Consider the following 72,089-nt stretch of genomic DNA (forward strand, 5'->3'; position numbering starts at 1 on the left):
TTGTTCAGTCACATTTAAGAATCTTTTCCTTTAGTAGCCCACATACGCACATTCAAATCTTACAGTTTAGGAATGTTTTTTATCAAAAATATTTTTTATCTGGGGCTGCTGGGTGGCTCAGTCAGTTAAGCGACCAACTTCGGCTCAGGTCATGATCTCACGGTTCATGAGTTCAAGCCCCATGTTGGGCTCTGTGCTGACAACTCAGAGCCTGGAGCCTGCTTCAGATTCCGTGTCTCCCTCTCCCTCTGTCCCTCCTCTGCTCGAACTCTGTCTCTATCTCTCAAAAATAAAGAAACATTAACAAATTGTAAATGTATTTTTATCAAAAAATAAAGTTTGGAAAGGTGTGCAGCACAAGAAATATTGAAATATAAGAGCATACATAACAATGAAAAGCAACTGATCTCTCATATCATTCAGGAATGATCAATGCATAATTACTTTGGAAAACTGTCTATTAACGCCAATAAAAACTGACATATGCATTCTCTGTGTGCATTACATATGTGTAGCAAAAGACGTATACAAGAATGTTAATTGAAAATTTTTCTCCAATGTTTTCAAAATGTAAACTACCCAAATGTTCCTCACTGGTAAAATTAATAATTAAAATGTGGCTTATTCACATATTCATTCATTGGAATACTGTACAGTGACAAAAACAAATTGTTACAACAAATAAAACATAAACGAATCTCACAAACATAATTTTAAGTAAAAGAAACCAGACATCAAAGTGAACATTTGGTATAATTGCACTTAAATTAAGTTTAAGATTAATCTTATGATGGTAGAAATCAAATTAATCTGCATGGTCTGTATTTTGACCTGAGTGGGGATTACATAGCTTTGGTCATTTTGAAACACATTACTTGAACTCTAAACTGTCTTTTACATGTCATACTTCAGTACAATTGTGGTCCCCTCTAAAATGCAGTAATTCAACTTGGCCATCTAATTTTGTTTGGGGTTTAAATTTGTTCCTGTTTTAATTTTTTTTTTCAGAGTGAGAAAAAGGAACAATGTCAAACAATATTAGATAGAATGAAATTCTCTGTTTTGTTAATTGGTTGAAGAAGATTTCAAATACAGTCTACAGACTTGAAATGCTGAATTGGTGTATCACTTTGGTCAAGGGCAAAACCTGTTAACAACAACATCTTTCAATGGAGCAATAAAAAGCTACTGATGATGGGAATTTGAAGGGTTCAGATCTGAGTGGTTTTAGGCTCTGTAGTCAACCAAATGATACTGGATTGAGTCTAACATAAACACTAATAGAAATAAAAAGGAAATTCACATCACTTAATATATCTTTTATCTGGTCTGGTTTTTAGTGACAGCTCCCTGAAGGTAAAAACTTCACTAAAACCCATTGGTAATGACAGTTTGAATGCCACCAATAATGGCTGCCTAAGAATACCAGGGAAATAAAAGTATTACTCAACTGCAGAACACAAGAAAACATACCTCTGCAGCTTGTGACATATCAAGTGCATTGTTAAGGCCTAATTCTGGTTCCAGTAGTTCACCTGTTCTACTTTCATTATCTTTGCTTTCCTATCTGGGGAAGTCCTGGTCTTTGATAACAGATGTCATGTTTTATTACCTTTCATTCACTATTTTTAGGTTGTGAATGAACTTCAACTTCAACTTGAGGTGTCCTCTTAACCTATAAAATTATATGTTGTGATGTCACAACATCATCCTTAAAAGTTCTGATAAACAATCTAGTAAATTAATTTTGTGGAATTCCCACTGCTTTGTTTTCTTACTTCCTTTTTCTCAGCCTTTCTGGAAAGGGCTGCTAATGCAGTGAGCCTTGTTTTTGTTGTTGTAAAAGCATATTAAAATTCTAAGTAACAGAAAACCTATATAATTAATATCTAAGGTAATATCAACTGTGTATCTGGACAGTGAAAAATTGTAAGTAACTCCATCCTACAGAATCCATTTACCTAATCCGTTGGCACTCTAATTCCCTAGTGGGGCAGAAGTGACCTCAGTGAGAACTTACTCCTCTTTATAGTCTCTCATCTTTCCTAGGACTCTTGATATAAAATCAGAATATCAGGACTTTTTTTTGCCTCAATACTTGAGGAATCATTATTTTCCATTTTCTCCCCTTCTAGCAATGGTGCTATGTCTTTGGCTGGTTTTCTTTACTTACATATATCCAGGAAAATAAAGATTACAAACAGCTACTCATCTATCCTATTTCTGACCAGGGCACCATCCTCACTCGCACTATCTTTTTCAAGAGAAAAAGTCATTTTTTTTAATCCTTGTCCATAATTCTTTCTGTATCTCTTTCTTTTCTCTTGTGTATGGGAAGACAAAGAATCCCTTTCATCCTTATTGAAACCTTCAATGCTCTCCCTGTTCCTCAGCCCTCCATTTCTTTCCTTAGTACTTCACTGTAGAAAAGATGCCATGTTATTTATTAGAGAAGTACCATTAGCCGTATGTCACAATTCAGGTTTTACTTATGCTCAACATGTGTCATGATCTGATGATTAAAAGCCACCAGTGGTAAATAAATTTTGACAAAAATATATTTCATCACCAAATGAATACGGTAGAATTATACTCAGAATGCATAGAGTAAGACATCTTTTTTTTAATATTTAACCCTAGTATCAATTAAAATTATTTGTTATTAGGACAAATATTAATGAAGGAGGAAGATAGAATAACAAATAACATTCTTTTCTATTCAAAGTGGAAAATGGGTGAACAGCATTTTCTCTTCTAAAAATGATATAGCTTATGGAATTGTTACCTTTATTGAGCTAAAAATGTATCATTCCTGTTTTATATCCTATAATAAATTGATTTATAGAACTTACATATTTATACATTTTCTTGATGTTAATTATATAAATTATACATGTAAATTATACATGTAAATGCCATTCAGTGCCTTAAAAACTACTATCATGCCAATACCTTAATAGTTTGGACCCTAACGTGTCACTAGCAGCCCATAATTAAAGACACAATGGGTTTTCAAATGGTAATCATGCAACAGTACTGCTCCTTTTTTGACAAAAAATGTCAGCTTCCTAGGTTTCAGGTATCATAATTTCAGCAAGAGGCCTTCAAGCATCACTCAGACTCAGATACTTGTCTGTGTCTGTGCAAGACTCTAAATTAGGAGGCAGTGATGAGAAAAGCAGAAAGAATGGATTTAGAAGGAAGCAGCAGTTCCCAGGAAATATCCAGTTTCCAGGAAAAGCAGTGACAATGGAGTAACCTATGGTTTTAGTCTCCCTTGGTGGCACTGGTTTCCTCAGTGGACTGGTGTCGTGGCATGACTTTTGCATCCCTATACTATTGCCCCTCTTCTGAACTTTCTCTTCAATATCTCTATCAGTTGAGTGATTTTCTAAATGTCCTATTAATAAATTCCTTTTTTACTTAACTAACAAAGAATGCATTTTAATCCTTTGCAAATAAAAATGCTTAGTTGTCAATCACAGCCCTCATATGTCCATGGCTGATTAGTCTAAGCCTGAAATGAATGCCTCAGAGCAGTAAAAAATAGTTATTCTGAAAGCCCAAAAATTAATCACGACAAAATTAAAACTCTCAGCATCTATGTGTTCAAATTAATCTATGTGCAAGCTGTACTACTTAGGGATATTTCTACTAAACCATTTTCAAATCTATTTTAACAAGCTGGAAATATACTCTACCAATAAAGCCCATGAGGGTAAAAATAGAAAAAAAAAAGTATTGAGACAAAGACACAAATTCTATTATTCTTGACCTGAAATGAGAGCTCATGTCCCTTGACAACTAGCCTAGTGTTTTCCTACTAAAGTGCACTGCCTCCCAGCTATTTTAGGGGAGAAAAGTGTTCTACCGAAATTACTGGTCTGGTTAATACTTTGGGAAGTGATCTCTGATCTCTTTTTCTGAAATCATGGGTATTTCCAAGTCTTTAGGGAGAAGACTTGAAATACTGGGCACTGTCTTAAAGAATAGACTTTTTTCCGGTGTAAAAGCTACCGCATTAAAAAGAATATGAGAAATGAGGGATTCAAAGGAGGGAGGGCAACTACAAAAGATAGGTCCACATTGGCCATGAATTATTAAAGGTGTTCAGGTGAGAGGTATTACCTTATGGGCTTTGATGGGGTTTATATTTGTTTTATGCTTTGGTTTTGTTTTTAATTCTTTATATAGTTCTCTACTTTAGGAGCTAAAAATTTTGCAAAAAAAATCTTTTAATTTACCCACCCATAATATTGAAATATTTAGTGGAGTGTTTAAATATAGAACAACCCATATTTAAGACCCTAACAATCCCATAGAGCAAAGTGAGATAAATTTATACCTGTAAAATCTATACTTTGAATGTGTCTGGGGAACTTATTAAACAATAGAAACATACTTTATTAGTCCCTACCACATTCCTCTACAATAACTTAAATTATAAAACTGAATAGCTGGACTCTTCTTTCAAGAGCTGTGTTGTCTTTTTTAAGACATTTACTAAGTATGATTTATTTTCCTTAATAAACATCAATAACCCAAAACAAGCACTTAAAATCATTTGCCTGTTGATTTCCACCATTTCCCAAAGTGCTGAAAAATTAATAAAAGATTTTTTAATGTTACTTTTTCAGCATTACAAAAAGAAGAAAAAATATTAATTTGAATATATAATATCAAAATTACATAGTCATTTTAGAAAGACAGAAATCCAAATAAATTGGTCTAGGTCTTACCACCAAAAGCAAAGTGGGATATTTAGACAACGTTTTATAAAGGGGCCCAGAAAAGTGTATTGAAACATTTGTTTTGTTCCATAATGCAACTGACAATTAAATAATAGTACTTCATTGAAAGTGATTTTCTAAATAAATAAAGAAAACATGCCTTACATATAATTTCATAATGCATTATCTATATGTAAGTATATGTTTTTTGCTACCTTTTTTTTTAGTAAGCAGAACTTTCTATTCCTTGAGCTTGTTGGAAATTAAATTTGTGATTTGATTTGATGGTAAACCCTGAAAACACATTTTCTTTTCTTGATACACACTATTCAGAGAAGCCATGTTAGTAATACATAAGGAGCAGGTAAGATAGTGTGTTAAGAGAGGGTACTTGCCATTTTTCTGCTTTTCTTGTTGTTTTTTTTTTTTACATGAACATCTGGGTTTTCCTTTTTCAAGCTTTGCCTTCTGTAGAGGGTGAGAATAGGACCATCTTAGAATCCTGTTGTTAAGGAACAAGATTAAATGTGGTAGTTACAATTTGAGGAAGAAAGATTTGGGATGTGTGGCGTAAGTCTGTGAGCCATTTTGTTGCAATGTTCAAGAGTGATTTTTTTTTCTAATGAATTTGACTTGGTCTCTGTTTACCTTTATAGTTTCCTGACTAAACATTACACACACACACACACACACACACGAACATAGACGCACACACACACACACACAAATGCACACATATGCATACATACATACATGTGTGTGCACACACACACACACACACAGTATGCTACAGCACATAAAGTTGTATTCAGTTCCTCTAACATCTAATGTTTTCTCTTACTTCCAGGCATTCAGGCATGTTATTTCCTGTGTTTATGTGTTTTTTATGACTTATTCCATCTGGCTAATTTCAATTCATACTTTAGGCTTCAACTTAGATGTCATTTCCACTAGGAAGTTTTCATAACTGCCAAGATTTCCCCAACCCCCATCCCAGTAGTTACAGTTAAATGTTTTTTCTATCTGCTCCCATTCCCTGGATTATCTATATCAGGTGCATTTATTGACAACATTAAACTTACCCCTGTACATATTGTATCTCTATCTAAATTGTAATTGCTCAAGAACTGTGGAGGTCATATTTGCTCAATCTTTTCAGTATGTAGCATGCTTTGTGTATAGAATATCTTTAATAAATTATTGCTAAGGTCAATCTTTAAAGTGGTCCTTATATCTGTGATCAAAATAGATCATAGTTGATGACAATTACTGAAGTGTCACTCGTGAACTAGGAAAAATGAAAGGAACAATGCATAGTATTTATTGTGTTTTAGGAGAAGTACACTTAGGATAAAGCCAAGTACAAGACAAGTTATGAATCCAAAGGTTTGAGTAAGAAGATTATCCTGTTGTTCTGCATTCACGTAGTGCTATGAATTAGAAAGTTAAGGGGCACCTGGGTGACTCAGTCAGTTGAGGGTCCAACTTCGGCTCAGGTCATGATCTTATGGATCCTGGGTTTGAGCCCCAAATCAGGCTCAGTGCTGACAGCTCAGAGCCTGGAGCCTGCTTCAGATTCTGTGTCTCCCACTCTCTCTGTGCCCCTCCGCCACTCATGCTCTGTCTCTCTCTGCCTCTCAAATATAAAGAAATGTAATTAAAAAATTTAAAAAAAAAAGGAAAGTCAAAATTGTCGTGGATTTCAGCCTTTAGATTCCAAGATAATCTGAGACCTGAAGATATATTTCAGATTTGAGAAGGAAAATGTTAATAAAGTAGCATTAGTTGAGTACCAAACTTTCAATAAGATGAGCATTTACTCATTCATACAATTTAATAACCTCATTGCAACCAGGAGAAGAAGGCTCTATGAAGAAAGAAACTCACCAGAAGCCTGATAATTCCACAATTCAAATTGAATTCATCTAAATCAATAATATTGATTTCATTTTATTCCTAAGGCAACATAATGATAAGAATGTGTCATGGTAGACCATATGTATAGAGATACAATTAATAGACTCTTAATTATCTTAATAGTTATTTTCCTTAAATATTTCTACTCTTTCTTGTGTGTTCCTTATAGTTGACCAATTAATTGTTATCCTCGACTGTTTGCCCCAAACTTCCAACAACACTGAAACCAGTTCAGCTATTTATGAGAAGTAATGAAACTTGACAAACATTGCTTATCAAGCATTTACCCTCTGAAGAAAGACTACCTGTTTCTTCTTCCATTTAAAATTTCTATCAGGTTCTCACTTTCAAATCTAGCCTCTAGGTTTAAACTACTATTAATATTTTTATAAATAATCAATGCCGGTGTGACCTTATGAGAAAAAGCAGACATCTTGAAATAAAGAAAGCTATGTTATAGAGACAACACTTCCTCTAATAATTGTTTACTTCCTCATGTCCTTCTCAGTGCTGATTTTTTTTTTATCATTCACCTGATAGAATCAGTTTCTCTCTCTCTGTATATCTTCCTCCTTTGTCTTTCACTTTTTGTGCCTAACAAATATAGAATATGATTGAGCTGACACCAGTGCCTTATTCTATTCACAAACATCTCAGACAGTCACAACCACAATAGTTGGGACATTTTAAAATTTATCAATATTAATTTAAACAAATGGTTGAAGATGTATTTCTCTGATAATAGGACATGGTCATCTCACCTAATAAAAATATTCAAAATTCTCTAAGACACAGAAGGGAAAACCTTATACAGCTGTCTTGGTCTTCCTTGATTCTTGGAAATTTAAGGTATGATCTGGGGAAAGGAAAATCTTAAAAACAACAACAACAACAATTTAAGTGACTGAACTTACATTCGCATAGTGAGCTTTATATCTCTCTATGCTTATTACAGTCTGCAAACTGATGATTCTTACTCACCAATGGAAACCTCTCCCTTTTTCATAGAAAGCTTTTGATGGCAGTTATTCAATAACTTTACTGAAGATTCAGGCATTAAAGAAAAGTATCACATACAATTAATTTATGTTTATATATAAAGCAAATCTCCTATAAACAGTATGTTTGAAAAAACAACTCTATTCTGCCAATCTCTGTCTTGTAATTGAAGAGTTTAAATCATTTTATTTATTGTAATTTCTGATGAGAACTTAGTTCTGTCATTTTGCTGTATTTTCTATATATTTTATGTCTTTTTTTTGTTCATTTCCTCCACTTCTGCCTTGTTTTGTGTTAAATAATTTTTAATATACCATTTTAATTCCCTTATTTATTTTATTATATATTTTTGAGATTTGCTTTGTCATCTCCCTGGGAAATACAATTACCATCTTAATTTATGATAATCAAGTTAGGATTAGTAATTCAATAGTATATAAAATCTTCGCTCTTGTATAGCTCCATACCCTACCTTCCTTTATGCTGTTGTGTTCACAAATTACACCTATATTCATTGTGTGTCCATCAATATAGATTTGTAATTATTGCTTCATGAAGTTGTCTTTAAATCAGATTGGAAAAAAATTTACACATAAAAAATAAATTATATTTTATATGTATTATCTATTTACTGTTTTACCTTTACTGGTGTTCTTTGTTTCTTCATGTAGATTCAGGGTACTGTCTAGTATATTTTTATTTCATCCTGAAGGACTACTTTTATTGTTTCTTTTACGGCAGGTATGATAGCAGTGAACTCTCAGTTTTTGCTTATTTATAAATGTCTTGATAGCTCCTTCATTTAAAAATATATATATTTAGAGAGAGAGAGAAGAAGAACGAGTATGAGTGAGGGAGGCGCAGAGAGAGAGAGAGAGAGGGAAAGAGAGAGAGTCTCAAGCAGGCTCTACACTGTCAGCACAGTGCAGAGCCTGATGTGAGGCTCAGTCTCACCAACCATGAGATCATGACCTGAGCAGAAATCAAGAGTCGGATTCTAACCCATTGAACCACTCCAGCACCACATCTTCATTTTTGAGGGAGTGTTCTGCCAGATATAGAATCCTTTGTTGTTAATCTTTTTCTTTCATCACTTGGGTTATTGCATGGCCTCAGTCCTCCAGATGATCAGAGGTTTCTGATGACAATCAGCTGTTAATGTTATTCAGGATGATTTGCATGTGTGACATGAGGAGTCACTTATCTCTACTTTCAAGGTTCTCTCTGTCTTTGGTTTTTGACCATTTGATTATGATGTGTCTAAGTGTTGATCTATTTGGAGTTGTCTTGTTCAAGCATCTGGATGTGTAGATGATTGTAATTTGTGAAGTTTTAAGCATTGTTTCTTTTTAATATATGAAATTTATTGTCAAATTGGTTTCCATACAACACCCAGTGCTCATCCCAAAAGGTGCCCTCCTCAATACCCATCACCCACCTTCTCCTCCATCCCACCCCCCATCAACCCTCAGTTTGTTCTCCGTTTTTAACAGTCTCTTATGCTTTGGCTCTCTCTCACTCTAACCTCTTTTTTTTTTTCTTTTTCCCCCTCCCCCATGGGTTCCTGTTAAGTTTCTCAGGATCCATGTAAGAGTGAAACCATATGGTATCTGTCTTTCTCTGTATGGCTTATTTCACTTAGCATCACACTCTCCAGTTCCATCCACATTGCTACAAAAGGCCATGTTTCATTTTTTCTCATTGCCACGTAGTATTCCATTGTGTATATAAACCACAATTTCTTTATCCATTCATCAGTTGATGGACATTTAGGCTCTTTCCATAATTTGGCTATTGTTGAGAGTGCTGCTATGAACATTGGGGTACAAGTGCCCCTATGCATCAGTACTCCTGTATCCCTTGGATAAATTCCTAGCAGTGCTATTGCTGGGTCATAGGGTAGGTCTATTTTTAATTTTCTGAGGAACCTCCACACTGCTTTCCAGAGTGGCTGCACCAATTTGCATTCCCACCAACAGTGCAAGAGGGTTCCTGTTTCTCCACATCCTCTCCAGCATCTATAGTCTCCTGATTTGTTCATTTTGGCCACTCTGACTGGCGTGAGGTGATACCTGAGTGTGGTTTTGATTTGTATTTCCCTGATAAGGAGCGACGCTGAACATCTTTTCATGTGCCTGTTGGCCATCCGGATGTCTTCTTTAGAGAAGTGGCTATTCATGTTTTCTGCCCATTTCTTCACTGGGTTATTTGTTTTTCGGGTGTGGAGTTTGGTGAGCTCTTTATAGATTTTGGATACTAGCCCTTTGTCCGATATGTCATTTGCAAATATCTTTTCCCATTCCGTTGGTTGCCTTTTAGTTTTGTTGGTTGTTTCCTTTGCTGTGCAGAAGCTTTTTATCTTCATAAGGTCCCAGTAATTCACTTTTGCTTTTAATTCCCTTGCCTTTGGGGATGTGTCGAGTAAGAGATTGCTACGGCTGAGGTCAGAGAGGTCTTTTCCTGCTTTCTCCTCTAAGGTTTTGAGGGTTTCCTGTCTCACATTCAGGTCCTTTATCCATTTTCAGTTTATTTTTGTGAATGGTGTGAGAAAGTGGTCTAGTTTCAACCTTCTGCATGTTGCTGTCCAGTTCTCCCAGCACCATTTGTTAAAGAGGCTGTCTTTTTTCCATTGGATGTTCTTTCCTGCTTTGTCAAAGATGAGTTGGCCATACGTTTGTGGATCTAGTTCTGGGGTTTCTATTCTATTCCATTGGTCTATGTATCTGTTTTTGTGCCAATACCATGCTGTCTTGATGATGACAGCTTTGTAGTAGAGGCTAAAGTCTAGGATTGTGATGCCTCCTGCTTTGGTCTTCTTCAAAATTACTTTGGCTACTCGGGGCCTTTTGTGGTTCCATATGAATTTTAGGATTGCTTGTTCTAGTTTCAAGAAGAATGCTGGTGCAGTTTTGATTGGGATTGCATTGAATGTGTAGATAGCTTTGGGTAGTATTGACATTTTGACAATATTTATTCTTCCAACCCATGAGAACGGAATGTTTTTTCCATTTCTTTATATCTACTTCAATTTCCTTCATAAGCTTTCTATAGTTTTCAGCATACAGATCCTTTACATCTTTGGTTAGATTTATTCCTAGGCATTTTATGCTTCTTGGTGCAATAGTGCATGGGATCAGTTTCTTTATTTGTCTTTCTGTTGCTTCATTGTTAGTGTATAAGAATGCAACTGATTTCTGTACATTGATTTTGTATCCTGCAACTTTGCTGAATTCATGTATCAGTTCTGGCAGACTTTTGGTGGAGTCTATCGGATTTTCCATGTATAATATCATGTCATCTGCAAAAATGAAAGCTTGACTTCATCTTTGCCAATGTTGATGCCTTTGATTTCCTTTTATTGTCTGATTGCTGATGCTAGCACTTCCAGCACTATGTTAAACAGCAGCGGTGACAGTGGGCATCCCTGTCGTGTTCCTGATCTCAGGGAAAAAGCTCTCAGTTTTTCCCCGTTGAGGATGATGTTAGCTGTGGGCTTTTCATAAATGGCTTTTATGATCTTTAAGTATGTTCCTTCTATTCCGAGTTTCTCAAGGGTTTTTATTAAGAAAGGGTGCTGGATTTTGTCAAAGGCCTTTTCTGCATCGATTGACAGGATCATATGGTTCTTCTCTTTTTTGTTGTTAATGTGATGTATCACGTTGATTGATTTGCGAATGTTGAACCAGCCCTGCATCCCAGGAATGAATCCCACTTGATCATGGTGAATAATTCTTTTTATATGCTGTTGAATTCGATTTGCTAGTATCTTATTGAGAATTTTTGCATCCATATTCATCAGGGATATTGGCCAGTAGTTCTCTTTTTTTACTGGGTCTCTGTCTGGTTTAGGAATCAAAGTAATACTGGCTTCCTAGAATGAGTCTGGAAGTTTTCCTTCCCTTTCTATTTCTTTGAATAGCTTCAGAAGGATAGGTATTATCTCTGCTTTAAACGTCTGGTAGAACTCCCCTGGGAAGCCATCTGGTCCTGGACTCTTATTTCTTGGGAGATTTTTGATAACCGATTCAACTTCTTCGCTGGTTATAGGTCTGCTCAAGCTTTCTTCCTCCTGATTGAGTTTTGGAAGAGTGTGGGTGTTCAGGAATTTGTCCATTTCTTCCAGGTTGTCCAATTTGTTGGCATATAATTTTTCATAGTATTCCCTGATAATTGCTTGTATCTCTGAGGGATTGGTTGTAATAATTCCATTTTCATTCATGATTTTATCTATTTGGGTCATCTCCCTTTTCTTTTTGAGAAGCCTGGCTAGAGGTTTGTCAATTTTGTTTATTTTTTCAAAAAACCAACTCTTGGTTTCGTTGATCTGCTCTACAGTTTTTTTAGATTCTATATTGTTTATTTCTGCTCTGATCTTTATTATTTCTCTTCTTCTGCTGGGTTTAGGCTGCCTTTGCTGTTCTGCTTCTAGTTCCTTTAGGTGTGCTGTTAGATTTTGTATTGGGGATTTTTCTTGTTTCTTGAGATAGGCCTGGATTGCAATATATTTTCCTCTCAGGACTGCCTTCGCTGAGTCCCAAAGCGTTTGGATTGTTGTATTTTCATTTTTGTTTGTTTCCATATGTTTTTTAATTTCTTCTCTGATTGCCTGGTTGACCCACTCATTCTTTAGTAGGGTGTTCTTTAACCTCCATGCTTTTGGAGGTTTTCCAGACTTTTTCCTGTGGTTGATTTCAAGCTTCATAGCATTGTGGTCTGAAAGTATGCATGGTATAATTTCAATTCTTGTAAACTTATGAAGGGCTGTTTTGTGACCCAGTATATGATCTATCTTGGAGAATGTTCCATGTGCACTCGAGAAGAAAGTATATTCTGTTGCTTTGGGATGCAGAGTTCTAAATATATCTGTCAAGTCCATCTGATCCAATGTCTCATTCAGGGCCCTTGTTTCTTTATTGACCGTGTGTCTACATGATCTATCCATTTCTGTAAGTGGGGTGTTAAAGTCCTCTGCAATTACCACATTCTTATCAATAAGGTTGCTTATGTTTATGAGTAATTGTTTTATATATTTGGGGGCTCTGGTATTTGGCGCATAGACATTTAAAATTGTTAGCTCTTCCTGATGGATAGACCCTGTAACTATTATATAATGTCCTTCTTCATCCCTTGTTACAGCCTTTAATTTAAAGTCTAGTTTGTCTGATAAAAGTATGGCTACTCCAGCTTTCTTTTGGCTTCCAGTAGCATGATAAATAGTTCTCCATCCCCTCACTCTCAATCTAAAGGTGTCCTCAGGTCTAAAATGAGTCTCTTGTAGACAGCAAATAGATGGGTCTTGTTTTTTTATCCATTCTGATACCCTATGTCTTTTGGTTGACGCATTTAATCCATTTACATTCAGTGTTATTATAGAAAGATACGGGTTTAGAGTCATTGTGATGTCTGTATGTTTTATGCTTGTAGTGATGTCTCTGGTACTTTGTCTCACAAGGTCCCCCTTAGGATCTCTTGTAGGGCTGGTTTAGTGGTGACAAATTCCTTCAGTTTTTGTTTGTTTGGGAAGACCTTTATCTCTCCTTCTATTCTAAATGACAGACTTGCTGGATAAAGGATTCTCGGCTGCATATTTTTTCTGTCTAGCACCCTGAAAATCTCGTGCCAATTCTTTCTGGCCTGCCAAGTTTCAAAAGAGAGATCAGTCACGAGTCTTATAGGTCTCCCTTTCTATGTGAGGGCACGTTTACCCCTTGCTGCTTTCAGAATTTTCTCTTTATCCTTGTATTTTGCCAGTTTCACTATGATATGTCGTGCAGAAGATCGATTCAAGTTACGTCTGAAGGGAGTTCTCTGTGCCTCTTGGATTTCAATGCCTTTTTCCTTCCCCAGTTCAGGGAAGTTCTCAGCTATAATTTTTTCAAGTACCCCTTCAGCACCTTTCCCTCTCTCTTCCTCCTCTGTTATACCAATTATGCGTATATTATTTCTTTTTAGTGTATCACTTAGTTCTCTAATTTTCCCCTCATACTCCTGGATTTTTTTATCTCTCTTTTTCTCAGCTTCCTCTTTTTCCATAACTTTATCTTCTAGTTCACCTATTCTCTCCTCTGCCTCTTCAAGCCGAGCTGTGGTGGTTTCCATTTTGTTTTGCATTTCATTTAAAGCGTTTTTCAGCTCCTCGTGACTGTTCCTTAGTCCCTTGATCTCTGTAGCAAGAGATTCTCTGCTGTCCTGTATACTGTTTTCAAGCCCAGCGATTAATTTTATGAGTATTATTCTAAATTCACTTTCTGTTATATTATTTAAATCCTTTTTGATCAGCTCATTAGCTGTTGTTATTTCCTGGAGATTCTTCTGAGGGGAATTCTTCCGCTTGGTCATTTTGGATAGTCCCTGGCGTGGTGAGGACCTGCAGGGCACTTCCCCTGTGCTGTGGTGTATAAGTGGAGTTGGTGGGCGGGGCTGCAGTCTGACCTGATGTCTGCCCCCAGCCCACCGCTGGGGCCACAGTCAGACTGGTGTGTGCCTTCTCTTCCCCTCTCCTAGGGGCGGGATTCACTGTGGGGTGGCGTGGCCCCTCTGGGCTACTTGCACACTGCCAGGCTTGTGATGCTGGGGATCTGGCGTATTAGCTGGGGTGGGTAGGCAAGGTGCACAGGGGCAGGAGGGGCAGGCTTAGCTCGCTTCTCCTTAGGTGATCCACTTCAGGAGGGACCCTGTGGCAGCGGGAGGGAGTCAGATCCGCTACCGGAGGTTTGGCTCCGCAGAAGCACAGAGTTGGGTGTTTGCGTGGAGCGAGCAAGTTCCCTGGCAGGAACTGGTTCTCTTTGGGATTTTGGCTGGGGGATGGGCGGGGGAGATGGCGCTGGCGAGCACCTTTGTTCCCCACGAAACTGAGCTCTGTCCTCTGGGGGCTCAGCAGCTCTCCCTCCCTTTGTCCTCCAGCCTTCCCGCTTTCTGAGCAGAGCTGTTAACTTATGACCTCCCAGACGCTAAGTCCGCTTGCTGTGGGAACACAGTCCATCAGGCCCCTCTGCTTTTGCAAGCCAGACTCGGGGGCTCTGCTTGGCCGGCGAGCCGCCCCTCCACCCCAGCTCCCTGCCGCCAGTCCATGGAGCGCGCACCGCCTTGCTGCCCTTCCTACCCTCTTCCGTGGGCCTCTCGTCTGCGCTTGGCTCCCGCGACTCCGTTCTGCTAATCCTCTGGCGTTTTTCTGGGTTATTTAGGCAGGTGTAGGTGGAATCTAAGTGATCAGCAGGACGCGCGGTGAGCCCAGCGTCCTCCTACGCCGCCATCTTCCTATTTTAAGATTTTTAAAGTCAAGCATTGCTTCTTAAAATATTCGTTCCTTTTCTCTTTCTTCTCTCTACTTAAATCTCCTATTATGCATATGATAGGATATTTGATGGTGTTTCACAAATCTATGAGGTTTTTTTCTTTTTTTCTTTATTCCTTTTTCCATTCTCCTCAAATTGGATAATCAAAACTGACTGTTTTCAAGTTCACTGATTTTTCTGTCTGTTTCAACCATTTCTGTGCTTCTCTAGTTAATATTTCATTATAGTTGTTATAATTTTCAGCTCCAGAATTTCTATTTTTATAGTTTATATCTCTTTGTTGATATTCTCTATTTGATAAGACATCATTTCTACACTTTCTCACTTCTTTAAACATATTTAAAATAACTCATTTAAAGTTCTTGTTTAGTAAATCCAATTTGTGGGTTTCCACAAAGACAATTTCAATTGATTCCCTTTTTCCTCATGTACATGGGCCATACTGTATTGTTTCTTTGAATGCCGTATACAACTTTTTGAGGGACAAAATAAAGTAGTATTGGATTATAAAATAAATGTACATGAATATATATGAGTATATACTGACATTTATAGCTCTAAATCCTTATAGTAAAAGAAGAATTTCAGGGGCACTTGGGTGCTCAGTCAGTTAAGTGTCTGACGTTTGATTTTGGCTCAAGTCATGATCTCATGGTTCATGAGTTCAAGCTCTGCATCGGGCTCTGTGCTGACAGTGCAGAGCCTTCTTGGGATTTTTTCTCTCCCCGTCTCTCTGCCCCTCCCCAACTTGTGTGCACTTCCCTCCCCATCAAAATAAATAAATAAACTTTAAAAAAATAATTTCAAATTAATAAGCTAGTTTTTCACTCTTAGAAATTAGAACGTGAAGAGCAAACTGAACCCAAGATAAGCAGAGAAAAGGAAGTTATATGTATTAGAGATAAAATAACTGAAAAAAAGTATAGAAAAATATAGAAGATTAATAAAATTAAAGTTGAATTTATAGTTCCATTTTAGAAGATTTGACATCTTAGTATCCTCTGCAATCCATAAACTGATTAAATACTTCCATTTGCTTAGGTGTTCTGTGACTCATATTTGTTCTGTAGTTTTAGCATCTTAAACTGTACACATTTTTTTGGATTTGTACCTAGGTATTTTGTGTCTTTTAGGGATAGAGTAAATCATGTTTTAATTTTTTAATTACAAAGTTTTCGCTACTAATGTAAAAGTTACTTTTGTACATTAACCTTGTACCCTACTAACTTGATAAACTTATTAATTGTAGTAATGCTATTATATATTTTTGAGATTTTTCTCTGTACAACACACTGTCATGATAAATAGAGATGGTTTTAATTTGACTTTGTCTTGATATTGTCATGGGAACAAAGCACTTTCAATCTTTTCACCGTAGATGAGAGTGGAATCTTATTTGCTTTTGGTAATGCTATTTATTTTTTAGGTTTATTAGAACCCAATACAAGACTAGGATAATTTCTTCTTACTATAACCATTAGCTATTCAAAATGAAAACTATAAGGGATTATTACATGGATTTCATGTAGTTTTGTGACCTACTTCACGAAACATTAATGGTAGATTCTATGTTCCTTTGAATTTCCTTCCCCAAGAAGCCTTTTAATTCAAGAATGAACAAAAATGTAGTCACTGAATAGAGTCTCTTGAAGAGAATATTAGTAAGATGTGCATTCCTAGAAACAGGAGATTTGAAGATAGTGGTAATTTCTGCTGACAATGAATGAAAAGTGCTCTACAAATAAAGCAGTGACCTTAGACAAAGGAAAAGATAGATCCAAATGAAGGAAATTTCAGAGCCTAGGCTCTAAGAAGATGATAAATTAAGGAAACTTACATGTAATATTGAATTATAATGAAGGGGGAACAGAGATTTATAATCACTTTCTTGATTCTGTGTCCTTACACAGTAAATTTGAATGCAGCTTTGCTTTCTTTAATCAGTAAAATGTACAATGTCTCAACACTAAAGATGTCTCTTTTACAGGGTGAGTAAAATGTAGGGAAAGGGGTGTGTGTGTGTGTGTGTGTGTGTGTGTAATGGAAAAATCTAGTTAATAAGGAAAACTTACAGGGACAGCTCAGGTCATTTCTCAGTGTTTGTGAGATCGAGCCCCACATGGGGCTCCATGCTGTCAGCAGCACAGAGCCTGCTTGGGATTCTATTTCCCTGTCTCTCTGCCCCTCCACTGCATATTCTCTCTCTCTCTCTCTCTCTCTCTCTCTCTCTCTCTCTCTCTCTTTCTCAAAAATAAATAAATAAAATGAGCATTAAAAAAAAATAACAGGGCCACCTACATGGGCATACAACCTGTACAGTCATTCAGGGCCCTGTGATCAGTTTAATGCTTTTTTGTCACTTTTGAAATTATTAATCATTTTTGACTGAAAGAATCCTGAATTATCATCTTATCCTGGGCCCCATGAATTATCTAGCTCATCTTTTATAGGGGATTTGAAGAGATAATCAGTTTATACCTCTGAATACTAAATCAATTTTCTTTGGCTTTTATCAACCTGAGGACTTGGTAAAAAATTCCGAGCTGTGTCTGACGATTTTCTATGCAATGGAAGAAAGAAAAGGTGTGCTGAGGGGGAGTAGAGAATTGCTATAGAGTCCTAGATAACTGGATTTTTTTTCATATTAAGTTTCAGATGTTCTGCATACAACTAAACTTACTACATTTAACTTTAGAAACTACCTTTCTTCTTTATCTTCCTGTTTCCTCTGCCATCATTTCACACAATAAAAATCTGCTCTGGGCATTTAAAAGTAGTCATTTTGTGATCTATATGCCTACTTGTTCTTTCACTGAACACTCACAGCTGTACAACATCAAATGACCTGATGAAGAATATACCATCTGATTATCAGGTTGATTCCATTTGAGTTTTCACTCCTGTTAATAAGCTACTTTGCTGAGGATCAGAAACTCAAGAACTGTTCTTCAGTCACTATCTACACATGTGACATTTAGCATGTCATGTTCAAGTGCTCCAAGTTTCCGTTTTCTGAGGACCCAACACTCTCAAGATAATGGAGAGGTTGAAAGAAGTTTCCAGAAATGTCTTCAACAACTGTGAAGTTTTTATCAACCATGGAACTCTATTAATTAGTTGGCATTATATATTAAAGCAAGTCTAATTAAAGCTATTGAGAACAGTTGGGAGGGAGCATTCGTCACATTACAGTGGAAGAAGCAGTGACTCTGGTGTCAGGTTGACTGATTCAAATCCTTTCCCATCACCACTGCCGCAGGGTACCTCCATTTGTTGTCTGTAAAACAGGGTGGGGGGATGCATAAATGAATCACTTATATTAAAAACATTAATCCCCTTATCCTTGCTAGGATTTTATGTATTTGCATAGCCATCATCAGCTACTATACCTCAGTATTTAACACCTCACTCTTCCTATTTGTTATTTTCGTTTTCTCTGGATTAAACAGTTTTTCATGTTATTGTTCCATCTCCTCTAACGTAAGCTACCCTAAGTAACTTCTGGAAAAATTTGGTTCAACAAAAATTAAGTGAATTAACCAGATACAAGGCCATCAATTGTGTAGAGAAAACAAAACACAATTTAGGTATCCAACACTGGCCTCTCTTTAGAATGAACAATTTTCAAAATCTATTTAGAATCTAATAATTGCAGCAAAGTAGGATGATGTTAAATGCAAAAAAGCACCATCATTTAATATATGCTTACATTTAGGCAGAAAGCCCCAAAGAATACATACATTAGATGTTTTGAGAAAAAAAAAAGTTTCGTTCAGATATGTTTAACATCCTAAAATATCCAGGTAGTTATCTCTAACATATAATTTTTCTTAATCTAAATTGCCTTGGAAATCACACAACAAAGATACAGTTATGAGACTAAGATAAAACCCTAACAAGATTGCTCAAATATACTCAATAACATAGCTCATTTTTTTTAAAAGCTGCATGCTCTTGTTTCACTTTCAATTAAAATCACAGTTTGATTCCTTAACTTCATTCCTGTAGCTAATATTTCCTTAGAGACAAATATCTACTATCCCCTAGGCTAATCTACTCCACTTCCAACAAATTATCTGATCTCAGATGTCACTTAGTAAATATAAATATCACTTTAAATATGTTTTCAAATACCACTTAGCAGTGTTTAGTTTATCAGAAAATATTAGGAATGACATCAGGGATTCAATTGCCCTCCTCTTAGGCTTTATTTAACATAATTAAAATAAAAAGCAATGAAATAAAAGTGAAAAACACCAGTATTTAGCCCTGATATTTCATTAACTAACTTATCTTGATGAAGTTTTCTAACTACTTGTAAAAATATGGGTTTTACCAATGAGCATTCAACTTATGGCTTCTATTTAAAGATACCATTTTCTGGAGGTGATACTCCCAAATTGTTGGGTGTTAAAATTCTATTATTTAGTTAAACATATGGAAGGCTAAGGTAACATCACAACTGTTTTTACAAACTGCAAGCTGTACACTTGTATGGTTATAGAACACACACACACGCACCCATTTTACCTGCTATTTGTGAACACCATATAAAAAACATAGTACCAAAATGTAGTATTCTCCTGGTTATGGTTCATTCCTTTCTATGAGTTGCAGGCATTCCCCTTCTGACAGAGTTCCAAGGCCTAGACACATTTCAGTAGCTAAAGTAGTCAGTTGCTAAGGAACCTCTTTCTACACTGAGCAACATACCCTGTTAATCGACAAGAGACCTAATGAATCAAGAAAGATAGAATACATAGTAATGAAGACTTATTTCCTCATTTGATCCTGGCTTGATGAAATAACCAGTAAGATTTTAAATTCAATACCAAAAACCTCATTTTTACCTTCCTTCTTGCTTGGCAATGAATAATTTGTATCTTTTAATAGCCCTCTTCATTTTGAAGGTCCTCTTCCCTTAGATTTCACAATTGAACTCTAATTCTGCATATCTGCATATCTAATTCTGCATATCTCCTTCTGAAAACTCTTTTTACTCCCATTTCTGGACTAACTCAGCATCCCCAGAGTGGATATACACATTATATACACACTCTGAGGATGTTATATATACAATATATATGAATGTATTTTTGCACATATATACATCTGTGTGTGTGTGTGTGTGTGTGTGTGTGTGTGTGTGTGTGTGTGTTTATATATATGAAATCTCACTGAGTTCTGGTCTAAGCCTCTGATCCTCTCAACTATTAAATATTCTCTAGTCCTAAATCTATCCAATAGGTACAACAGACACCTATAATCTTCCCTCTACTCCCCATTCCCCACAAGCTGATTCTTCCTCTCTGCTCAGTAGTCTCGCCACTTGTTACGATAGTATGTTTTAAAACCTGTATTAATCAATATCAATATTTTAGACACATCCCTCTCAGTAATTTGTCATCAAGCCAGTCCAATATTATTTTGTAAATATATCATGTCACATGTTTTCCTTTATCCATTTTCTACCTTAATTCAACATTTATTACTTTGTTTGGACTGTTGACATTTCCTCCTTGAGATGTATCTGGTTCCAATTTCTGTCCAAACTTTATCTCCACCAGTGAATTATCTCCCAAATTAAGTTGGAGCTATCTTTATCAGATTTAAAAATCTAATAATCATTGCTATAATTTTTGCTATAATTAAAACTTAGTACATACCTATTCAAATGGTTCCCAATTCTTTAAAATTGTATCTATGGCTATTTATATGTAACTCACTTGATCTCAATTCTAGATGCAAAAAACATTTTAATACAACTTTCTCAGTAATTAACAAGACAAGTAGAAAGACAATTAGTAAGGATACAAATTTATATTAAAAATACTCTCAAACAAATTACCATAATTAATATTTACAGACTAATAACACCTAAAAGCTTCCAAATATACATTATTTTTCATTGCACACAGATATTACATCAAGAAAGAATTTTCAATTGCAATCTTACATAGCAGAACTTTTGACTACAAAGACATTTAATTGGATATCAATAGCAAATATGTATCTGGAAAATAGCAAATATGTCCCATTTGGACATTGAAACACAATGAATATCTGCTGAATCAAAAAGGAAATCACAAAGAAATTGAAAAATACTTTGAATTGATTGTATTAGTGCAATATATCAAATTATGTAACAATGGAACTACAACATTTAAAAATTTGTGGGATGGATGCAGATAAAGCACTGCTTAGTGTGGAAATTATATCTTTAAAGCCTAAATATATATACACATTATATATGTATTTCTGACATATAAATACATATATTATATATATACATTTATCAGAAAAGATTAAAAGTTTTAATTCAGTTATCCAAGTAGACAAAAGCAATAAGGATAATAGTAAATCAATGAAATAAAAAACACAAGAACAATAAAGAAATCACCAAGACTAAAGCTAGTTTTTAAATCCATAGTAAAATGATAATCTCATACCTAACAGTAGTAAAATAATACAACAAAAAAAGACACAAATTACCAATATCCAAAATGAAAGTGCATTTATCACTATAATTCTTTCAGACAATAAAAGAATATGAAGAAACATTATGAACAACTGTATGTCAATAAATTTTATAACTTAGATGTAGCACACAAAATCTCTGAGAGACAGCTTACCAAAACTGACTGACGGTTAAAATACAAAGTGTATTTTGCCTTGTACCTATCTATTAAATACTTTAAATTCATATTTGAGAACTTTCCCACAAGGAGGTTTATTTCATCAAAAAGAAAATATTCTCTTGTTAAAAACACATTTTCAAGAAAGTTAAAAGGCAAGTCATGGATTGGAAGTAATTATTTGTATTATATATATTAAATAGAAGATTTGTATTCAGAATATATGAACAATTCTTATAACTCAATAATAAAACAACTCTTGAAATGTGGGTAAAACTTTAATAGACACTTCAAAAATGAATAAATACAAATGGCCAATGAGCACAAGTGAAGATGCTTACTATAAATTATTGTCATAAGAATGCTAATTCAAATGACACTGTGATATTTCATCCCCACAAGAATCATGAAAAGAATAAAGATGGCAGGAATATCAAGTGTTGTTGAGGATGGAGCACCTGGAATTCGAATACATTGCTGGTAGGAATGTAAAATGGTGCAACTACTTTGACAAACAGTTTGGTAGTTTAAAGTTTGAGCATGCACATAATGTATCACCCACAGATTCCATTTCTAGGAATTTATGTATGATAAAGACAAATATATGCTAACAAAAAGACTTAGAAGCGATTGTTCATAACAGGTTCATTGGAAATAGCAAAAAAAAAAAAAAGAAAAAAAAAGAAAACAACCTGAATTCTCATCACAAGGCAAGTTGAAAGGTTATTCTGGTTTATTAGTACAAGAGAAAAACATGCAATAACAAAATAGAGCAAACGACTGATACATGCAACAACGTGGATGAATCTCACAGACATTCTGCCTAGTAAAAGAATGTAGACACAAAACAATACACAAAAGATGTTTCTATTTTGTGGAATTCTAAAATAAGAAAAGTTAACTGTGATCAAAATCAAATCAGTGGTTGCTTGGAGGAGGGGAAATTGAGTGCAAAAGAAAAAAATATTCTGAAGAGATATAAATGTTCCACAATTTATTGCTGTTGTGATAACTCAGGTTATACATTTGACAAAAGTAATCAACCTATAAACAATATATGTAGATTTTTTTGTAAATTGTAACATCACATTTGATATTTAAAAGTCTGAATGTTCCTCACGAATATCTTCATTCTTATAAAATGCACTAAACTAGATGTTTCTAAAATGTTAAAGTGTAATGATGAATAATATTTCAGTGAAAATCCAAATAATATCAGTTGCAAAATAATAGCTGTTTAGTCATGAAGATGATGATATCAACAGTAATCATAAAACATGTTTTGCCAAAGTTTATAGGTTATATAGCACTTCAATGGACAATATATTTTATGAACCTCACAACAACCCCATGAGGAAGTCGATCTTGCTATTACTCTAAGAATCCTTTCACTCTTAAGAAACAAACACAACATTGTAAATGACTTGCACAAACATATTGCAACAGAACCTCTTTTAAAATTCAGGTTGACTCCAGATTCCATATAAATTTGATTAGTACACTCTTCCTTCACTTAAATAAATCAGTTATCAATAGTACGTCTAATAGCTAACACCTGATTTTTAAATCTATAATCAGAAGACTAGATTTCCAAATCTAATAGGGAAACAACATTAAGAGAATTTCCAAATTATCTTTAAAGTATTTTCTTGTTACTGGAAGTTAAGAGCTCCCTATAAAGCAGTGGTTTTAACCTTGCTGTATAATGAAATCATGGGGAACTTAAAAAACAAAATAAAACAAAACCCTGATTCCCAGGCCACATCTTTAACATAATTAGCACCTATTCCTCAGAACGATCTTTATTATTCCCATATTTCCCAATACACAGCTTCAGTGTAAGTACCACTGCTATAAAGTGATTGGATTTTGCTTTACACCAGAGCATCTCTGCCTTTCAATTAAAATTTAGAAAGTAGTTCCTAGCTTTCCATTCCTTGCCTGTGCACAGCAACATACCTCCTCCATCCTTAGTTCTTTGTAGCAAATATTAACCAGAAGCAGCTGGTCATTTTTGTTATTTCTGAATTATCCCTGGCCAATTTACTCTTGTTAATTAATACTGTTTATAATAGCACTGGCTTCTGTAGCCATTCTTTTATGGATACCTGTGTCCGATTTAGTGACAAATTTTTACAAATGGAATAGTTTAATTCTTGGAATCTACTCCTCTTTTCACATGAATCACCAACTTGGCTTTGGCAATCTTTTAGACATTACTGCTTAGTTTGGACTTAGTGCATGTGTATCTGGACTCTATTTCAGTTTTAGACTCTGCTCTTGGCTTAAGAAATATGACTCGCTCTGCAGGTGCAGGTAAGAGGTAATGCCTAAATTTAATTTATCTCCTCTGCAGAAAGGGAAATAAACTTTCACCATAAATATCATCAGCACCATAGGTGGATCAGGCCAAGACTGTATAAAAATTATTTTAAATCAAAACAAAAATCCAAGACTCCACAAGAATTTTATCTGTAAGAATCGAGAGCAAGAATATTAAAATTCAGCTCTTAGATTCCAATGAGGCAAACATTTTTGATGTCTGTTTTACTGGAATTATCTCCTACTTTTAGGGAGATGTGAAACCTCTTTCTCCATTAATGTGAGATTCTGGAAACAAGTGCAGGTCAGACGTCACCGTGGATGTGCTAGGAAGAAACACTGGAAGCATCATGGAGAAGCAGTGCTCAAGACAGAAATGCCCTACATGTCAAATAATACTTAAGAAAACTAAGAAGTTAAGATTCAATTAAGACATGGGCATAAGGAAAATTACTGAAAAAACCTTATTACCTTTATTATCCCAGCATTTGAAGATTATATATTGGGGTTGTTGATGTGCGGTTGACACAAGGATTACAGGCTTATTTTTGCCAAAAATACAAAAATTGGCTGTTTCTGTTGATTTCATCACTAAATGCTATTAAAGAGAAAATTCTACCTGTGCACCCTTACAAATGCAAATTATAAAACTAATTCACTTGGACTTTTTTTCTCTAACCTCACAAATATACATGAAGCCACAATGTTTTTAACTACATTTTTAGGTGGGACATTTTTAAATTTCTTTTTAAAAAACATTTTTTTAATGTTTATTTTTATTTTTGAGAGAGAGAGAGAGAGATTCAGAGAAAGGAGGTACAGAATCCGAAGCAGGCTCCAGGCTCTGAGCTGTCAGCACAGAGTCCGACATGGGGCTTGAACCCACAAACCATGAGATCATGACCTGAGCTGAAGTCGGACACTTAACCGACTGAGCCACCAAGGTGCTCCTTAAATTTCTGAAGTTTAATTTATTTAACTATTTCCCTCACTCAGCTTTCTTTGTTACACATCTCCTCCAACAGCCAGTTCCTTCTGTACTTATGTGGGAATAGCAAAAGTCAGAATTCTACTACCTCCTACAAATATAACAAAGGTACTTGATAGGTAGCAGTTGGAAAACAGAAGGTTGAGAGTTCTGATAATTGAACTGTTTCACAATTTAAATATTCATGGGAGAGCCCTTCCAGTCTCTGTATAATTGGCACAACCTAATTTAACATTTACATGATTGTCCTTGCCCTAGATTTCATTTACTAATGTTAGAGAATGGTAGTTTTGATGAGCAAGCTGCTATTTCTGGTTAAGTTTTATCAGCTAAGATGCCATTTCATGTTTTAAGTTAAGGAAGCCACAGTGAATAGTTTTATAACAGTCAGCATATCTTTCTAAAGGATGATTAAAGAATAAAACATTTCCACTAATACATTGTATTTTCTGTTTAGTAAACCAGATCTTTGGACCTTTTATTCTGCTAGTAAACATTTTTAAATGTAAAAAGGCAAACAAAAAACCTATGTCTTATAATTAAGTTTTAAAAATGCAGAGAGTGTTTTTACCTTACCCTATTTTACCTTAAATATGATCCAAAAGGTTTTTCAGTGGTTCATTAGAACTCAGAATGGCTTTCCCTATAACACAAATACTTGATTTAAGGCCTCCACTAAGTGAAATGCTGGCACAGTGCTGTCGCCTATTGACCATGAGTAACTGAGCTAATGCCAATTTTATTTTCTATTTCCATTAGCTATCCTACCTCTCAACTAGACAAAATGAAATGAGAAAAAGTGAAATCTAGAAGAGTTATATTTCTAAAATAAGTCCACAAATGTGCTATATTTACCTGATCATCCCTCAGCAAATATTTTATTATGTTTTTATAATCCTTTCTCTATATTTTAGCTTTGATCTGTAGACTCATGTGCTTTAAGTAAGTGGCCATCCATCACATAGAGGCCATCCAAAGTAAAGGTTCAAAAATTAATAAATAAAATTAAATTCATATCTTTGAAAATAAAATAACATGGAAAACAATAAAATTACACTAATACAGTGACACTGCTGTGAATGTATCATAAAGCAGTGTTTCTCATATTTGATATATGTCTTAATTACTCGGGGTTCTTGTTTCAAGTGAGATCCAAACATGAATTCTGGGTGATTCTTAGTTCATTTCTAACAAGCACATGGTTGATGCTGATACTTCTACACAGATCACACTTTGAGTTGGAAGGCCCTACAGAAAATAAGGAACATTTTGTACAAGAATACATTAAAAATAGTTATGTCTGTAATTTCCATAGAAGTTGAAAACTGGAATCAACACAAGTGCCCATCAAAAATGAATTGGATAAATCGTGGTGTATTCAAACAAGGGAATATTACACAGCAATGAAAATGAAAGTTTGATAATTATACAGAACAACTGTTGAAAGAAAAAAAATGCACAATTATTCCTTTATATTAGCAGGACTTTTAAGAGATACTAGTATACTGTATGGTGTGTAGATTTTCTTCTGCTTCATAAAACTTTAAGGAATGCAAGGGAGCGGTGCCTGGGTGGCTCAGTCATCTGTCTTTGGCTCAGGTCATGATCTTGTGGTTCATGAGTTCGAGCCTTGCATCAGACTATGCTGACAGCTTGGAGCCTGGAGGCTGCTTCAGATTCTCTGTCTCCCTCTCTCTCTCTGCTCCTCCCCAACTCTCTCTCTCTCCCAAAAATAAACATTAAAAAAAAAAAGAAATGTATGGGAGTATTTGCCATAAAATTAGGATAGTGTTTTGCTGTTCTCAACTTTAGGTAAGAGAAAGTATCATGATTAAAATAGGACATGCAAGAAGCTTCTGGAGTATAATAATATTCATACTAAGCACAATAATTTTAAGCAGTACATTCAGTTGCATGCTCTTTACCTATGTATGCTTTATTTAACAAAATTAAAAATAATACAAAAAATTAAATGCAATGTTATCAAAGAAGACATGGTAATACAACAGAAGTAAATGTTAAAAAGAAGAAATTGAGTTAGGAACAAAATGGGAAAAAAATACATAAAAGTCCTAATAGAGGCAACAGTTTATAAAAATATCCTAAACATCTGAATTAACAATTTGAATTAAAAGTTTGAGAAAATCACACAAGAGAAATAAAAAGATCAAATCACACAATATAAGGAAAAAGACTGAGCTATAGTAATATGAAATATTACAGACATGAAGAGCAAACAGAAATCTAGGGTAAACACTACCAGTATCTTTAACAAAATAATTTGTGCATTAAATAGATATGACTGAAGATATAATTCAGTCAACACAAAACAAACCTTAATAAAAACAGCTTGGAAAAGGAGAAGGAAAATAATAAAATACTGGCTGTAATTATGGGATTAATGAAGTTAAAGATGGAATTTAAAACTTTAAAAAGTGAACTTAGTTGTGGAAGTATAAACAGAATTTTTGAAATGTAAATTACCTAATGTAAAAGTAGTTTGTCGGTGAAAGCATGTATGAATCCTCCCATAACCCTCCAGGAAGAAGAGTTTCAGGTGGACAGGGAGAAAAGGCATCTGCTTTGTTCTTTAAGGGATTTGTGATATTAGGTTTTGCTTAGTGTCTCCATCCGTGACTTCTCTCTTCTATATTATTCTTTTTATCACAAGGGAGGAGGTTACAAACAAATGCCCCAGTATCATTTTTAATGTTTACTTCTAGTTTCGTGTCTGTCAGTGAGAGGAACTTGCTGAAGAGGCAGGCAAAAGCCCTTATTTCATTGGCAGTTACAGGCAGCCACAGGCAGTCGCACAGCAGGCTCTTGTGGTCACCCAATCAGGTGCTACAGGAAGCTAAGCTACTTGGTGGCAGTTTTCCTGCTATTCTTGAAATTCCAAACAGTTGCAAGTAAACTACTTCTGTTCTGCAGGCAGCAGGGATGCTGGAGAGTGACTTTAGTAAGAGTGTTAAGAGTCTTTGGTGGCACCAGCAGCCCAAATGACCTGCTGCCCTCACTGTCCACCCTACTCACACTTCCAGTGTGGTGTAAGCCTCTAATGTCCCATGTTAAAACTCTTCCCTACTACAAACATTTATGGCAGCTTCTCTTTTCTTGCCTGATTCCTGACTGGTTTGATTATTTCTTCACCCCTATAATTGAGATATTGAGAAAAAAATGTATTTAATGTTATGAAGATAACCACTAGTAGAACTAGGCTACAATTCCAGATTGTGGAGGAGTGGAGATAAGAGGAAATGGGAAAGCATTGGACTACACACACACACACACACACACATATATATATATGAAATTTTTGTAATGATATATATATATATGTATATACATATATACATACATATACATATAATGATATATATCATTACACAAATTATTGAAGCAAAAACAAAAAAATGAGGCCAATGCCTACTAGAAAGGAACAATAGGTTAAAATAGTAATATTGGACACAGCTAAGCAAATCAAAAGTTATTACATAAGACTAATCAATTTACTCTATCATGCTGAAGACTAAAAATCTTCACAGAAACCATGTACTGTTCTGAATGTTAGTCCATGCCATTAAAGAAGACCAAAGTATAGCAAAAATGCAGTGTTATATATAATATGATTATATGCTGTGTTATATACTATGTTATTATAACGTATTGTTATATATGGGTTTAGATGGGGTTATATATGGATTATATATGGGGTTTAGATACCTAGAAATAACATTAAGAAACATATGAAAATATTTTTAAAACATAAGAGTTCATTAAGCTTGTTGGTTGCAAATAAATATACAGTTAGCAACCCAACCATTTCTCTATAAAGAAACAGTGATGTACATATAATAGAAAAATAGAATATCATGGAAATGTGTATCATATAATGCATTATTCTTATGTTGTGCAATATATGAATGTACAATAGAAGAAATTATTTTCTTCATAGCAGCATAATGGACACAATAAACATCAACACAACATAGTGAAATTATGAGATATGTGTAGTTCTTTTTTTTAGTTATCCATTAACCATTTCATTAAAAATTTTTTTGTTTATTTATTTTGAGAGAAAGGGAGAGCACAAGTCAGGTAGGGGCAGAGAGAGAGGGGAAAGAGAATCCCAAGCAGGTTCCTCACTGTCAGTGCAGAGCCTGATGTAGGGCTCGAACTCAGGAACCAGAACTGTGAGATCATGACCTGAGCCAACCAAGACTCAGATGCTTAAATGACTCAGACCACTCAGGTGCCCCAAGATATGTGTAATTCTTATATAAAGAACATTGTAACTGTGCCATACTAATAAAACCTTGAATAAAAGATATATGCCTGATTTCTGGATATTAACTCTACCTTGCATTTTACTTTTGAGAATTTAATAACAATAAAAATATAAAAAAGAACAGAATTATTTTGAAGTTGAAACAATGTTAAGTTTATTTGGAATTAAAAAGTTATAAATAGCCTAGAAAATTCTGGAAGTGGAAGGAGTATGAGCAAAATTGCATTGATATTGACTATTGATAAGAGTATAAATTCATGCAATATTCTGTGAAGGCAATATGATAAAATCCATCACTTTTTTAAATGTAAATTAAGCAACCTGGTTGTAGGGATTTATCCTTTGAAATTGTTTTTATGGGTTCATACATACATACACACACCCAAATAGAGCAACATTATTCAAATCCAGAAATAATGGTTACAATAGATAAGTTTATCTATACAATGAAATGACATTTAACTGTTAAAGGAACCTGGTAGATGCATTACCACTGACATTGGAAGTACCAATATATGAAGAAGAAACAAACTGCAGAGGATAAGTCTAGAGTGATTTTTTTTCTTAAATATATGTGTTTATTACATGTGTATATTAGGAATTTGGAAGTATATACATTATGCTATTAACAGTGGATAGTTCTAGATATTGGGTCACCTGTGAGCCTTACTTTCAATTTCAGACATTTCTGTATTAGCTGAATTTTTTAATTATGCTTTATTTTGTAATTGGAAGGAACATCAAGCCATTTCATAAGAAACATGTAAGTTCTGTGTTAGTTCTTTCAGTTGTTTAAAGAATTTTCATTATATCTCAGATTTATTGAAGCACAAGGTAGAGAAAATAGGAGAATGCATTTACACAGGTACTGCTGTGTCCTACTGCTTTGTTTACCTTGTATAGTGTATTGAGATGGAAAACTGTGGCTACAATGAAAATGAATCCTGTGAGCCAGTCATTTTGTGGATAGATTTATTTTTATGGTTTCCTTAGTGTTTGTCTGAAGGGAAAAAAGACATAACATGAGAATGGGAACAATAAAATATCTCATTCTGTACCTTCTTCTATTGACAACTCTAAGTAATATCTTATTTTTACATATCACCTATTTTAGAGAGTAAAGTATGTTTATGGGCACCTATTCATCATCAGAACATTCTTATTGCCTGCATACAGGGATCCAGGAGCTGACCATCTGAATAATTCACCCAAACAATTATCTAATAGCAGCTAAACTTTTTTGAATCTTTGGTCAATTAAATCCAGTTAATTGCTCCTTTCACTAATTGGCTACCTGATTCAATGTATGACTGGGTTATAACATTGTGTAAAGTAGTACTAAAAACAAGGTAAAAATGGCACAGTCTCTCTATTTTTCAAAATATCATTGGCATATTGAAGAGTAATTAGAGTCATTTTGAAGGAAATTATCAATACCTGATTGTACAAGACTTGATTGCCTAACTATTTAACTGAAATTCATGATATTCTGGAAGATTCACATTAGGAAAAACATCTAAATCTCAGTCTTTCATTCTTTCATTTAATATTTAACAGCTATAATATAAACGTACTATAAACCCTGGGTATGCAAAGATGAACATAATCTTTCAAGGAATACAGTCCATTGGATATATAAACAATGTAAGATAAAAGTGAGTATGAGTCAGTAGTTTAAGAAAACTCCCTAACTACTAAATCAAGATTAGCCTGAGCGAAAAGGATAGGAAAGGCATTATAAGTAGGGCAGATATCATTTGGGAAAGAACAAAATAGTTAATAAGCCTAACAAAATCAGTATGTGTTGTGATTGGAACAGAAGTTCAGTAAGGTAAAATGGCAGATGATGCTTAGGTAGTAGCATTCTCGTGTAACAGTGTTTAACGGGCATCCTTAGAGGAGCCATTGAAATAGGGGAGTACATGTTTGTTCAAATTTGTGTTTTTTTGACACAAATTTGAATGAAGAGAATGGAATGCAGGTAGTATCACTGGAAGGGTATGGTCAGACTAGAAGCCATAAACCATTACCTTTAACAATGTATACTTTTCAGAATTAATCCTACACAAGGCAAGGTAAGAGAGATTGAAATCACATTCCCTGGACCCTGATATATTGGCTTTTCTGGATCCTGGCAAAATGTGTGCCCAGTTTGTGTGATCATTGGGTAACTCATTTTTTTATTCTGTGTCTTGGGTTTTTCATTTGTAAAAATGTGTAATAATAATAGTATCTCTTACGGTATAAGGATTTACTAAATCAATATATGTAAAATAGTACAGTATTTCAATATATGTTAATGGTTATATCTATTTTCTGAAAACCCTCTAACTCTGTATTTTTTAGATGTTTTAGTCACATATCTTTCTTTTCAGTAAATTACACTTTGTTGTCGGAGAGCTTCCTACACTGTCATGCTGCTTTCTTTCTTTTCTTTTCTTCATTATCTTATTTCCCACTCTCTTAGAAACCTTTTGTAATCCTATGACTTGTGTTTTGTTAACCAGTCTTCTACTTTATGTGAAGGTCTCATACTGCTTGAATCTTTTTTTTTTCTTTTTCTGACCACTGTAAATTCTTGGGGGTAAGTGTGGTCAAAGTAAGAAAGATTAGCTGAAACCAAATTACAATGGACAAGGGCACTGAACTTTATTAGCCAAATAAAGAGTCTTGTAGACCCATGAGTATGGGAAACAGAGGGTTTTGACTCTGGGGACAAAAAAGTGTCAAATCTCAGCCAAAAGATGAATTTATTTATGTCCTTTTTATCTCAGTGTCAGTCCAGACTTGACTCAAGAATCAGTGTACAAAGGACTTAGACCATGGAAAATAAAGGGGAACATTCAGATTGAGGAAAAAGTAAATAAGATCTTTAAACATTTACTCACTTATTCACTGAAACAAAAAATGTCAACTGTCTAATGGGGTTTTTTTTAGTCCCTATCTTTGGTACTGGGGATACAGAAATGAATCTGGCACCATTCTGCCTTGAGATCTGTAGCTGATGTGAGAAACAAGAAATCAGACAATTATAGATCAGTGCTGTAAGCAATGAGCTGGGGCAAATTCTCTGTTGTGGAGGCTCAGAAGACAGGCACCTGACAAGGCAGCATTTTCTGGAGTTAACATCCGTTGCTGAAGTAAAGCTGTTTATTCTCTTCCCTTTCTTATTGCTATGTTTTGGTGGGCAAGGATACTGCAAGTGTGTTTGCTGCCTAGGTGAGGCACAGAGCCCTGCAGGTGCAGTTTGCTGCTGATTAAATGAGGGGCCTAAGGTGAAGCCTTCAGAGCATCCCCCCTGCATTGCCTTTGGAATGCTCAGATAAATGATAATAAGTAGAAAGCTTTGACACTTGCCCATGGTTTCAGTTTCACAAAGCCCTGGCTTCTCATTAGAAGTACTGAGATATTCAAATTTCCAATTAAGGCCCAAACATGGGATATGGTAGGGAAAGAATAAGAAACATAAGCAATGTGTATATAGATGATTAAACTTAGCTTGTTAATACACTTTAAGCTATTGTAGTATAAACAGCTATTACAGGTGAAATTATCATTATGGTCAGTAATTTTAACACAACTATGTTCTTGTCTGTCTGTAGATTATTCTTTTACACTCTAACTGAGATTCTGTGCCTTCATTTTTTATTACAAAAATTTTTGTTATATTTATTCTTACAAAAGGGAAAATATGGGAAAGGATTGCGTAACAGACAATTTAGCTTCAGTTAAAAGCTTACATTGATAATATTCTGCTTTAATAATAGTGATAGTTGTTTTGTTATTTGCCAGTCTCTGGATGAGGATCTGTATGTATATCATCTCCTTTTAATGCACACAGCAACCTCATCCATCTATTTTGGAAGCAATAGTTGTAAATATAGAAGGTCATCTATAAGTAAGATAGGTCTCTGAGCAACCAAAGTGGATGTTAAAATATTATGAACTAAATTTCATATCATTTATTGTAGGAACAAATAAGTAGTCCTTCCCTATGAGAATTCCTGTATAAGTATGTAATTTAAATTAGCGTATTTATCTTATTTCTTTCCTGAAATATTCATTGGCTGAAATTCTGGAGAACCTGTTTGGTAAATGTTGCTTTCCTCCTGGAACTGAGGGGTACTCTATTTATGAGTTAATTTTGCACACAAGTAGATTAGTTTTAAATCAGCCTGTCCAAGATGCTATCATACAGAATATTGAACAGACCTCAAACTAAGCAATAGCATTTATCATCCTATAGCCAACCCTTCTAAGTCTAAGGCTGTAAGGAGGACTAGTAACATTTTTGCCTAATAACTTATTATTTTACCAATTTAATGCTAATTAGGAAAAAATCATGTACTTTTATTGTTTCCTTTTAAATATTCTAAGAAATTTTTAAAATAGAAAATTATAAAGAAAAAATAAATACACATATCTTATGACTGGCAGTTTCTCACATGTTTCATATTTTATTTATACCTTAAATTAACAAGTGTAAGGATTACAGACACAGTTGAATTATTTTTATTCCCATCCCTAGGACTATCACTCACTTCACTCTACCAGATGTGTATTTTGTTTAATTTTTTTGTAACATACATGATGTAGAAATGATCACTCCATAACTTTGTTTTCTTTTCCCACTCACTGTTTTCATTTTTAAAAATCTATCCATATTCAGCGGCACCTGGGTGGGTCAGTTGGTTCAGCATCCAACTTCAGCTTGGGTCATGATTTCCTGGTTCATGGGTTCAAGCCCCATGTCAGGCTCTGTGCTAATGGTCTGGAGCCTGGAGCCTGCTTCGGTTTCTATGTCTCCCTCTCTCTCTCCCCCTCCCTACTCATATTCTGTCTGTCTCTCTTTCAAATATAAATAAACACTTAAAAATTAAAAAGAACAAAAAATAAAAATTATATTCAATATATGGTTTTAGCTCAATATTTTGTCTGTAGTGTAGAATCTCATAAATATATCACATCTTATTTATCCATCCCTCTGATGAAGGGCATTTTGGCTGATTTGATATTTTTCTGCATCCTGAACTCTGCTAAAAGGAATTTCTGTCTATGCTTGAAAAAATGTTTTCTAGGGAGTACTTAGATTATTGGATTGATATATGTGCATTTGTAGTTTCATTAAGTACTGCCAAATTGTACTCTAATTTTTTTTAACAATTCACATTCTTACCAGAAGGGTATGAAAATTCCCATTCCTCACAGTTTTACCAACACTTTTTATTGTCAGATTTTTGTTGCCAGTCTGATGGAATAAGGGTATTTCTGTAAGTCTATTTATATCTCAATAATTTTAAACAAAAGAAATATCAAAATATTATTCTAAATCCCATCCATTAATGAAGTAATTTGAATATATTAGACAGGATCTATGTAAAGATGTATTCTAGGAAGAATGGGAGCTGTATTTTGCCAGAGAACTTCTACTGTTCTGCTATTTTAGAAACACATAATGCTGATTTTGTACTTGAAGTAACCCTAAATAAATGAAGGCCAGATTAACTATAGACTTGAGTAAATGTTAGTTTAAATTTACAAATTTGTTGCTTATAATTAAAAAATAACTATTTGGGTAGCCCTAATCAAACAAGCTCTTTTTGTGATATAGTGCTGCTAGAATAACTAGAACAGTGTAATAATGTCACAAAAATAGCAATAGTCATCAAGAGAGAAGATAAGATTCCAAAAATAGATTGCACTATATATAAAATTTCAATAGAACAAAATAAACATTAAAGGTGCATAAATTTAAAAATTTATTGAATAAATAGCATTGGAAGAACTACTAGCTTCTCTACCCTCACTATATCTTTCATTTTCATCATCACCCTACATTCCAATTTGATTCAATTTATTTCTTCAAACATCCCAAGAACTTCAACAACTCTATTATTGCATATATTGTTCTTACCTGTGTGGTAAGAACTACTGAGAGTTAAAAATCTTTGGCGCATAGATGCTAATTTCCACCTTCCTGCATAATTGTATAGACCATGTCGCTGGATTTCAGACAACAGAATGTGAACAAACGAGACATGCTGTTTCTAGGTCTCACCATAAACCATCACATACAGGGTCTTTCTGATTTTTCTTATTAAAAATAAAAGATTGGAAAAGTTAAGATCTCTCCTGACAGATATCTAAGTGGCACATTAAAAAGAATTATGCTAGGTAATTTATTCCTAGGTATTTTATTATTTGGGATACAATTATAAATGGTGTTGTTTTCTTCATTTCTCTTTCTGTAACTTTATTATTAATGTATAGAAATGCAATGGATTTCTGTATATTGATTTTGTATCCTGCCACCTTACTCAATTCATTTATCAATTCTACTCTAACCTCTTTTTTTTTCCTTCCCCTCCCCCATGGGTTCCTGTTAAGTTTCTCAGGATCCAGTAATTTTTGGTGGTGGCTTTAGAGTTTTCTATATATAGTATCATGTCATCAGCAAATTGTGAAAATTTTACTTCTTCCTTACCAATTTGGATAGATGCCTTTTATTCCTTTATCTTTTCTCATTGCTGTGGCTAGGACTTCTAGTAGCATATGGAATAAAAGTGGTGAGAGTGCACATCCTTGTCTTCTTCCTGACTTTAGGGAAAAAGCTCTCAGTGTTTCCAAATTGAGCATGATATTAACTGTGGATTTTTCAGAGATGACCTTGTTCATGTTGAAGTGTCTTACCTCTAAACCTACTTTGTTGAGGGTTTGTATCATGAATGGATGTACCTTGTCAAATGCTTTTTCTGCATTTATTCAAATGATCACATGATTTTTGTTCTTTATTTTGTTAATGTGATGCATCATGTTGATTGATGTGCAAATATTGAACCACTTTTGCATCCCAGAAATAAATCCCACTTGATTGTGGTGAATGATTTTTTTAATGTATTTGTGGATTCAGTTTACTGTTTTGTTGAGCACTTTTGCATTTGTGTTTATCAGAGATAGTGGCCTACAGTTCCCTTTTTTTGTGGTGTCCTTATTATCTGGTTTTGGGATCATAGTAACGCTAGCTTCATAGAATGAATTTGGAAAATTTCCTTCCCTTTCCATTTTTGGAATAGTTTGAAAAGAATAGGTATTATCTCTTCTTTAAATGTTTGATAGAACTGACCTATGAAACCATCTGGTCCTGGACTTTTGTTTGTTGGGAGTTTTTGGATTACTGATTTAATTTCATTACCAGTAATCAGTTTGTTCAAATTTTCTATTTCTTCTTGATTCACTTTCACTAGGTTTCTTTGTTTCCAGGAATTTATCCATTTCTTCTAGATTGTCCAATATGTTTGCATATAATTTTTCATAATATTCTCCCATAATCTATATTTCTGTCGTGTAGGTTGTTATTTCTCCTCTTTCATTTCTGATTTTGTTTATTTGAGTCCTCTCTCTATCTCTCTTTTTTTCCTTTCCTTTTTCTTTTTTTTTTTTTTAGTCTGGCTAGAGGTTTATCAATTTTTTGATCTTTTCGAGGAACCAGCTTCTTGTTTCATTGATCTGTTCTATTTTTTGGTTGTTGTTTCTATTCTATTTATTTCTGCTTTAATCTTCATTATTTCCTTTATTCTACTGTTTTTAAGTTTTGTTTGTTCATGTTTTCTAGCTCCTTTAGGTGTAAGGTTAGTTGTTTGAGATTTTTCTTACTTCTTGAGGTCGATTTGTATTTCTGGAAACTTCCCTCTCAGAATAGCTTTTGCTGAATTCCAAAGGTTTTGGACCATTGTGTTTTCATTTTCATTTGTCTCCATGTATTTTTTATTTCCTCTTTGATTTCCTTTTTGACCTGTTCATTGTTTAGTAGCATGTTGTATAACCTTTATGCATTTGTGCTTTTTAAAAAAATTTTTTTTGAAGTTTATTTACTTATGAGAGAGACAGTACAAGTGGTGGAGGGGCAGAGAGAGAAGGAGACACAGAATCCGAAGCAGTCTCCAGACTCCGAGCCATCAGCACAGAACCGACGCAGGGCTAGAACCCATGGACCATAAGGTCGTGACCTGAGCCGAAGTCGGATGCCTAACCGACTGAGCCACCCAGGTACCCCCATATATTTGTGCTCTTTCCAGATTTTTCTTGTGGTTGATTTCTAGTTTCATAACTTTGTCATTGGAAAATATGTGTGGTATGACTGTTCTTTTTGAATTTGTTGAAACTTATTTTTTTGTCTAATATGTGATCTCTTCAGGAGCATATTCCATGTGGACTTGAAAAGAATGTGTATTCTGCCTTTTTAGGATGGAATATTCTGAATATATTTGTTAGAGTCATCTGGTCCAGGGTATCATTCAAAGCCACTGTTTCCTTATTGATTTTCTGTTTGGATGATCTTTCCACGTAGTGGATGTTAAAGTCCCTTACTATTATTGTATTACTATTAATTACTTCCTTTATGGTTGTTACTAACTGCTTTATGCATTTGGGTGCCATCATGTTGGGTGCATAAGTACTTATAATTGTTATATCTTCTTGTTAGATTATTCCCTGTATGATTATATAGTATTCTTCTTTGTCTCTTGTGAACAGTCTTTGTTTTAAAGTCTATTTTCTCTGATATAAATGTTTCTACCCTGGATTTCTTTTCACTTCCATTTGAATGAGAAATGCTTCTCCATCCTTTCACTTTCAATCGGCATGTGTCTTTAGGTCTGAAATAAGTCTATTATAGATACCCCATGCTGTACTTTTCATCTCTGTGACTTATTTATAACTAGAAGTTAATACTTCTTAATCCCCTTCACCTATTTCACTCATCCCCCCATGCGCTTCTCCTCTGACAACCACCAGTTTGTTCCCTGTATTTATGAGTCTGTTTCTGTTTTTGATCTTTTGGGTTTTTTTAGATTCCACATATAAGTGAAATTATGTGAATTTGTCTTTCTCTGTCTTAATTAAGTTTGATCACCACCACAAATGTGAATTATGTGAATTTGTCTTTCTCTGTCTTAAGTTTGATCACCACCACAAATATATAAAATCAAATCTTGAAATTATCCAAAAAGGAATATTATATTTATCTAACTGTACATGAATGATTAGAACATTGGACATTATTTGTTGCCAACCCAATTTCCATTTTCTACTTCTATTCCTTTGTTACTAAATGCCCTGAATTATGAGATTATATCCTTAACTCCAGAGGTGAATTCCTGAGTGAAAGCCCCCAACAACCAGGACCACAAGAATGAAATAATTACATAATTGAAAAATAAATGTCTATTTGTCTTGAGCTATTACACTATTACACATAGTTAGCATTGCCCTAACTAATGCAATGTGAAAGCTCATCTCTCCATGTTCCATCTAAGGAATTCAACTTTAATAGAACATTTCTGAGATTTATGCTGCCTTCCAGAAACAGGAAGAATTGATATTTCACTCCACTGAATTTTCAAATTCAGTTTACACCTCTTTTGGAGTATCTTCAATTTTGTATTATTATTATGTATTTATCTGCTTGAGTCTTCCTTTAAACCTGTAAGTACTTGGGAGAAGTAAGCTTTTTCTCTTATTTTTGTGTATATGTTGCTTAACACAGAGCTTGGTACATAGTAGACACAATTAAATAAAACTGCCAAATAAATAAATAAATATTAGTATAGTTGAGAATACCTTAATTAATATATCACAACATGGATGGATCAAATGATTAAATACCATGCCAGCTTGGGTGCCCCCATGAAGCAGAATTAGAAGTGTAAGAAATTTAGGGGCACCTGGGTGGCTCAGTTGGTTGAGCTTCCAACTTCAGCTCAGGTCATAATCTCGCAGTTCATGAGTTCCGACCCCACATTGGGCTCTGTGCTAACAGCTCAGAGCCTAGAGGCCGCTTCAGATTCTGTCTTCCTGTCTCTCTCTCTGTCCCTTCACCCACTCATACTGTCTCTCTCTCAAAAATAAATAAACATAAAAAAAGTATAAGAAATTTACTGAGGAAAAGTCCTAGGAAGGACAAAGAAGTTGGGGATAGGAGTAGGCAGGAAGAACCTAAAGAACCCAATGCAGGCTAGATACTTGTGAAAAGAAAGAGTAAAAAAAGGATTGGGTAGGAAGTCTCATGCTCTAGTGAAGTCTGAAAAAGTTTTAACCAGCCATCGGTGTCTCTGAGCAAAGGTTGCCTGCTGGAAAATTCCAGCCTTAGACAGGAATGGTACAGCACTAGTAACTCCAGCCTGCTGGCCCAGTAATGGATATGGAAGAGCTTGAGGGAAACTGATAGTGGATACAAAGGTGTGGCAGTGGGTTGCTAACCTGCTAGATTCTCTAGGAGATTTGAGTGATAACTTTCATAGCAACCACAAAAATATAAAATCAAATCTTAGAATTAACAAAAAAAGAAAAATAAGAAGAAGAAGAAGAAGAAGGAAGAAGAAGAGGAGGGAGATGAGGAGAAGGATAAGGAGAAGAAGAAAGGAAGGAAGGAAGGAAGGAAGGAAGGAAGGAAGGAAGGAAGGAAGGAAGGAAGGAAGGAAGGAAGGAAGGAGAAATTTACCAATGAATAGTTATTATACTAGACATTATTTGTTGCCTAATTCTTTATTTTTACTTTCTAGATCCCATAAATTGTATACCTTTATCCTTCCCCTTAGAGGAAGAGGCTGTTTATATTCACCCATCATGATTACCTTATTTCTTTCACCAATGCCTCATTAAAATAAGTAAGGTAGTGTAATTCTTTTAAATGACATAGAGGAAGTCTATCAGTGATTTTCTGACCAACATTTATTCTTTCTCAATAAATACATACTGAATGAATTGGTCCTTTTCTTCTGGAAGTTATTGCCTCTGGATGTGATACCTAGAACTGCTATCACCTTGAACCAACATGCTAAGGAAAGAAGTTTCAGGATTATTGCCCGAGGCCAAGGCAAAGACTTGACCTCACACATCTAGTGTCTGCATTACTTATGAAGCTTTAGACCTTCTGGACTCTCAAGGGAGATACATGATTTCTTTATTATTTAAGGCAGTTTCATTTGTGAATATCTATTATCCGATACTAAAAGCAACCTACCTGTGTCAGTTGTTTTATACATGTTTTTTAAATTATATGAAAACTGAAGTGTACCAACAAACTATAAAATGTGAATACCACAAACTGTAAACAAAAACAATAAAATTTCAAAGAAGTCACGTAGGAAAGATGCATATGGATACTTTTCCAATTACTGCAAGTAATCAAAGAAATGGAGTTGTAGAGGCATAATTTAACTTTGATAAATTTTTCAAAACATGATATTCAATATTGGTATAAGGCTTCAGGGAAACTGAATAATTGAATATAATTTTAAAGCAGTTTAAACTAGGAGTTTATGGAAAATAAATTTGTGGTATATATCAAGAGCCTTAAAATGATCACAAATCTTAAATTTAATCATTTAAATTATAGATATTTATCCTAAGGAAATAATTATAAAATAATATAATCTACCTATAATGATGTTCATTGTGACTTTTCTTAATAGTGGGAAAATATTTTGATACAGCATGATTATTCAACAATGATGAACATCTAATTAAAGGATATTCATTGTTTCCCATAGGAAGACCCCTAATATTAGTTATTTTGGATGCTTGTTAAAAGTAGAAATGCCTGGTCCAGTTTTAGATTTACTGAATCAGAATCTCTTGGGGAGTTAACATGAATCCACATGTTTAACAATCATCTCAGGTGATACTAATAATCAAGCATTGGTTACGAAATGATGCTCACTTTGAAAATTACAACTATGAGACCATGGACAAGTATTAAAATATGCATGTGATTATATTGAGAGAAAATATAGAATATAGAAAATATATTGTGGGTATTGTGATAACATATATTTACAACTTTGTAAATATATGGATAAATTCAGGTTGAAAAGAATTTTTAAATGTGTGCACATTTAAAAAAATTTTTATAGTGTTAATGTTAACATTTTCTTTAAAGATGAAAATGACTGTAAATTGTATTACAAAACTGTTTATATATATTTATTTATGTGTGTGTGTGTATATACACATACATATATACACACCCAAAATTAGATTTGGCTACAGAAATCTTTTCACATTTTACACCAAGTTTTACTCAATATTATATGCATAATTCTGATTCTTAGACCTTAAAAATGAGCATAAATAACTTTCAAAATTGGAAAAAGCATTTAAGAGGACATATCAAAGTCGGCTAGAAAAAGTGACTAATAAAATGTTCATCTATTATGGGAAAGTATAATACAAGTCATGAAATTGAAACTTTATTTACTCACAAGCCATAAAAGTGTTGCAGTTTTGATAAACTAGAAAATAAACTATTTGCTACCTTTTAGATTATTTTAAATCACGATAAGACATTGCAGAGAGAGCCAACAATACTTGCACTTCTAGCTAAAAAAATCTTTAAATGGGTTTTGTTGATTTTTTTCTGTGAAGCTGGATTTTATAAAGAATCATTCAATCAAGAAATCATTCTTCCAATCATTTCATCGTAATTGAGTTATAATCTCTTGCTGGATCTGTCAGCATTACTGATGAATGGGTTTGTCTGGCAGCCATTTCTTATTAATATCTATGGTCAAGTTTTCATCATTCCTTTAAGATGGTGATACTTCAACAAAAATAGCACAATTGGATAACAGTCATATCCTCACTTTAAATTTTCCCTGACACCAGAAAAAACTTCAGGAAGAAAAAATGGTAAAATAAATTTTTGTTATTGAAAGTGGAACATTTCTGGTATATTTTAATTTATAAAATCCAGCCCATATTCCTTTAAGAGTCATTTGCACCCTTAAAAAATGTGATAAAATGTATTACACATCTGAATTTCTACCACTTAGAAATATCTGGGAAAGTGTATATATACATATATATTCCCAAATGATAAAAGAAAGATGCAGAATGCTTTTAAAAAGAAAGAAAAAGGAATAGAAGGAAAAAGAAAAAAAAAGGAGCTGCCATTAGTAATATTTGTGGTTTTCCTATCATGTACCAATCTCTGTTTTAAATACTCAGTACTGAATTCATATTACCAGCTTATGCAATGATACTAATATTTCCTTTTTATAGGTGAACAAATTGAGATGATAGTGGGTCAAGTGACTTGTCCATGCTTCTATAATGACTCAACAGAGGAGGGAGAATTGAAGTCACACAGCCCTGGGCTCCAGAGCTCACACTTTTATCCATTGCATTATAGTTGTAGAATGATAGAGTTGGACAGACATGGATTTAAATAAAAAAATCTACAAACTCCTGTTTAAATGTGAAAATCAGTTAATTTCTATTATTTTGTTTTGATAACATTGGTGAAAATAATATAGATATCTTTCCCTTGCTTTTATTTCTTTCACTCAAATTTAAGTGGCATCTGTAGTAATTTTAAAGGCCAGTATAGTGACAACTTATTCCCCCAGTTTATCATTCTCATAAAAAACAAGAAATATATACTGTGCAGGGATAGAAAAAATGAAGTGACACATTTGAAAATGTTTTAAGGATGAAAAATGTAATACATTCTAATCAAACTAAATTATATAAATGTTAGTAAGTAGATTTTATTTTTAAATGTGTGTCGCAAAATATAGCATTAACGAACATTACAAGAAAACATCACACAACAAACATTAGTTCCGCTTCCTATGGAGTCCTAAGAACCACAGGTAAAGAAATCTTTAGTACCATGAAACCCACTAGAACTACCAGTTAGGTGTCACCTACTAGTTAATTTTTTGCTAGGTAGAGAAGATTATGTATTCCATGAGCAGTTAGGTTTCGGAATTGATGTTGATCAATTTTAGTTGAGATTGTATTTGCCCCTTTTAGGTATTCCTATTTGAATGCTTGAAAGAAATAGGTTTTCCTTAAATATTCCTTATCTGCAATAATATCCTTGATTGAAATTAATGTGACTTCTGTGTGTTTATCATTTTATCAAACCCTTCAATTATGGTTTGGAAATTTCCCAAGGAATTTTAGAAAGCAACTTGGATGTGTTTAACTGAGAAAGTCTCTTTTAGTATTTTGGTGAAGTTAAAACATAAAATTCTTTGTGTTGACAACTAGTGAAGAATGATTTGCTTGTCATTTGAAATGGTTGAGCTATAAAGTACTGACATGTGAAACTTACAACAGAAATTCAGAATGACCTTACCCTCAAATGATAAAAATGGAAACTTTGTAATAAATTTCTCCAAAATAATACCTTAACAATGTACTTTAGTGTTCAGCTCTATAGAGTTTTTGGTAATACACTGGATTAAATCAAGTTAACTATCAGAGACTCCTAAAATGACTCAGTATCACCTTCTCCCAGCTAGAGGAAGGTTAAACAGAGCCAGATGGATACCCCATACCAGATGAAACAGAGAAAAATTATGTTTCCTGCTTTTGTCATCTTTGAACCCAGTCTCCTTGTACCTTATTTCTATTCCTATTTCTTTTTCCTTCACAATCTCAGGACAGCCCTATTCTTATTCCTCACTTCTGCAGTGCTTTAGTAGATATGATCTTCATTAAAAAATGCATCACTATTGCAATAACTAAGTGATTTATATTCCATCTCATATTTTCTAATATATTAGATAATATAGTATTAGTTTACTTTTTCTAAGGCACAGTCATTTTCCTCAAAATATCTTCCATGCACAAAATTATTCAATGCCTCCATAAAGAAAATACCCTTTAATGTATTATTCAATAAATGTTAAGCACCTCTATGTATTAAAAAAAATTGGGTAGGCAATGAACAGTGAGAAAAATAAACATAATCCCTATCCTCATGGATTATATTCTAGGAGATGTACAAGAGATAGTAAGGGACGGACATGAATTAAACAAAAACAGAGTAATTTAAAATTATATCTAATGTTATAAAGGAAAGCAATGTTTGTATGCAGAGTAATAGGTGTCCTACTTTATATGAGATAGTCAAAGAAGACCTCTTTGAGAAGATGACTTCTACACTGAGAACTGAGTGATAAGAGTGAGCTATGAATCTACCAAATGAAAGCAGTTGAAAAAGAGTATTTGCACAGACCTTTGTGATAAAAAGACTTTTGAAAGGGTTTGTCACATTTAGGAAACCGAAAGAAAAACAGTGTTGCTGGAGCATGGATAGCAAAGGAGAAGTGAAATTGAAATGAGGTTGTACATACAGTCTTCCTGAAAATGCAGAAAATGTAGGCCCACTTTGTAGAATATTTAAGTTTTATATTATATTCTAACCATAATTTAAGTGACATCTCTTTAATATGAAATGTTCACAACTACGTTTTATGCCTTTTTACTCCCCTACTTTCTATGTAATATGGTCTGCTTTCTATTCCTCAATATGGTTTGTGCTTTTTCTTCTCTAAAATGTTGCTGAAGTGGTTTCCTCTACTTATTCTAACTCTGTGACCTTAATTCTATCTACTTGTGGCTATGTTATACAAATCCAGGGGCAAATTTTACTTCCACTGTAAAGAGTATCTAAACATTCTAACCAGAGCGTGTGTGTGTGTGTGTGTGTGTGTGTGTGTGTGAGAGAGAGAGAGAGAGAGAGAGAGAGAGAGAGAGAGAGAGAGAGAGAGAGAGAGTCTCTCTCTTTCTCTATCTTCTCTTGCTCTCTTCCCGCTCTCCTTTTCTGTCTCTCCTTCTTTTTATTTTTAAAGGTTTTTAGAAATTTAAAACATTCATATAAGATAGTAATAAAGAAAACTATATTTTCATAAAGCCTTAGAATTTATAAAGTGATTCACATACATGATCCAGCTATGAGGTCTATTAGGCAGATTTTAGAGAAGAAGAAAGCAAAGGGCACGTGAGTTAAGGGTACTGTTTAAGTATGTTCAGCTATTATTCAGTCCTACCTACTCTCATGGTGAAGCCCATGCTCTTAATAGTTGCTGTGTGCCTAACACTTCTGCTTTACATTTCAATTGTCTATACGTCTAACTTTTGTACTGTTTAGATGGGTCTTTGAGATATAAGATTAAATTTTATTTGTCTTTTGATTTTCTTCTCAGTGTCTAGCAGAGTATCTGTCACATATTGGGCACTCAAACGTTAGTTCAATTAAATGAAATAATTCATTGTCTTTCATGAGTGCACCAGGTGCCAACATACATCAAAAGGAAACCATGTCTTGATTTCGTTCAAACATTAATGATGTATGCTCAAGAAGCACTTATCTTCTCCCTGACCAGCTCCATTACTTATTCATTTTCTTCCTATAAGAATGTCATAGCATTTTCAAGCTTTTTCAATCTACTTAGTTTTCTTTTTACCTAAATCACCTCCTCCTTCATAGGAAAAATAAAGGCAACTAATTATGCACTCAGCTGCCCCACCACATTTAGAAATGTGCTTGCACCTAAATGTATTGTTAATTTCTTCTCTTCTGTTTCAGTTCTCTTCTCTAGTTAAAGAATAGTCTGTCCACATGTCCACTAATTTCAGTGTCCTCTCATCCCTCTTGTGACCCGTTTCATCAATTTAAACAACTCTCATGAATATATTCAGCTTTCTCTCTCTACTAACTTCTCCCTTTCTGTTTACGTTTGTGCCCCATACAATCACATACTAAAATAACTTCCCCTAAATCTGACCTTATACTGAACTAAACACTCAGTTATTTGAAGCATTACTCATATTTTCTTATTTTCCTTCTTGTGGTGGATCCATTTAACTTATCTCTGTGATCCCTTATTTCTTTTCTCAACAACATAGGAAATTGTCTAAAAATATAGTTAGCCAAGGTATCACCTGGCTGCTATCTATTCCAGGTCAGTAAAGCCAAGGTTAAAGGAGCCAAAGGAATCTTAGAAAAGTCAGGCATGATCAACACTAATAAAGTTAACTGGGGAAAAAAAAATGACAGGATGAACATGCAGTCAGCCTAGACTACTGGAGGTCCTAAATCTATGAAAGTGATGGATAGCATTGCAGATGGGAACAGACATATGAAATCTTTCATGTGTATTACTAGTGATCCATGAACCCACAATGCTACATGTGTGTAAACCAATTCAGTGTTTAAAAGATTTTATTGTTTTAGAAATGTATCATATATTCCTTAAATTAGGAAACTGAATTGATAAAATGTTCCTTTGTGGTTTTCCCATATAAAAAAGAGATAAATATTTTTTTGAGACATAAGAATGTGAAGCAAATTTAATCATCTCTATACTATTTTTTACTTATGTTGGTATAATTTCAAGGTCAGTTTACGCTGTAGTTCTTAACAAATGTGAGATAATAAAATTTTTCTCCCAGGGTGTTCTGGAAAACTATTTTTCTGGATTTTAAATTATTTCACTTATATATAAAAATAATGTCCATATATAACATTGTGAAATACAATATATATTAAAAAGAAGTAGATTATGCGTAACTTTTTGCCCAGAAATATTTATTGTTAACATAGGGTTCTGCATCCTTTTTTCTTGTTCTATGCATTTTTAAACATTTAAACCTCATTTTTTTTTACAGATTTTGAATTTTTATTTTATTTTCTCTACTTAAATTAAACATGTGATTTAAACATGTTTTACTTAATGTAAACATTACAAATTCTCCATTAGCATCATTTTCAATGACAGAAGAATTACACCATTACCAATATTCCATAACAATTATTGCATTAATACTTACTTAAAATGGGATGCCTGGGTGGCTCAGTCGGTTAGGCGGCCGACTTTAGCTCAGGTCATGATCTTGCGGTCTGTGGGTTCAAGTCCCGCGTCGGGCCCTGTGCTGGCAGCTCAGAGCCTGGAACCTGCTTCCGATTCTGTGTCTCCCTCTTTCTCTGCCCCTCCCCTCCCTGCTTTCTGTCTCTTTCTCAAATAATACACATTAAACATTTTTTTAACACTTACTTAAGATATTTCCAATATGTCATTCAAAATAATATTTCACTGTAGAACATGAAGTTTTATTCTATATATAATATCATTTTCTTGATATTTATTCCTACATGTGGGACTATGAAGTCCAAGTGATATTTCAGCTTTGACAATTTTAATAAATTGCTTTCTATTTATATCAAGAAGAAGCCCACTGTCAGTGTATCAGGAAACCTGTACCTTTTCCATAACTGAATATTGCCATTAAAGAACCATGATTACTAAATAAATATATTGAAATTATTTATTCTGTATTTTGTAGATTGCTAAAATGGCTAGGGAATTTTATCATTTCATTCATCATTGCCATTTCAGGTTTTGTTAATTTTGTTACTATTTTAGGATTCCTTTTCAAGAGTCTTGATATCTAGAATGTTCTCCACCCCATCTCAGTGCCTTTTCAGCATATACTAATCAATTAATGTTTTTGAAAAATTTAAGAGTCAAATGATTAGTAAATGAATGGATGAGAGGCGCATGAGTAGCTCAGTTTGTTAAGCGTCCAACTTTAGCTCAGGTCATGGTCTTGTGGTTTGTGGATTGGACCCCCGTGTCAGGCTCTATGCTTGACAACTCAGAGCCTGGAGCCTTCTTCAGATTCTGTGTCTCCCTCTCTCTGCCCCTCCCCTGTTTGTGTTCGTTCTCTCTCTCTCTCTCTCTCTCTCTCTCTCTCTCTCTCTCTCAAAAATGAATAAACATTAAAAAATTAATAAATAAAATGGATGAATGAATAAATGCAGCTATCCGTCTGGTTGACAAAAACATGAGAATTTTTAAATCCTTGTGGAAACAATTCCACAAATGGTTGACACTAGAACATTGCACGACAATATCAAGGGTGTATATTTTTTCTAAGAAAGATATTTTCATGCCTACCTTATGATATGTTTTATCACTTAACAAGAAATGGCAAAAACATACTAAAGACATCAGTAACTTTGAGATAATGACATCATGAGAATCTTTCAGTATCTGATGGTAAGCACTTAGGGATCCTGACGTTACTAAACATCTCAAGAGTGTGGCTCAGATCTCCTATATAGCATATTGTGTGCATTGAATACTAATAAGCACATATAACACCCATATCAATAAGTGAAAAAGTAAAAAGTCATGAGATGATATGCTCGATAGCCCACTTAATAAATTATTTGGAATCAGGTTGCTATACACTTCTTCCTTCATAAGGTTTTGAGACCTGCCATAATGAAATCTCTATGCTTTTGTTATTTCAGCCCCCCTCATTTTTGCAATAAGCAATATCACTGCCTTCTGACTTTTCTTAGTGTGACTGGGTTCAAAAATCAGAAGTGAAGGACTCTTGATCATCCCGGACTACAACTGAATCAGGGTTGAATCATACTCATGGCTGTCTTTGGGAAGTACATAAGAAAAGGACTTCTGGAAAGGACGACCTGTCCTTGACCAAAGATAGAAGGAATTAGCAAAGAGTGGGTGGATAGAATAATTCTGAGAGTAATGGCTTTGCTTGTTTCTGTTAGCTATAGTGGCATGAAATTGGTGTGGCTGAGGGAAACCTCTATTATACAAAGATAATGTCAGACATGTAAAATATTATATTTGCCCTGAGTTAGGCAAATTGTCTAGGAATCAGAAACTAAGACAAGATTAAACATGAGAAACATTTATGAGAAGAAATACCTAAGAAGAATGGAGGGGCCCTGGGAGGCTACAAGAGTCATCAGAATGCAATTCACTGCAGATATGACTCTGAGTGAAGAACAGGCAAAAAAGAAAGTGGGATGGAAGCACCTGAGACTTCAATGCAGTTGTAAAGAAAATTTAACAAGGTTTTTGGGAAGTTTTTAGAGTAGAAGTTACCCATCACAGTAGTTCTGTGTCTTCCAGAAATAGACTTGCTTGTAGTATCACTGCTATTCTCAACCACTGGCTGGGAGATGCAAATAGAAAGCATGGCCTTAATAGGAAGATAATGGAGATAAATTTCAAAGCTCAGCACCTGGGGCCTTGGGTCAGTTATGCTTTCTGCATTGACAGATATAAGAAGCATATTCTCATGGCTGCCATACACTGTAAAGTATGGTCTTTGCTAGATGACTAATTGTCTTCTATGGAACAGGAATGAGCAATGACAAAAGCATAAACTCTTCTCTTAAACCAAAATGCAAAAATGCTATAACCATCAATCAGTTTCTCACTGTGCATTAGTAAGCATACTGAAACAATATCTTTCAGTTTTGGCCAGTATGTCAATGCTCCTGATTTAAATTTCTTCAAAGTTAAAAAAAAAAAATCTCACATGAATTGCTTCACAACCCTTCACTAGAGAAAACATTTGTTGTGTAACAATAAATCATGCCACTCCAGTTTTCCCAAATACTCTTGAACAAACATAAATAATATGCCAAAACAATATATCTTGTCACTTTCCACAACAGAAAGTTTCTGCTTCTTTCTCACTTATATATACAGTTTAAATAGAATCACTATAGAGACCGACATCCTGAAGCCATTACACAGCCATGCAATCAGTTATTCATATATCCATTTGTTGGAGTGAGTTTTATTTTTTAAAAAATTCACCTGGCAGATCAAATCTGAATAGCAGATACAGATGTACTATACACAGGTAAAACAATTTTACACCTATAATGAGCACATTTTACAAGAAAAATACCACACATTTTAGTGTCCCCAAAGCATACTTAAGTTCCAGCCATTGGTTACTTCAGCAAAGGTCAGTGCTATATTTTCAGCCAATTTTTAGTTTGCTTATTATGTGCCTGGGGTACTTGTTATAGGTGGACACAAAACAGAGTTGAGAAATACTTATTTATATGTTTATTATAAATGAGTGCATCATATAAAAGAAGCATATATTCTATATGCTGTCTTGTTCTCGGTAATTCGGTAACCAAATAACCTAATACTCAAGAGACTCTCTTGTTTCTTGCAAAAAATAATTGGCTTTCAGCTGTGATGGTACACAAAGGGCATAGTCATAGAGTATAATGGAATTTAATAAAACCTCATTATGTCTCTGCTTTGTTCCGAGAAAATCAAAATAATATAATTTTGTTCATACTGTATAAAACATAGAGCACATCTAGCAAAAGGTAATGGCTAATTTTTTTTATTTAGTCTGAGTTACAAATAAAATAACTATAAGCATAAATGATATTTTATATGAAGGATTGCAGTGAACCAAGTAGTGGGGTTATCTTTCTTCCTTTTCTTTTTTTCCTTCTTTCTTCCCTCTTATATTTCTAAATATTTATTCAACCAATTATTTTAGTTAGTAATGTTGAACAACAAATCTATTTTGTGACTTCAAATCCTGGGCTATTTATTAAATGTCTCAATCATATAAAAAGGAAAAGTTTGGACACCATATGTATATATGTGATCATAGGAATGTAAGGACAAAAGTGACCATGGAGGCTATCCATTTAGGGTAACACGATTTTGAAAATTTAAAGTTACATGTGTTGTTTGTATCTGTGATATTCTTACCTTTACATTTATAATCAGTATGATAGTCCGTAGTTCTACAATGCTTTATTTAATCTGCTAGGAATGGAACTATCAATTCTCAAGTTTATGATAGCCACAAAAAAATGTATATAATGCTTGTTTTTGCAAGTGGATTTGTTCAGTTAAACCACCATAAAATGTATCTCTACTGGGTAATGAAATTGCTCCCTTAAGCTATGAGTGAACTTACCAGCTTTGTGTTGATTAATGCACCGCTCTGCAAAGAAACTCATCAACTTTGTGCTAACGCTAGTCTGGTAGTCTGACTTAAATCTGCAGTCTATTTGAAATAAAGATTGCTTCCAGCAATTTAGATTGTTTGTCTAATTATAACAAATATAATTAGAAGCTGAAAGGAAAAGGATGAGAAAAAAGGCCTTGATTAAACCTAATCAAGTGGTCAAGGCAGAATAACTGATGTGTAAATACATTTACATCTGCAATGGAAATGATTGGTTACTAGTCCTTTAAAATCAGTGCCAGTTCAGGTAAACCCTGTACCTAGAATAGTTTTCTTCTCTAATCTTTATGTATGCAAATCCTGCCCATCTTGCTCAAACAGTTTTCACAAACTTTCTGCTGAATCCCACAGCTGGAAATAACCGCTGCTTTATGTAATCAAGTATTTCATAGTTATCTCTTACATCCTTAAAAAATCTATTGGGATCAATCTTGAAGTACTGTAATATTCTAAAAGCTCGTTTTCTAAAAAGGATTTCTTAAGAAGTTTTAATGTCTTATTTTTCTCAAAGGATATGGAAAGGATGTAAATACTTCACAATAACCAGTATATATATTTCCTTTCGTCTAGTTACATATTCTCTTAAACTGCTATGTTGCATTTCTTTCTAAGCCCTGAAATGTTATTTCCTTCCTTCCTCTGCCATCTTCTACCATATGTTTCTCTTTTTCTCCTCTCTCTATCTTTTCTCTTTTGATTACACAGATAATTTAGCTTTTCTTTCCTCTCCAAATTGGAATTATCTTTCCTTTAGATATTTGGAGTTTTGCCAGACAAGAACAGCAATCTCCTTGGCAAGAAAGAAAGGAGGAAGTCAATGAATACCTTGTACTAGTAATTATGTCTTCTTATCTACAAACTTAGTATAAATGAATGTTGAGAACCTACTATGTGTCAGGCCTTGTACCAAGTAGACACTAGAGATAAAATAGTCAATAAGAGAGACTCATAGTCTGCTTTCCTAGAGATGATAATGTGGGAAATTCAGGTAAATAAACAGGCAGTTTCAAAACATTATGATAACTATTTTTATTAGTATTTTTGAGGGAGGTGCAAGGTGCAGCAAAAAGAATATTGAAGAATTTTCCAGGATGAGGTCCTAATGAGCCTGGAATATTTAGAAAACTCTAAGTCCTTTATAGAGACTATTTTACTCCATACCTGACACTATGTGCTCATTAAATTTTTCTATGGTTTTTATTGTATGAATTACTTCTCCCATTAATGAGAATAATTTATACCCTTCATTAGTCTTCCTGCCTGCTAACTTAGAGCTATCCTTTGTGACTCAGTTGTTTTAGTGTTTCTGATCTGTTGAAACATCCCATCAAATAATAAATAGTGGAATTTATACTTGAGTAACAGCTTTATACCATCTACACAAAGAACTTCACACTGAAAGAGATGAAATAACTTATCCAAAAGTATGAATTAGAAGTGAAAATTGCCTGTATACAGCATGCCTTGTTTCTAGCTTCCTTCACTGTATGCCTCCTGTCTCAGAAAGTGAGAGAGAAAACTGAAAGGCTGATGCTTGAGACAACCAGAAAACAATTTACCTTAGCATCATTTCTCCAAAACCCTAAGGAATGTTGAATCCTTGATATTGTAGTTTTATAGGTAGTGCTCACTAGCAGAACTGTTTAACAGTAGATTCTGTGATGTTCAGTTATATGCTAACTCTAGAATTTGAATTGGTAGTATTATTTCCTTGTATATCTGAGTTTCAGATTTTAGCCACAAAGAACTGTGTTCTAGGCCAAGGACAGACTCTACCTTCTTTCTGTGGACAAAAGTTATACCTGAATATATTCACATTTGCTTGATAATATGTTAAAAAATAAAGGAAATCTGGAAGAAAAGGGAAAGCAATAGCATCTAGAAGGCAGAGTATTATTTGAGGCAGAGTAATTATCTTTTAACTATAAAATTAATGCAGTTATCAATTGTGTTAATTATCCCCTAGTATCCTTTTTCACTGGTCTCCTCCCCTACCAAGATTTTTTTAAAGTTTTATTTAAATTCCAATTAGTTAACATACAGAGTAATACTAGTTTCAGGTGTAAAATATAGTGATTCAACACTTTGATATATATCACCTGGTGCTCATCACAAGTGCACTCCTTAATCTCCATCACATATTTAACCCGTCCCGCAACCCACCTCTCTCATGTTAACCATCAGCTTGCTCTCTATAGTTAAGATCTGTTTCTTGGTTTGCCTCTCTCTCTCATTTTTCCCCCTCTGCTCATTTGCTTTGTTTCTGAAACTCCACATATGAGTGAAATCATATGGTATTTGTCTTTCTTTGACTTATTTTGCTTAGCATAATATTATCTAGCTCCATCCATGTTGTTGAAAATGATAAGATTTCATTTTTTATGGCTGAGTATATTCATATATATATGGTATATATATGGTGTGTGTATATATTTATATGTATATATGTATAAAGAAATGGCATATAAAGAAATGGCATGTGTGTGTGTATATATATATGTGTGTATATATATATACACACATATATATGTATATATGGCGTGTGTATATATATATGTGTGTATATATATATGCACATGCCATTTCTTTATCCATTCTTCAGTTGATGAATACTTGGGCTGTTTCCATAATCTGGCTATTGTAGATAATGCTGCTATAAACATCAGAGTGCATGTATCCCTTTGAATTAGTATCTTTGTATTCTTTGGATAAATACCTGGTAGTGCAATTGCTGGATCACAGGGTGGTTCTATTTTTAACCTTTCAAGGAACCTCCATACTGTTTTCCACAGTGGCTGCACCAGTTTGCATTCCCACCAACAATGCAAGAGGGTTCCTTTTTCTCCACATCCTCTCTAACACCTGTTGCTTCTTGTGTTGTCAATTTTAGCTGTTCTGATGGTGTGAGGTGATATCTCATTGTAGTTTTGATTTGTATTTCTCTGATGATCAGTGATGTTGAGCATCTTTTCATGTGTCTGTTGGCCATCTGTATGTCTTTGTTGGAAAAATGTCTATTCATTTTTTAACTGGATTATTCATTTTGGGGGTTGAATTTTATAAGTTCTTTAAATATTTTGTATAATAACCTCATATGTGTCATTTAGAAAAATCTTCTCCCACTCCATAGGTTGCCTTTTAGTTTTGTTGATTATTTCCTTTAATGTCCAGAAGCTTTTTATTTTGATGAAGTCCCAACAGTTTATTTTTGTTTTTGCTTCCCTTACCTCAGAAGACATATCTAACAAGAAGTTACTATGACCAGTGTCAAAGAAGTTACTGCCTGTGTTCTCTTCTAGGACTTTTATGGTTTTAGGTCTCACATTTAGATCTTTAATCCATTTTGAATTTATTTTTGTGTATGGTGTAAGAAAGTGGTCCAGCTTCATTCTTTACATGTAGCTGTCCAGTTTTTCCAGTACCATTTGTTGAAGAGACCGTCTTTTTCCCATTGCATGTTCTTGCCTCTTCTGTCAAAGATTAATTGACCTTATAATTGTGGGTTTATCTCTAAGCTTTCTATCCTGTGCTATTGATCTATGTGTTTATTTTTGTGTCAACATCATACTGTTTTGATTACTGCAGCTTTGTAATATAACTTTAAGTCTGAAATTGTGATGCCTCCAGCTTTGCTTTTCTTTTTCAAGATTGCTTTGGCTATTCAGGGTCTTTTATGGTTCCATACAAATTTTAGGATTATTTGTTCTAGTTCTGTGAAAAATCTTTTTGGTATTTTGAGGCGGATTGTATTAAATCTGCAGATTGCTTTAGGTCGTATGGACATTTTCGCAATATTTTTTTTCTTTTTATTTTTCTCTTCTACTTTATTCTATTTCTTTAATGTAATTATTGTCAAGTTAGCTAACATACAGTTTATACAGTGTGCTGTTGGTGTTGGGGGTAGATTCACATGATCCATCGCTTATATACAACACCCAGTGCTCATCCCAAAAAGTGCCCTCCTCAAAGCCCATCACCCACTTTCCCCTCTCTTCCATTCCCCCATCAACCCTCAGTTTGTTCTCTGTATTTAAGAGTCTCTTATAATTTGCCTCCCTCTCTGTTTGAAACTATTTTTTCCCTTTCCCTTCCCCAGTGGTCTTCTGTTAAGTTTCTCAAGTTCACATATGAGTGAAAACACTTGATATCTGTCTTTCTCTGACTTATTTCACTTAGCATAATACCCTTCAATTCCATCCACGTTGTTGTAAAAGGCAGGATTTTATTCTTTGTCATTGCCAAGTAGTATTCCATTGTATATGTACACAATATTTGTTTTCTAATCCGTGTGTATGGAATACTTTTCCATGTCTTTGTGTTGTCTTTAATTTCTTTCATTAGTGTTTTATGGTTTCCACGATTAATGTCTTTCACTTCCCTGGTTAAGTTTATTCCTAGGTATTTTATTATTTTTGATGTAATTGTAAATAGGATTGTTTCTTAATTTCTCTTTCATTCATTATTATTGGTATATATAAGTGCAATATAGAAATGCAACAGATTTCTGTACTATGATTTTGTATCCTGCAACTTTGGTGACTTTGTTTATCAGTTGTAGAAGTTTTTTGGTAGAGTCTTTTGGGTTTTTTATATATTATATCATCTGCAAATAGTTAAAGTTTTGCTTCTTTCTTGCCATTTGGACGGATCTTATTTCTTTTTGTTGTCAGATTGCTGTCTCCTCTATCAAGATTTTAAATGGGAAATTAGAGATGTCATTTCCTAGTCTCTCTTATAATACATCTAATTGACCAAAACATGGAACTTGTTATGTAAGCTGAAATGATATATGCAACTTTGGAACATACATTTATGATGTAATATATATTTTTTCAAAAACATTCTTTTAAAAAAACATTAATAACAACTTGGACTAAAACTTCAGAAAATAATTTCATTTAAATAAATGTACAAATAAAGCAGAGTTCACATTATTAACTTGGCAATGTAGAATTTGAAGTAAAAAGCTTTAAGTTGGGGGGACTGGCAGAACATGGCACCGTAGGAGGACACTGGGCTCACCGCGCGTCCTGCTGATCACTTAGATTCCACCTACATCTGCCTAAATAACCCAGAAAACCACCAGAAGACTAGCAAAACAGAGTCTCCGGAGCCAAGCACAGAGGAGAGGCCCACAGAAGAGGGTAGGAAGGGCAGAGAGGCGGTGCACGCTGCATGGACTGGCGGGAGGGAGCGGTCCGCCAGCCAAGCAGAGCCCCCGGAGTCTGGCTTGCAAAAGCGGAGGAGCCAGACGGAGTGTGTTCTGACAGCAAGTGGGACTTAGCATCTGGGAGGTCATAAGTTAACAGCTCTGCTCAGAAAGCGGGAAGGCTGGAGGACAAAGGGAGGGAGAATTGCTGAGCCCCTGGACAACAGAGCTCAGTTTGGCGGGGAGCAAAGGCACTCGCCAGCGCAATCTTCCTCTCACATTCCTCAGCCAAAATCCCAAAGAGAACGAGTTCCTGCCAGGGAACTTGCTTGCTCTGTGCAAACACCCAATGCTGTGCTTCTGCGGAGCCACCCCTCCGGCGACGGGGGGGTCTGACTCTCTCCCCCTGCCACAGGGCCCATCCTGAAGTGGATCACTTAACGAGAAGCAAGCTGAGCCTGCCCCTCCTGCCCCCGTGCACCTTGCCTACCCACCCCAGCTAATACGCCAGATCCCCAGCACCACAAGCCGGGCAGTGTGCAAGTAGCCCAGACGGGCCATGCCACCCCACAGTGAATCCTGCCCCTAGGAGAGGGGAAGAGAAGGCACACACCAGTCTGACTGCAGCCCCACCCACCAACTCCACTTATACACCACAGCACAGGGGAAGTGCTCTGCAGGTCCCCACCACTCCAGGGACTATCCAAAATGACCAAACAGAAGAATTCCCCTCAAAAGAATCTCCAGGAAATAACAACAGCTAATGAACTGATCAAAAAGGATTTAAAAAGGGGTGCCTAGGTGGCTTGGTCGGTTAAGCATCCGACTTCGGCTCAGGTCATGATCTCACCGTCTGTGAGTTCGAGCCCTGCGTCGGGCTCTGTGCTGACAGCTCAGAGCCTGGAGCCTGTTTCAGATTCTGTGTCTCCCTCTCCCTGCCCCTCCCCCATTATGCTCTGTCTCTCTCTGTCTCAAAAATAAATAAACGTTAAAACAATTTTTAAAAAAGGATTTAAATAATATAACAGAAAGTGAATTTAGAAAAATAGTCATAAAATTAATCGCTGGGCTTGAAAACAGTGTAAAGGACAGCAGAGAATCTATTGCTACAGAGATCAAGGGACTAAGGTATAGTCGGGAGGAGCTAAAAACGCTTTAAACGAGATGCAAAATAAAATGGAAACAACCACGGCTCAGATTGAAGAGGCAGAGGAAAGAAAAGGTGAACTAGAAGATAAAATTATGGAAAAAGAGGAAGCTAGGAAAAGAGAGATAAAAAAATCCAGGAGTATGAGGGGAAAATTAGAGAACTAAGCGATACACTAAAAAGAAATAATCTACGCATAATTGGTATTCCAGAGGAGGAAGAGAGAGGGAAAGGTGCTGAAGATGTACTTGAAGAAATAATAGCTGAGAACTTCCCTGAACTGGGGAAGGAAAAAGGCATTGAAATCCAAGAGGCACAAAGATCTCCCTTCAGGCGTAACTTGAATCGATCTTCTGCATGACATATCATAGTGAAACTGGCAAAATACAAGTATAAAGAGAAAATTCTGAAAGCAGGAAGGGATAAACGTGCCCTAACATATAAAGGGAGACCTATAAGACTCGTGACCGATCTCTCTTTTGAAACTTGGCAGGCCAGAAAGAATTGGCACAAGATCTTCAATGTGATGAACAGAAAAAATATGCAGCCGAGAATCCTTTCTCCAGCAAGTCTGTCATTTAGAATAGAAGAAGAGATAAAGGTCTTCCCAAATAAACAAAAACTGAAGGAATTCGTCACCACTAAACCAGCCCTACAAGAGATCCTAAGGGGAATCCTGTGAGACAAAGTACCAGAGACATCGCTACAAGCATAAAACATACAGACATCACAATGACTCTAAACCCGTATCTTTCTATAATAACACTGAATGTAAATGGATTAAATGCGCCAACCAAAAGACATAGGGTATCAGAATGGATAAAAAAAACAAGACCCATCTATTTGCTGTCTACAAGAGACTCATTTTAGACCTGAGGACACCTTCAGATTGAGAGTGAGGGGATGGAGAACTATTTATCATGCTACTGGAAGCCAAAAGAAAGCTGGAGTAGCCATACTCATATCAGACAAACTAGACTTTAAATTAAAGGCTGTAACAAGAGATGAAGAAGGGCATTATATAATAATTACAGGGTCTATCCATCAGGAAGAGCTAACAATTATAAATGTCTATGTGCCGAATAAGGGAGCCCCCAAATATATAAAACAATTACTTATAAACATAAGCAACCTTATTGATAAGAATGTGGTAATTGCAGGGGACTTTAACACTCCACTTACAGAAATGGATAGATCATCTAGACAGAGGATCAATAGAGAAACAAGGGCCTGAATGAGACATTGGATCAGATGGACTTGACAGATATATTTAGAACTCTGCATCCCAAAGCAACAGAATATACTTTCTTCTCGAGTGCACATGGAACATTCTTCAAGATAGATCATATACTGGGTCACAAAACGGCCCTTCATAAGTATACAAGAATTAACATTATACCATGCATACTTTCAGACCACAAAGCTATGAAGCTTGAAATCAACAACAGGAAAAAGTCTGGAAGACCTCCAAAAGCATGGAGGTTAAAGAACACCCTACTAATGAATGAGTGGGTCACCAGGCAATTAGAGAAGAAATTAAAAAACATATGGAAACAAATGAAAATGAAAATACAACAATCCAAACGCTTTGGGATGCAGCAAAGGCAGTCCTGAGAGGAAAATACATTGCAATCCAGGCCTATCTCAAGAAACAACAAAAATCCTAAATACAAAATCTAACAGCACACCTAAAGGAACAGAAGCAGAACAGCAAAGGCTGCCTAAACCCAGCAGAAGAAGAGAAATAATAAAGATCAGAGCAGAAATAAACAATATAGAATCTAAAAAAACTGTAGAGCAGATCAACGAAACCAAGAGGTGGTTTTTTGAAAAAATAAACAAAATTGACAAACTTCTAGCCAGGCTTCTCAAAAAGAAAAGGGAGATGACCCAAACAGATAAAATCATGAATGAAAATGGAATTATTGCAACCAATCCCTCAGAGATACAAACAATTATCAGGGAATACTATGAAAAATTATATGCCAACAAATTGGACAACCTGGAAGAAATGGACAAATTCCTAAACACCCACACTCTTCCAAAACTCAATCAGGAGGAAGAAAGCTTGAACAGACCCATAACCAGTGAAGAAATTGAATCGGTTATCAAAAATCTCCCAACAAATAAGAGTCCAGGACCAGATGGCTTCCCAGGGGAGTTCTACCAGATGTTTAAAGCAGAGATAATACCTATCCTTCTCAAGCTATTCCAAGAAATAGGGAAGGAAAACTTCTAGACTCATTCTATGAAGTCTGATTCCTAAACCAGATAGAGACCCCGTAAAAAAAGAGAACTAAAGGCCAATATCCCTGATGAATATGGATGCAAAAATTCTCAATAAGATACTAGCAAATCGAATTCAACAGCATATAAAAAGAATTATGCACCATGATCAAGTGGGATTCATTCCTGGGATGCAGGGCTGGTTCAACATTCACAAATCAATCAACGTGATACATCACATTAATAAAAGAAAAGATAAGAACCATATGATCCTGTCAATCGATGCAGAAAAGGCCTTTGACAAAATCCAGCACCCTTTCTTAATAAAAACCCTTGAGAAAGTCGGGATAGAAGGAACATACTTAAAGATCATAAAAGCCATTTATGAAAAGCCCAGCTAACATCATCCTCAATGGGGAAAAACTGAGAGCTTTTTCCCTGAGATCAGGAACACGACAGGGATGTCCACTCTCACCGCTGTTGTTTAACATAGTGTTGGAAGTTCTAGCATCAGCAATCAGACAACAAAAGGAAATCAAAGGCATCAAAATTGGCAAAGATGAAGTCAAGCTTTCGCTTTTTGCAGATGACATGATATTATACATGGAAAATCCGAAAGACTCCACCAGAAGTGTGCCAGAACTGATACATGAATTCAGCAAAGTTGCAGGATAGAAAATCAATGTACAGAAATCAGTTGCATTCTTATACACTAACAATGAAGCAACAGAAAGACAAATAAAGAAACTGATCCCATTCACAATTGCACAAAGAAGCATAAAATACCTAGGAATAAATGTAACCAAAGATGTGAAAGATCTGTATGCTGAAAACTTTAGAAAGCTTTTGAAGGTAATTGAAGAAGATATAAAGAAATGCAAAAACATTCCGTGCTCATGGGTTGGAAAAGTAAATATTGTCAAAATGTCAATACTACCCAAAGCTATCTACACATTCAATGCAATCCCAATCAAAATTGCACCAGCATTCTTCTCGAAGCTAGAACAAGCAATCCTAAAATTCATATGGAACCACAAAAGGCCCTGAATAGCCCAAGCAATTTGGAAGAAGACCAAAGCAGGAGGCATCACAATCCCAGACTTTAGCCTCTACTACAAAGCTGTCATCATCAAGACAGCATGGTATTGGCACAAAAACAGACACATAGACCAATGGAATAGAATAGAAACCCCAGAACTAGATCCACAAACATATGGTCAACTCATCTTTCACAAAGCAGGAAAGAACATCCAATGGAAAAAAGACAGTCTCTTTAACAAATGGTGTTGGGAGAACTGGACAGCAACATGCAGAAGGTTGAAACTAGACCACTTTCTCACACCATTCACAAAAATAAACTCAAAATGGATAAAGGACCTGAATGTGAGACAGGAAACCATCAAAACCCTAGAGGAGAAAGCAGGAAAAGACCTCTCTGACCTCAGCTGTAGCAATTCCTTACTTGACACATCCCCAAAGGCAAGGGAATTAAAAGCAAAAATGAACTACTGGGACCTTATGCTGCTTCTGCGCAGCAAAGGAAACAACCAACAAAACTAAATGGCAGCCAACGGAATGGGAAAAGATATTTGCAAATGACATATCGGACAAAGGGCTAGTATCCAAAATCTATAAAGAGCTCACCAAACTCCACACCCGAAAACAAATAACCCAGTGAAGAATTGGGCAGAAAACATGAATAGACACTTCTCTAAAGAAGACATCCGGATGGCCAACAGGCACATGAAAAGATGCTCAACGTCGCTCCTCATCAGGGAATTACAAATCAAAACCACACTCAGATATCACCTCATGCCAGTCAGAGTGGCAAAATGAACAAATCAGGAGACTATAGATGCTGGAGAGGATGTGGAGAAACGGGAACCCTCTTGCACTGTTGGTGGAAATGCAGATTGGTGCAGCCACTCTGGAAAGCAGTGTGGAGGTTCCTCAGAAAATTAAAAATAGACCTACCCTATGACCCAGCAATAGCACTGCTAGGACTTTACCCAAGGGATACAGGAGTACTGATGCATAGGGGCACTTGTACCCCAATGTTTATAGCAGCACTCTCAACAATAGCCAAATTATGGAAAGAGCCTCAATGTCCATCAACTGATGAATGGATAAAGAAATTGTGCTTTATATACACAATGGAGTACTACATGGCAATGAGAAAGAACAAAATATGGCCCTTTGTAGCAACGTGGATGGAACTGAAGAGTGTGATGCTAAGTGAAATAAGCCATACAGAGAAAGACAGATACCATATGTTTTCACTCTTATGTGGATCCTGAGAAACTTTACAGAAACCCATGGGGGAGGGGAAGGAAAAAAAAAAAGAGGTTAGAGTGGGAGAGAGCCAAAGCATAAGAGACTCTTAAAAACTGAGAACAAACTGAGGGTTGATGGGGGGTGGGAGGGAGGGGAGGGTGGGTGATGGGTATTGAGGAGGGCCCTTTTTGGGATGAGCACTGGGTGTTGTATGGAAACCAATTTGACAATAAATTTCATATATTGAAAAAAAAAGAAAAAAAGAAAGAGCTTTAAGTTGGAAGAAAATAATTTCTTATGTTTATAAAGTTTGTAATCCATTACCAAAAGGTGAAAGAATAAAATGTATGTGCTAAGTGATATAGCACTTGAGGAAAACTCAATAATTCAGCGAGAAGTTGATAGAAGCGAATAAAGATGGGAAAATAATATAACTCTCTCAGTTTTTAATAGCTCACATGAACACAAACATAAATACAGATAGAACTCAAATTTTATGATTAATAAACATATTGAAATATATGCTATGCTTTTTATACTTTTTAGCACACCACTGAAATAATTAAAATATTGTAAATTTAATGGCACCAAAAATTCCATGAAGCAGAAATTAGGTAGGCCCTATTTCTGACAAAATAAAACAAAACAAAAACAAACAAAACAACCCTAGAAATATATTTTTTAAAGCACAAGGAACCCATATTTTAAAAAGATAGACCAAAGTAATTTTTGAAATAAAATTTAAAGCAAGTTCTTACTATAGATACAAGGTAAATATACAAAAGGCTGGAATATTAGGGAAATTCACATCTAAAATGCTTTGAAATTTGACATAGAAAGAGAGGCAATAAAACAAAATAAAAACTTAACTCAAAACTTATGAAAATAATTAAAAGAAAACTCATGGAAATCTACAGGAAAGAATTAATTAAGGCAAAAGAAGTCTTCATTCAGAATTTTGATCTGTTTCTACATCTCCTAAATTCTGCACTGCAACTATAACAATAAAATAAAAACTAGGATTATAAGCCCATTTTTAAAATAAAATTGTAAGGAGTGTCATCAATGCTTAGAAAATTTTAAGAATTATATTAAAATTTAATAGAATCAGGTTGACTGAAGTACTGACCAGTTTAAAATCAATGGAAAATAGAAGAAAAGTTGGTCTGCATTATGAGTAATTTTATATGTAATAGAATCCCACTAAATATCTAAATAATAACAAAATGATAAAGTGACATTGTAAAGGGTAATTACCACAAGCACTTGACCTAATAAAGTGTTTCCCAAAATTAATAATAAGAAGCATATTTCTATCTGTTAACCTTATAGATTACCAGGGCTAACCTGGAAATTCTGATTCAGATTTGGGTAGAGCCCAGGAATGTTTGTTTTTAACAGGCACTCCCAGGGAGTTCATTTTCAGGTTATTGGAAATTTCTGTCTGAGAAACCCTTGTTTCCATGGAGTTTCTTGCGTAGGAAACCCCTTTCACTTTGAAAAGATAGGTACAGTGATTAGAAGGGCAGTTTCTAATTTCTGTTACTTCTTTACATTGTCACTTTGGACAAGTTATAAATCTTTGTAAACTACAACTACCTTACATAATTCCTAAAGTTGTTCTAAGAACTAAATGAGGTAATATTATAAAGCACTTAGCACAGTGCCTGCACATTTTAGGTACCTATTTATTGTTAACTGTTCCCATTTGCTTAATCAATCGACATGAATAATTATATTTAATTCCCACAACAAATTTGTAAGAGTGAAACTGTTAAATTCCCATTAATGGTAAATGGCACAGCAGGAATTCAAACCCAGGTCTATGTGATTGGATAGCCCACATTACCTAAATATGGAAATATGTTATATTTTACCGTAAATACCCATATTTTAAAATACCACACTGGGGTGCCTGGGTGGCGCAGTCGGTTAAGCGTCCGACTTCAGCCAGGTCACGATCTCGCAGTCCGTGAGTTCGAGCCCCGCGTCAGGCTCTGGGCTGATGGCTCAGAGCCTGGAGCCTGTTTCCGATTCTGTGTCTCCCTCTCTCTCTGCCCCTCCCCCGTTCATGCTCTGTCTCTCTCTGTCCCAAAAATAAATAAACGTTGAAAAAAAAAATTTTTTTTAAATAAAAAAATAATAAAATACCACAAAAATAAAAGATGAATAATAATAAATCATATATATGTATAAATGATATACATATATATACACATATATATCTCATTAGAGTCAACACCATTTATATATTTGAAGCACTTACAACTGAGTAAGTAAACACTGGAAATACCATTTGTATGTGGATGAAGACAAGTCTCAGAATAAAAATAAAAATTGCACTAGCAATCGAATGAATGTTTTACTTGTCATTAGCAAAGTTATGAAAAATTAGTATTCTCCAAAGTAGGAATCAGGCATAATTGTAAAATTGTTAATTTATGCCACTGTTAGTGCTATTTAAATTAGTGTAAATTTTCTATAAGTTGGTTTGATAAAGGATGTCAAAAGCCATGACCATTGAGTCAGTTAATTCACCACTAGGAAATGTGAGTTGTTATAAAAATTTGGATATGACAGTTCTATATACAAAAGTGAAAAATTATGAAATAATGTAAATATTTAACAATTGAGTGGATAATATATTTGATGCCATACATATCTTGTGAAATAGCAGACAGCTTTTACATGTCATGTTATGGGGAATTTGGGAATCAGTAATACTGATAATGCTTATATTAGGGTTGTCCTTCTTGAAGAATGACAAACTAGACACACTGGGACCTTGAAAGCAGAAAAATCTTTTTATCTGAATCATCCAAAAATATAGTTTTTGTGTTGTTGCTAGACTCTCAAATGACAAGAAAAAATAAAGAAAAAAAATTTAGGCATACATAGACATGTTTCATGGTTTGGGGCACTCAAGCATGCTTAGTTTCCTAACGTAAGGTTTGACCTTCTAAAAGGTTAGTCATACCAAATATTAATTGCATGAATTACATGTCTTCTTCTTAAAATATGGTTCCAATTCAGGTTGAAATTGGTTCCTATCAGTAAACTGTGGAAGCCGAGAGCAAAAATACTTGACTTATATCCATGAGACAGTGTTTCAGTTTCTTGCATAAGTGTTTTGGATTCAAGATATTCCACTGTAAATACATATCCCAGGCTGAAGTGACCCAGAAGGAATTCTCTCTTTTAACTTTACAGAAATTAAAAAGTAGAAGGTTGATGTATGTTCAAGGGTCTCTGGTACAGAACTGGATTAGTAAAGTCAATAGCATGTCTATTTGAAGCAGAGGTCTGAATCTAGGAAAGCCGTGTTATTTCCTGCTCAGATCTGGTGGGGCAGGACATTGTTGCAGTTAGTGAAAGACACCATAGAGCGGTAAGGTCAGGGGTGCCAACAGCTTGGATAGCTGTGACTATCTACCTCACCTAGCCATGAAGTGAAAGAATCTAGATTCAGTGGAGTACAAGTGGGAGAATGGAAAGTGTCAGTGTTAGCAGAGACTATGACAATGAGCATTGCTATTGGCAGAGCAGGTAGGACTCTCAGGAGTCTCCAGCATAAGTGGGTCAACAGTTTATAGCTGAAACTAACCTAGGAAGTCTCTTTACTTCCCAGGGCCTCTGTTTCCTCATCTGTGAGATGAAAATAATATGTGCTTCATTATTTATTGTAATTAAAAACAATAAGGTATGTAAAACAACTACAAAAGGGTGGAACAATAGAAGACAGTAAAATAGTTATAGTAGTGATTTTATTATAATTAGTATTAAAGAAATAAATATATATAGGAAGTGGATATAGTGAATGCATGGATAAATGTTGATATCGGTAGAGATATATGTGGATCCATTATCTACAAAAATAAAGCTGCATAACAAGCAATGACAAAAACCAGCGTCTTAAAACAATAAGTACTTATTACATTGTTGACTTAGAGGATCCACTGGCAATTCTTTAGTTTTTGGATGGGTTGATGTATGACTCAGTGCTCAGCTGGTGAATCATCTTGGTTGCCTTTATTGAGCTCTCTCACACATATCGGGCTTGAGCTGTGATACTTGGGATGATGGAGCTCTGATTCACGTGATGTCTCATCCTCCAGTGGACTACTACTACTTGAGTCATGGCAGAGGCAGAGGTTCAAGAGAGAGGAAAGAGGTCAGCAGGATCTCTTGAGACGGAAACTCAGAACTGGCAGATTGTTACCTCCACTGTATTCTATTGGCCAAAACAAGTCATAAGTCCATCTCAAAGAAAGAATAAACAAAGAATGAAGGGGCCTGAAATGTTACAGGGCAAATAGAATGGATATGGGGGGGGGGCACCAATTGCAGCCATCAGTGTAATCAATTTACCACATTAAGTTACCATCTCTGAGTGATATTCTCTGTAATGCCATTATTTTTAAAGTGGTTCTATTTTTTTCTGTATTTTATAAATTTGATGCTGTAAACTTGTACCTCTTTTAAGATCTGAAAATGAATAAAATATTTAAAATAAGAATTAATGTATAAGTAATCCATTATAAATCAAGTTTTGTGGGTTTTTTTTTTTTTTTTGAAGTTAAAATGTAAAGTACATAAGTGACCTGTGGACACCAAGAATTAAAAAAATAAAAAATAGGGGTGCTTGGGTGGCTCAGTCGGTTAGGCATCTCTGGTCATGATCTCATGGTCCTTTGGATCGAACACTGCATGGGTCTCTGTGCTGACAGCTCAGAGCCTGGGGCCTGCTTTGGATTCTGTGTCTCTCTCTCTGCACCTCTGCCACTCATGCTTTATCTCTCTCTCAAAAAAACACATTGAAAAAAATGTTTTTAATAAAAAATAAAACATGGCAAAAGAAGGGAAAATATTGAATGTGAAGATCTGTCATTTAATTGATAAATCATATTCTTCCCCTGGTAGTAATAATATACTTCAACGCCTAAAATTCACTACCATCTGCTGTAATGTTAAATGAATGAATTCCAGCTAAGTACTGTCACACACCTAAGTTATGTTTCTGCTATATTTATGTGTAGCACAGTTTTGAAGGTATTAATTGAGCTGAGAAAATAGCAGTTTCCTGAAATAGAAATCAAAAGTAATTTTAAAAATCTAACACCACTATTCTGTGTAACACTAAATCAGGTATCCCTATAGTGAAAGAAAAGCAGTTTCTTGATTTACACATATAACCTATTTGGAAGGAAAGGGGAAAAAATTTACTCTGCCCCTGGATTTGTCTTTTACAAACTGACCTCAGAAAATAACTTCCCATACTTGAGGTTTATTTGTCACAGCTATAGAATGAGATTGCATTAATATTCTAAGTCACCCCTATCCTCAACATTCTTTTTTCCAGAGTTTCTCCTTAGATTATTCAAGTAAAATTTGGCCCCGGAGAAGAGGAGTATTTGCAGGAACTCACTAGCTAAGAAAGCGTGCATAAATTTGGACAAATTTCTTAATCTGTCTGTCCCTTAATTTCCTCACCTTAAGATAAAGATAGTACCAGATTCATAGAGTTGGTGGGAGATTTAAAAGAATTGTAGAATGGTAAGTTCTCAGAGGAATATCGGAGAATAATGAAAGTTTCAGAATAACAGTGTCAGAAATTATGTACTCATTATTATATGTCAGAAAACATATACTCATTATGTTGCTGTGGTGGTTAATTCTCCCCTGTTCTGTTGTTCTGGTCCATTTTTATTCCCTCTGCCCTACTCTATGCCTGGAAAGGATGATTCCAGCTAAGTTTGTCAGTTGGGTCCCTTGTCAGTTGCTTTCTGTTGGTTCATCCACTGGGAGACACTACCACAAGACCAGAAAGTAGAAGAAAGAGAAGAGAAGCTTCTCTAGGCCTGCTCCCTGATACCATATGTCTGGCAGTTGACTATAATTTCTATCCGATGGCCCCTTCATCAAAGTTTCAGCTCTCATTTGGGTGGAATAACACTTTATCATTTTCTTGATTCATCAGCCTTAAAAGTAGTAACAGTTTCCCACTGATGATAGTCTTGGGCAATGCAATATCTCTTGTTTGTTCCCTGAAACCTATCCAAATGCTTAACTGAAGTATCTTCATTTGAACCATGTGTGTTATTTATTTCCTCTCTGGATCATGAGCATTTAGTAACTACTATATACTGAATTTGTCAGTCAGAGTTTTTTTCTTAAACTGTTTACTCATAGAATATACTAAAATAATTTGTGCTGTCTTTTTCATCACAAACAAAAGTTCAGGTTTGATCACTATAATTTAGAGACGAAATAGTAGTAGAAGTTAAGGAAAGATTATCAAAAATGAGTAAAGACACTAAAAATGTCTCCATGTTTTGCATTAAGGACCAACTTGATGATGATATGGGAATGTGTATATTTGTAGTTTAAAAGCAGAATGATTATGATGGAGATGAAGAAAATAGCTACCTTCTATGCCGAAAAGTGCCTATAAGTGTCAGATACACGTTAAATACATTATTTGATGCAATGTTTACCACAACAAGTCTCTTAAATAGTTGCTCTTCCCAATAAACCATGCTGCCTCTTATTGTTCATTTAGGATACCTTAAGTATCAGGAATCTGGTGAATTATTAATTCTTGAAAGAGTTAAGAAAGATAAATTGACTTTTACTAACCTGATAAGCTGCAAAAAAAAGAAAGGTCTGGGTTTTTAAAGCCACAAGCATTTCTCATATTATAATCAAACAGTACCTCCTTTGTTTTCTTATTATAATTTATTTATTTCTATTTTATTTCTTACCACTTTCTTATAATTATTTGAATAATTATTTCTCTTTCTCCAACTAAAGTTGATTCCTGGACATCATGAACTACATTTTATCCACCTTTTCATTTTTAAAAAATTGCCTGACCCATAGTAGATTTTTAAATTAGTGAATAAAAAAGTTAGATAAATAAATCATGGCAGGTACAATTCTGCTGGTTAAAATTGATCCATTGATCAACAATAGTGAGGCATTCTTTTACATTAGCTACACATTACCTTAAGTATACTACCTGACATACTGAGATTTACCAAATTCATTTAACTCTGAAATATTCTGGATATGTTGATGGGGCATCAAAGGCATGTGTTTAGATTGAAGTAGACAAAATAATAATAATAATAATAATAATAATAATAATAATAATAATAATGCCACAAATTAATCTCTTCTGTCAGGCACAGATTCATTGTGAATGAGTATGAGGGTATACAAGTTTAATTTATTTTAAACTACAAATGAGGGGCTCCTGGGGGTCTCAGTCAGTTAAGCATCTGACTTCAGCTCAGGTCATGATCTCACGTTCTGTGAGTTCAAGCCCTACATCAGGCTCTGTTCTGACAGCTCAGAGTCTGGATCCTGCTTCAGATTCTGTGTCTCCCTCTCTCTCTCTCTCTGCCCCTCCCCCACTCATGAGCAGGTTCTCTCTCTCTCTTTCTGTCTCAAATAAACATTAAACTTTTTTTAAAAAACTACAAATGATATAAAGTATATAGAATATCACAATTATGTGCATAATGTGTTCCTTGGTCTCAATTGGTAAATAATGCCTGTTCATCAAAACACAAATGCGACGTTATACGTTCACACATTAGATAACCTCTCTTACATTTTCTGAAGTTCTCAGATCTGGTACACTGTTTCTTACAGCCTAATATTACATAATGATGAGAAAAAATATTGAAATGCATTTATCATCTTACATTGCATATAATATTTTTGTTTTATTTATTTATTTTGAGGGAGACAAAGAGTGGGGAAGGAGTAGAGACAGAGGGAGAGAGAGGATCCCAAGCAGGCTCTGAGCTGTCAGCACAGAGCCTGATGTGGGTCCCAATACCACGAACCATGAGATTATGACCTGAGCTGAAATGAAGAGTCCAGCGCTCAACTGACTGAGCCACCCAGGTGCCCTGCATATAAATATTAATTTACATAAACTAGAAGAAATGATTTCATGTGTGTGTATACATATGTGTATGTGACTGTGGATTTACCACTGACATTTGGAAAATAATATACTTTGGAAAACACTGCCTTTCTAAAACAACCACCTTAAATATGTAAACAATGTCATGTTTTAATCAGGGCACTTAATTCCAAAAAAGTCCACTCTTCAAAATTGTTTACCATAAAAAAAATGATTTTAGTTTGATGTGAATAGTTCATATAGCATACATTTATTTTTTAACATTTTTTTCTTCCTTTTTAATTTTTTATTTCTTTTTAAATTTTTTCGAGTATAGTTGACACAATGTTGTATTAGTTTCAGGTGTCCAACGTAGTGAATCAACTTCTCTATATTTTATGCTATGCTTACCACAAGGGTAGAATCTATTTAAATGTCAAGTATTTACATATTCTCCTCCCCAAAAAAGAATATAATATAGAATTTTTCATTAATGTCCTTTAACTTCACATAACAATAATCATTCACCAAGTCCTGTCAATTCTGTTTCTGAAATTGCTTCTGCATCCTTTTCCCTTATCATTTTCCAATTCCTGTAGCCATTTTAATTTCCTTAGATTTCCCTTAGTCCTGACCTTCATTTCCTTCTAATGCAATTACTGCAGTATGCCTTATTGATATTTTGCCTCTAAGCTCCACCTCTCCCATTCGGCATCCATACTGAAGTCTGAGTTACCTTTTTAAAATATAGATTGGTTGCTTTAAAATGTATCCTAAAGCCTTTGCTTTTTCATCCTTGCTTGGAGAAAATCAGGTTCAATTTTGTGAACCATTAATGTAAGGCTGTTAACACCTGTCCACTGTGGACCTTTCCATCTGAATCTTTGCTGATTCCCTTTCTCCTGTTTCTACCATACACTCACAGACTACCCCAGGATCCATCATCTTGCTGTATGAATTTTACATACATGCTTCTGAGCCTGTTTTTTTATCTGCCTAGTTCCCTGTACCAGTTAATATCACTTCATGGGATACTTATTAACATTCCTCAACATTATACAAATTTTCAAGCTTCCATAGATACATTTTAAATATAAATAATTTTTGTACTCCTATCATGTGATACTTATGTTTTCCTTTTTGAATAAGGGGCTCCTAGAAGAAACTGTTTTATTTACATTTCTATCTCCAGAACATAACATATAACCCATCATATAATAGAAGTACAGAACTTTGTATGACGGGCTAGTGAGACTATTCATCAAAGCCAACACAATCATAAAAATTTCATTAAATTGTCTAAGTCTTAAAACTCCATTTAGAATTTACTACTATTAATCAACATTTTTCTCTTGGAATGTTTTTTTCTCTTGGAATAGTGACAATACACTATTTTATATAATCACATCCTTAGAACTACTTTTTATGATCATTTTCTTGATGCTTTTCATGTCCCACTGATTAAATGAAGCCATAATCTGATTTTGCCCTCTCTTTTTTCCTCTTCTCAGTTTGCATAGTCTCCTTGGGCAAACTTATCCAAGCTCATTGTTGCATTAAGCATCTCTTTTCAGATGGACTCCAAATCCATAAATCCTTTTCCATTCTCCCTAATGTATATGACTTTATTTCACATTACTTCCTGGATATGCAGATATCATTAAGGTGATCAAACATTTTAGAAAAGAAAAAACATGTCCCACTCTGAACTTTCTGTCACTGGAATCAACATCATTCTCTTTTGAAAGAAGAAAAAGCAAACAAACAAACAACCTTTGGAATCAACATTGATCACTTCTTCTCCCTCATGTCTCACTTCCATTTTATTCTTGATTTATTGTTGTGCATGCCTTTGAAATGCCTCTCAAATATGTTTCCAAACACTCTGCCTGATTTCAGACCCACATTCATACTTCAACAAGAACATTAAAAATTAAGATGCTTTTTAGCCCCCAGTCTCACTGCATTCTCTAATGTTAATTTTGGGTTTACATTCAGGATCTCTATCTATATGAAGATATATCAAGAAGTAATTTACATTATATGTAAAATATTTTTATTATCTTGCTTTCTTTTTAACTAATTTATATCTTAGGGATACATCTTAGAGAATTTCCATAACAATAACCATTTAAAGATTGTTGTAATGAAAATCAGTTTCCTAGAATGTATAAAGTATACATCACAATGTTTAACAAAATATTATATTGCTTGCTTTTCTTGATCATGTCTTTAGCATGCATGATATATAAAGCTATTCAAAACCTGCGCTCCATCTATATTTCCACTCACTCTTATACTTGTTGAGGCTATGTAAAAATATTATTTTCTACATATTACTTGTAGCATGAATGTTGTGATTTCATTTGATTTCTTTTCTCTAGGCAAGAAGTAGGACTCAATTAATTGAAATAACTCAGTATGAGTTCTAATAAAAAGTATGGCTCTTTTATACAGTGAAAGACTTACTGTATACACTCAAAAAAAAAGCAGCATACATGGTTGTCATTTTCCTTTTCTCCCCACAGCTTTATTGTGTATAACTGACAAATAAAATTATACATATATAAT

At 34.7% G+C, this 72,089-nt stretch overlaps 2 long non-coding RNA genes across 2 annotated transcripts; one reads left to right on the top strand and one right to left on the bottom strand.

Annotated features, from left to right (window-relative positions):
* Positions 1 to 734: 734 nt before the first annotated feature.
* LOC109493630 lies at positions 735 to 27,509 on the bottom strand. Its single transcript, XR_002737812.2, has 3 exons — positions 27,371 to 27,509; positions 18,132 to 18,218; positions 735 to 5,232 (listed from the first exon to the last, which is right to left on the bottom strand). It is a non-coding gene; the product is annotated as an uncharacterized LOC109493630 (long non-coding RNA).
* A 278-nt stretch (positions 27,510 to 27,787) lies between these two features.
* On the top strand, positions 27,788 to 44,702 carry LOC123381611. The gene is made up of 4 exons (XR_006588844.1): positions 27,788 to 27,933; positions 31,949 to 32,033; positions 38,489 to 38,657; positions 42,234 to 44,702. It is a non-coding gene; the product is annotated as an uncharacterized LOC123381611 (long non-coding RNA).
* Positions 44,703 to 72,089: the final 27,387 nt, after the last annotated feature.

The sequence above is a fragment of the Felis catus genome, chromosome D4 (genome assembly GCF_018350175.1).
Source record: "Felis catus isolate Fca126 chromosome D4, F.catus_Fca126_mat1.0, whole genome shotgun sequence".
Lineage (NCBI taxonomy): Eukaryota > Metazoa > Chordata > Mammalia > Carnivora > Felidae > Felis > Felis catus.